The 72,089-nt window shown below is 50.7% G+C and overlaps 2 protein-coding genes across 3 annotated transcripts; both read left to right on the forward strand.

The window, feature by feature from the left end:
• The first annotated feature begins 2,596 nt into the window (after positions 1-2,596).
• On the forward strand, positions 2,597-41,336 carry LOC149274586 (protocadherin-16-like). Its single transcript, XM_089505296.1, has 20 exons — positions 2,597-4,309; positions 15,344-15,520; positions 16,121-16,352; positions 17,615-17,851; positions 19,486-20,466; positions 21,904-22,088; positions 22,322-22,418; positions 24,623-24,780; positions 24,870-25,701; positions 26,282-26,521; positions 28,858-29,412; positions 32,959-33,168; positions 33,476-34,345; positions 36,064-36,177; positions 36,438-36,649; positions 36,736-36,890; positions 37,389-37,519; positions 37,956-38,242; positions 38,373-38,514; positions 38,731-41,336. The coding sequence occupies exons 1-20, from the start codon at positions 2,597-2,599 to the stop codon at positions 41,334-41,336; spliced, it is 10,134 nt and encodes a 3,377-aa protein (XP_089361422.1).
• Positions 41,337-55,797: 14,461 nt separating this feature from the next.
• On the forward strand, positions 55,798-62,540 carry LOC149274587 (tripartite motif-containing protein 3-like). Of its 2 annotated transcripts, none has more exons than XM_089505302.1 (11): positions 55,798-55,910; positions 56,795-57,029; positions 57,128-57,279; positions 57,589-57,769; positions 58,458-59,181; positions 59,499-59,602; positions 59,715-59,882; positions 60,241-60,421; positions 61,811-61,881; positions 62,037-62,177; positions 62,388-62,540. In XM_089505302.1, the coding sequence occupies exons 1-11, from the start codon at positions 55,798-55,800 to the stop codon at positions 62,538-62,540; spliced, it is 2,223 nt and encodes a 740-aa protein (XP_089361428.1). The 2 variants fall into 2 exon arrangements, with proteins under 2 accessions (XP_089361428.1, XP_089361429.1); XM_089505303.1 differs by having other exon boundaries at positions 55,810-55,910; positions 60,241-60,402; positions 61,804-61,881.
• Positions 62,541-72,089: the final 9,549 nt, after the last annotated feature.

The raw sequence follows: 72,089 nt of genomic DNA on the forward strand, positions 1-72,089 counted from the left end.
ATAGCCAAAGAGCACCTATAGCCAAAGAGTACCTATAGCCAAAGAGTACCTCATAGCCAAAGAGCACCTATAGCCAAAGAGTACCTATAGCCAAAGGGCACCTATAGCCAAAAAGCACCTATAGCCAAAGAGTACCTATAGCCAAAGAGTACCTATAGCCTGATTACCTAATAGCCTGAGTACCTATAGCCAGAGTACCCAATAGCCAGAGTACCTATAGCCAAAGAGTACCTAATAGCCAAGGAGTACCTTATAGCCAAAGAGTACCTTATAGCCAAAGAGTACCTATAGCCTGATTACCTAATAGCCAGAGTACCTATAGCCAAAGAGTACCTAATAGCCAAAGAGTACCTAATAGCCAAAGAGTACCTATAGCCTGATTACCTAATAGCCAGAGTACCTATAGCCAAAGAGTACCTAATAGCCAAAGAGTACCTATAGCCTGATTACCTAATAGCCAGAGTACCTATAGCCAAAGAGTACCTAATAGCCAAAGAGTACCTATAGCCAAAGAGTACCTATAGCCTGATTACCAAATAGCCAGAGTACCTATAGCCAAAGAGTACCTATAGCCAAAGAGTACCTAATAGCCTGAGTACCTATAGCCAAAGAGTACCTATAGCCAGAGTACCTATAGCCAAAGAGCACCTATAGCCAGGTATATCTATAACTAAAGAGTACTTTAGCTAAGGAGTACCTGTATAGAGTATCTACGAGGGACGTTTGAAAACTGTCTGCCCTTTATATATATTTTTAATTAAAAAAGTGCAGAACCTTTTTGAAGATCCCTCGTATAAAGAATATAACTAAAGAGTACCCAAAAAGAGCACATATAAAGAATACCTATAGATCGCAGCATGTTCTATATGGTAAAACGTTCATCTAGGTTCTGTACTGAGAGGGTGGTAGATAAATGGAACAGCCTCCCAGCAGAAGTGGTAGAGGATAATACAGTGAGGGTATTAAACATGCATGGGATAGACATACGGCTCCTGACGAGACCGATGGCTGATTAAGGTTCGAGTCTTTACCGCAGGATAAACGGGCGACTAGACAGGGGCCGCCGGGGGCCGATCTGCTGGCGGGTTCTGTGTTTCTGTTGCCTGAAATATGGTTTGAGTATGAAGGGTAATTGAATTGTTACCAGTGACAGCTTTACCCCTGGACCTGCCCCACTGGGGTAATGCTTCTGTATAACAAGCATTTTTGGTGCAAAGTGTGCATGCGCGCCACGGATCCACGGACAGTGAATTCCCCGCTCGCCCGGCTCTGAGCTCTCTGCCCGCAGCCCACATCACTATTAATTGTTTTCATTTTCTGCCAGTTTTGGAAGCGTGTAATATTCCAACCCAAATTCCTGCCGCAAACGCCAAGCAGCTGCTGCCGGGTCGCCGGCTATTCCTGGCTCTCGGGATTTAGTGAGCGCATGGAAAGGCTCAGCGTGGAGACGCTCTGCGTGTAGACGCTCTGCGTGGAAAGGCTCAGCGTGGAGACGCTCTGCGTGGAAAGGCTCAGCGTGGAGACGCTCTGCGTGGAGACACTCTGCGTGGAAAGGCTCAGCGTGGAGACGCTCTGCGTGGAGACACTCTGCGTGGAAAGGCTCAGCGTGGAGACGCTCTGCGTGGAAAGGCTCAGCGTGGAGACGCTCTGTGTGGAAAGGCTCAGCGTGTAGACGCTCTGCGTGGAAAGGCTCAGCGTGGAGACGCTCTGCGTGGAAAGGCTCAGCGTGGAGACGCTCTGCGTGGAAAGGCTCAGCGTGGAGACGCTCTGCGTGGAAAGGCTCAGTGTGCGGCCCACGTGGGGCCAATTCTCTGCTCGCAGGGAGGCACATTCCTGTGATAATCCGGCCCTGCGGGACGCGACAACAAACCAGGCACAAGAAGGAGCGGTCTGCTTAACGTTAATCACTCACCTGATGGGGTTAACACGACGGGCACCGGAACACTACATGGTTAAAGTGAGGGCTGGGGTAACCTCGTTGAGGTGAGGCTGGGGTAATCTCGTTGGGGTGAGGCTGGGGTAATCTCGTTGAGGTGAGGCTGGGGTAACCTCGTTGAGGTGAGGCTGGGGTAACCTCGTTGAGGTGAGGCTGGGGTAACCTCGTTGGGGTGAGGCTGGGGTAATCTCGTTGGGGTGAGGCTGGGGTAACCTCGTTGAGGTGAGGCTGGGGTAACCTCGTTGAGGTGAGGCTGGGGTAACCTCGTTGAGGTGAGGCTGGGGTAACCTCGTTGAGGTGAGGCTGGGGTAATCTCGTTGAGGTGAGGGAATGTAACGATGTAACCAAAAAGTTCATCTTTGAACAAAAAGTTGCCCAATCTCTGCATAAAAGCGATGCCCCCACCCCCCCGCGCAACATAAATAATTGCAGACTTTTTGCACCCAAATAACCCTCCAACATTATGCCCGGAGCCCAGGGGGAGACCATCACCTCCAACCAAAGTCCAGCTTCTCTAGATGACATGAAATGTAGACACCACGGGAGGGAGCCTATAAATGAGCAGCTATAGGGTTACGTCGTGTGACTGATAAGATGTATAATGTTGTTTCTTCTCTGCAGGATGGTGTCTTCTTCAATCAGGCAGAACATCTCGCAGCAATGCCGCCCACCGGCCTGTACCTGCTCCTTCTTCTGATATCCTTGCCACCTTCCTCGTCCCTGGGCACCCTGGAGTTACACATCGACGAGGAACAGCCTGCCGGGACCATCATCGGTGACATCAGCGCCGGACTACCCCCGGGATCCAGCGGACACATGTTCTTCATCTCTGCCCAGGAGGGGAGCGGTGTCGGCAGCGATCTCGACATAGATGAGCACACGGGAATCATTAAGAGCGCGCGGGTCCTGGACCGCGAGCAGCGCAGCCTTTACAGCTTCATTGCCGTCACCCCAGAGGGGCTCACCGTGGAAGTGGACATCCACGTAGATGACATCAATGACCATTCGCCCATCTTTGCTAAAGAGCACAACGAGCTTGCGATCCCCGAGCATGCGGCGTTGGGCTCTCGTTACCCGCTAGAACCAGCCGTGGACTCTGACAGCGGGGTTCTCAGCACGCAGGGGTACCTGATCCGTGGTGGGGATCCGATGCAGGTGTTCCGGCTGGAAACACGCAGATCGTCCAGTGGGATCCTCTCTCTGGAACTAGTGGTGAACTCTGACCTGGACCGAGAGAACCGCTCATCGTATTCGCTGACCCTGGAGGCATATGACGGAGGATCTCCAAGCCGCAGCTCTCAGATGAAGCTGGATGTGTCGGTTCTGGACATAAATGACCACGCTCCGGTGTTCAACCAGAGTCGCTACCAGGCACTTATTTCCGAGAGCCTACCCCCAGGATCTAGTGTCCTCCAGGTCTATGCCACCGATGCAGACGAGGGTCAAAATGGGGAGGTCACTTATGAGATAAACCGCAGACAGAGTGACCCCGAGGGTTTCTTCACCATCCACCCACGATCTGGACTTATCCAGCTCAGCAAGCCCCTGGATTATGAAACCCGGAAGGCTCATGAACTGGTTGTCCAGGCTCGAGATGGAGCAGGACAACCAGAGGTGGGAACTGCATTTATATCTATCCAGGTGCGGGATTCCAATGACAACCAGCCCAGCATGACCATCATCTTCTTGAGTGAAGATGGGGCTCCGCGGGTATCTGAGGGGGCCACGCCGGGGCAGTATGTGGCCCGTATCTCGGTGTCTGACCCGGACTATGGGGAGCATCCAGATGTGGATGTGACGCTGGAGGGAGGTGATGGAAAGTTTGCTTTGACCACCAAAGATAGCATCATCTACCTCATCTGCGTGGACAAGCTGCTCGATCGCGAAGAGAAGGACGCCTACCGCTTGAGAGTCCTGGCCACAGACTCGGGGACGCCACCGCTCCGTGCAGAGTCTTCCTTTGTGTTGGAAGTTACCGACGTCAATGATAACCCCCCGGTGTTTGACCGCCAGGAATACAGCCACACGGTCCCCGAAGGTCTACACCCTGGGAGCTTCCTCCTGCAAGTCACGGCCCGGGATAAAGATCAGGGAGTGAACGGGGAAGTAAGATACAGCCTGCTGCCCACTCCCTGGTTCCACATCCACCCTGACACCGGTGTCATCACCACAGCGGCCCCTTTGGATTATGAAAGGAACGCCCAGCCTGAGATGACGGTGGTGGCCTCAGACCGCGGGCAGCCTCCGCTGACCTCCACCGCCGTGGTTAGAGTCCACTTGCTGGATGTTAATGACAATGAGCCCGTCTTCGCCAGTCCTGTCTATAACGCCACGCTGAGTGAAGGCACGGCCCAGGGGAGCTGCTTCCTGCAGGTACGTCACCCTGGGGAGGGCTGCAGATGGCCCCCGACCATGCGGTCCCATATGCATATATGTGTTACCCGGCCCCGTATGTGCCTTTCTATAGTCAACTGCCTGGCCCTCCATTGGCTGCAGAGCTGTGGGAATATTTAACGGTCCGTACGACTTTCTGACCGTTGTAGTCCTGAAAATACCTGGCCCTACAAAGGGGCACTTTTGTTTTGGGGGTGGTTTTAGGAAGTGTGGAAGAGTATTGTATATTATTTACCCCGTTTAGTTTATAAAGACATTTCCTGCGGTTTCTATACACATTATCGGGGGCTTTTAGGGCCGTAGAACCCTACGATACCCTCATACCCAGCAAACATTCTGACCTCCTAGAAAAGAGGGGCATCAGGGGAGGAGGGGCATCATGCATTTGTGTAGAGCAGGCCCGGACTGGGACAAAAAATAGGCCCGGGCATTTAAGCCTGAGCAGCCCATTTTTATTTATTTATTTATTTTTTGTTAAAGCCCACGAAGGGTGGGCTTTAACAAAAAATAAATAAATAAAAATGGGTAAATGCAAAGATGGTACACGAAGGGTGTACCATCTTTGCATTTACTCATTCACACAAATCATTAACACATTCATTAATGCAGTCTCACAAATCATTCAAGCAATTCATCCACACCTGAATTCATTAATTCGCAAACATATTCACACAATTCATCCACACATTTATTCATTCTCATACGCATTCACACTACCCCCCCCTCCCCATCTTATCTGCCCCTTCTCACTATGTACCCCCTTCCCCACTTCTCAATATGTACCCCCTCTCTGCACCCCCATCCCTCACCCTACTTACCTTGTTGCCGGAGCAAGCAGCAACTGCGACTGGGCCCGCGGCAGGGCCGGATTGACTTAGGGGCTGATGAAGCTGCAGCTCCAGGCCCCTACCTTAAAATAGGCCCAGTCAGGACCGGGCAAGGCCCCTTAAGCCTGCCGCAACTGCGACCGGGTCCGCCACTCTGAGGGGCCGGGAAGCCCCCACCAGGGCCGGCCTTAGGGGTGTGCGGCCGCACAGGGCTTAAATTAAATCAGGGTTAACAAAAACTTTATTTAACGTGGAGGATGTTAAATAAAGTAACCCCCCCGATGTTTTAATTTAAACCCTGTGCGGCTGCAGACCCGTAAGCCCGGCCCTGGTGGGGGCTTCCCGGCCCCTTAGGGTGGAGGACCCGGTCGCAGTTGCGGCGGGCTTATGGGGCAGGTGCCCCTTATGCCCTGCGTTAATGCGGCCGCATAGGCCCAGTCAGTCCGGTCCTGACTGGGCCTATTTTAAGGTAGGGGCCTGGAGCTGCAGGTCCATCAGCCCCTAAGTCAATCCGGCCCTGCCGCGGCTCGGCCCACCGGGAAAATGCCCGGTGTGCCCGATGGCCAGTCCGGGCCTGGTGTAGAGGGACTGACTGGACTAAACAGGGACACGTGGCAGGTAGGGTATTTAGCCACCTCTCAGACTCTGGCAGTAAAGGGAAGAGAGGGGTAGATTCTGTGTAAACACCCCAGTGTAGACTCTGGCAGTGAAGGAGTGCGGTGCGGTGGGGGGGGGGGGGGGTTGTCCGCTTTTTGGCCAGGACCCCAGTCCGTGTGTCCTCAGCCTGACCCGCTGCAGCTGCGTGGTGCATGGCCCTGTAGCTCAGGGGGTCCTGACTGCCCCTTGGGGGGTAAAAAATGACTTTTATGGCATTTTCTGGTTACATGCCCCTCCCACAGCAGGGTGACAGATAGAAGGGGGCTATTGGAAGGGACTGGGGGGCAATTTAAAAAGAACACAGCGGGGTCGCGTAACGGGGCGAGGAGGGAGAGATAAAGGCGGTCAGGGAGAGAGGGAGTGAGTCAGTGTGTATGAGTGAGTGTGTGTGTCTGTTAGAGGGTGTAGCATGAGTGTGTGTGTCTGTTGGAGGGTATGTGTGTTAGCATGAGTGTGTGTGTAAGTATGTGTTTTTGCCAGCCCACCCTTGGCTATGGGACACGGAGTCGGCCCCTCCCACTTTAGGGTGACAGACAGGAGCTATGGGATACGTAGCCGGCCCCTCCCACTGCAGGGTGACAGGCGCACAGTTGAGGCAGGGGTGGGATGTGGCCCCCGTGTGACGGATTATTTTCATGGTATTAGGAGGATTAGGCGATCAGGTGATGGCGGCTCCGGCGCTGAGCCGCTTTATACGGTTTGGTGTTTATAACCTTTGTAAAGGCTGTGCAGGGGTTAAGTTATGGCTGTGCAGTGGTTAATCGATGTGATATAGAATAATCTCATTTTGCTACTTTTGTTATAGCAGGGAAGGGTTAATCAAAGCTGGAGGGGGTAAATTGCTGACCTCCCTGACCCCAGGACTACCTCAATATTAACCCTCTAATAGCCGGTCGCTCAGACTCCATAGTGACAGCAGCCAAATGGCTCTAATAATGGTTGTTATGGAAACCGTGACTTGTCAGGATGTTTTGAATGAAGTCACCTGTGTTCAAGCAGGGATTCCAGCTGTGTTAGGGAGGAAAGCGCCTGACTGGGGCAAAACTCTGGGAATCTGCCCAATAACCCTGAGGCTGGGGTAAAAATAATAATAACATACCTGGGGCGATTGTAAGCTCCTGTGCGCAGGGCCCTCCTACCTGTTAAATACTACTTGTTACGTCCTGTTCACCCATTGTACAGCGCTGCAGAGTATGACGGTGATATATAAATAATAATAACACACATTGTACAGTGCTGCGGAGTATGACAGCGATATATAAATAATAATAATAACACATTGTACAGCGCTGCGGAGTATGACGGCGATATATAAATAATAATAACACACATTGTACAGCGCTGCGGAGTATGACGGCGATATATAAATAACACACATTGTACAGCGCTGCGGAGTATGACGGCGATATATAAATAATAATAACACACATTGTACAGCGCTGCGGAGTATGACGGCGATATATAAATAACACACATTGTACAGCGCTGCGGAGTATGACGGCGATATATAAATAATAATAATAACACATTGTACAGCGCTGCGGAGTATGACGGCGATATATAAATAATAATAACACATTGTACAGCGCGGCAGAGTATGTCGGCGATATATAAATAATAATAATAACACACATTGTACAGCGCTGCGTAGTATGACGGCGATATATAAATAATAATAACACACATTGTACAGCGCTGCGGAGTATGATGGCGATATATAAATAATAATAATAACACACATTGTACAGCGCTGCGGAGTATGACGGCGATATATAAATAATAACAACACACATTGTACAGCGCTGCGGAGTATGACGGCGATATATAAATAATAACACACATTGTACAGCGCTGCGGAGTATGACAGCGATATATAAATAATAATAATAACACGCATTGTACAGCGCTGCGGAGTATGACGGTGATATATAAATAATAATAATACCACATTGTACAGCGCCGCGGAGTATGGCGGCGATATATAAATAATAATAATAACACACATTGTACAGCGCTGCGGAGTATGACGGCGATATATAAATAATAACACATTGTACAGCGCTGTGGAGTATGACGGCGATATATAAATAATAATAATAACACACATTGTACAGCGCTGCGGAGTATGACGGCGATATATAAATAATAACACATTGTACAGCGCTGCGGAGTATGACGGCGATATATAAATAATAATAACACACATTGTACCGCGCTGCGGAGTATGACGGCGATATATAAATAATAACACACATTGTACAGCGCTGCGGAGTATGACAGCGATATATAAATAATAGTAACACACATTGTACAGCGCTGCGGAGTATGTCGGCGATATATAAATAATAATAATAACACACATTGTACAGCGCTGCGTAGTATGACGGCGATATATAAATAATAATAACACACATTGTACAGCGCTGCGGAGTATGATGGCGATATATAAATAATAATAATAACACACATTGTACAGCGCTGCGGAGTATGACGGCGATATATAAATAATAATAATAATAACACATTGTACAGCGCTGCGGAGTATGACGGCGATATATAAATAATAATAATAACACGCATTGTACAGCGCTGCGGAGTATGACGGCGATATATAAATAATAACACATTGTACAGCGCTGTGGAGTATGACGGCGATATATAAATAATAACACACATTGTACAGCGCTGCGGAGTATGACAGCGATATATAAATAATAGTAACACACATTGTACAGCGCTGCGGAGTATGACAGCGATATATAAATATTAGTAACACACATTGTACAGCGCTGCGGAGTATGGCGGCGATATATAAATAATAATAATAATAACACATTGTACAGCGCTGCGGAGTATGACGGCGATATATAAATAATAATAACACACATTGTACAGCGCTGCGGAGTATGATGGCGATATATAAATAATAATAACACACATTGTACAGCGCTGCGGAGTATGACAGCGATATATAAATAATAATAACACATTGTACAGCGCTGCGGAGTATGACGGCGATATATAAATAATAATAACACATTGTACAGCGCTGCGGAGTATGACAGCGATATATAAATAATAATAACACATTGTACAACGCTGCGGAGTATGACGGCGATATAGAAATAATAATAACACATTGTACAGCGCTGCGGAGTATGACGGCGATATATAAATAATAACACATTGTACAGCGCTGCGGAGTATGACAGCGATATATAAATAATAATAATAACACATTGTACAGCGCCGCGGAGTATGGCGGCGATATATAAATAATAATAATAACACACATTGTACAGCGCTGCGGAGTATGACGGCGATATATAAATAATAATAATAACACATTGTACAGCGCTGCGGAGTATGACGGCGATATATAAATAATACTATCACACATTGTACAGCACTGCGGAGTATGACGGTGATATATAAATAATAATAACACATTGTACAGCGCTGTGGAGTATGACGGCGATATATAAATAATAATAACACATTGTACAGCGCTGCGGAGTATGACGGCGATATATAAATAATAATAACACACATTGTACAGCGCTGCGGAGTATGACGGCGATATATAAATAATAATAACACATTGTACAGCGCTGCGGAGTATGACGGCGATATATAAATAATAATAATAATAACACATTGTACAGCGCTGCGGAGTATGACGGCGATATATAAATAATAATAACACACATTGTACAGCGCTGCGGTGTATGACGGCGATATATAAATAATAACACATTGTACAGCGCTGCGGAGTATGACGGCGATATATAAATAATAATAACACACATTGTACAGCGCTGCGGAGTATGACGGCGATATATAAATAATAACACAGTGTACAGTGCTGCGGACTATGACAGCGATATAAATAATAACACATTGTACAGCGCTGCGGAGTATGACGGCGATATATAAATAATAATACACATTGTACAGCGCTGCGGAGTATGAGGGCAATATATAAATAATAATAACACATTGTACAGCGCTGCGGAGTATGACGGCGATATATAAATAATAATAATAACACACATTGTACAGCGCTGCGGAGTATGACGGCGATATATAAATAATAATAATATCACACATTGTACAGCGATGCGGAGTATGACGGCGATATATAAATAATAATACACATTGTACAGCGCTGCGGAGTATGAGGGCAATATATAAATAATAATAACACATTGTACAGCGCTGCGGAGTATGATGGCGATATATAAATAATAATAACACATTGTACAGCGCTGCGGAGTATGACGGCGATATATAAATAATAACACACATTGTACAGCGCTGCGGAGTATGACAGCGATATATAAATAATAATAACACATTGTACAACGCTGCGGAGTATGACGGCGATATATAAATAATAATAACACATTGTACAGCGCTGCGGAGTATGATAGCGATATATAAATAATAATAATAACACACATTGTACAGCGCTGCGGAGTATGACGGCGATATATAAATAATAATAATAATAATAATAATAACACATTGTACAGTGCTGCGGAGTATGACGGCGATATATAAATAATAATAACACATTGTACAGCGCTGCGGAGTATGACGGCGATATATAAATAATAATAATAATAATAATAATAACACATTGTACAGTGCTGCGGAGTATGACGGCGATATATAAATAATAATAACACATTGTACAGCGCTGCGGAGTATGACGGCGATATATAAATAATAATAATAACACACATTGTACAGCGCTGCGGAGTATGACGGCGATATATAAATAATAATAATAACACACATTGTACAGCGCTGCGGGGTATGACAGCGATATATAAATAATAGTAACACACATTGTACAGCGCTGCGGAGTATGGCGGCGATATATAAATAATAATAATAACACATTGTACAGCGCTGCGGAGTATGATAGCGATATATAAATAATAATAATAACACACATTGTACAGCGCTGCGGAGTATGACGGCGATATATAAATAATAATAATAATAATAACACATTGTACAGCGCTGCGGAGTATGACGGCGATATATAAATAATAATAACACATTGTACAACGCTGCGGAGTATGACGGCGATATATAAATAATAATAACACATTGTACAGCGCTGCGGAGTATGACGGCGATATATAAATAATAATAACACATTGTACAGCGATGCGGAGTATGACAGTGATATATAAATAATAATAACACATTGTACAGCGCCGCGGAGTATGGCGGCGATATATAAATAATAATAATAACACATTGTACAGCGCCGCGGAGTATGGTGGCGATATATAAATAATAATAATAACACACATTGTACAGCGCTGCGGAGTATGACGGCGATATATAAATAATAATAACACAGTGTACAGCGCTGCGGAGTATGACAGCGATATATAAATCATAATAATAACACACATTGTACAGCGCTGCGGAGTATGACGGCGATATATAAATAATAACAACACACATTGTACAGCGCTGCGGAGTATGACGGCGATATATAAATAATAATAACACACATTGTACAGCGCTGCGGTGTATGACGGCGATATATAAATAATAATAACACATTGTACAGCGCTGCGGAGTATGACGGCGATATATAAATAATAATAACACATTGTACAGCGATGCGGAGTATGACAGTGATATATAAATAATAATAACACATTGTACAGCGCCGCGGAGTATGGCGGCGATATATAAATAATAATAATAACACATTGTACAGCGCCGCGGAGTATGGTGGCGATATATAAATAATAATAATAACACACATTGTACAGCGCTGCGGAGTATGACGGCGATATATAAATAATAATAACACAGTGTACAGCGCTGCGGAGTATGACAGCGATATATAAATCATAATAATAACACACATTGTACAGCGCTGCGGAGTATGACGGCGATATATAAATAATAACAACACACATTGTACAGCGCTGCGGAGTATGACGGCGATATATAAATAATAATAACACACATTGTACAGCGCTGCGGAGTATGACGGCGATATATAAATAATAATAACACACATTGTACAGCGCTGCGGAGTATGACGGCGATATATAAATAATAATAATAACACATTGTACAGCGCTGCGGAGTATGACGGCGATATATAAATAATAACACATTGTACAGCGCTGCGGAGTATGACGGTGATATATAAATAATAATAACACACATTGTACAGCGCTGCGGAGTATGACGGCGATATATAAATAATAACACATTGTACAGCGCTGCGGAGTATGACGGTGATATATAAATAATAATAACACACATTGTACAGCGCTGCGGTGTATGACGGCGATATATAAATAATAATAACACACATTGTACAGCGCTGCGGAGTATGACGGCGATATATAAATAATAATAATAACACACATTGTACAGCGCTGCGGAGTATGACGGCGATATATAAATAATAATAATACCACATTGTACAGCGCCGCGGAGTATGGCGGCGATATATAAATAATAATAATAACACACATTGTACAGCGCTGCGGAGTATGACGGCGATATATAAATAATAATAACACACATTGTACCGCGCTGCGGAGTATGACGGCGATATATAAATAATAACACACATTGTACAGCGCTGCGGAGTATGACAGCGATATATAAATATTAGTAACACACATTGTACAGCGCTGCGGAGTATGGCGGCGATATATAAATAATAATAATAACACATTGTACAGCGCTGCGGAGTATGACGGCGATATATAAATAATAATAACACACATTGTACAGCGCTGCGGAGTATGACGGCGATATATAAATAATAACACATTGTACAGCGCTGCGGAGTATGACGGCGATATATAAATAATAATAACACATTGTACAGCGCTGCGGAGTATGACGGCGAAATATAAATAATAATAATAACACATTGTACAGCGCCGCGGAGTATGGCGGCGATATATAAATAATAATAATAACACACATTGTACAGCGCTGCGGAGTATGACGGCGATATATAAATAATAATAACACACATTGTACAGCGCTGCGGAGTATGACGGCGATATATAAATAATAATAACACATTGTACAGCGCTGCGGAGTATGACGGCGATATATAAATAATAATAATAATAACACATTGTACAGCGCTGCGGAGTATGACGGCGATATATAAATAATAACACATTGTACAGCGCTGCGGAGTATGACGGCGATATATAAATAATAATACACATTGTACAGCGCTGCGGAGTATGACAGCGATATATAAATAATAATAACACACATTGTACAGCGCTGCGGAGTATGATGGCGATATATAAATAATAACACACATTGTACAGCACTGCGGAGTATGACGGCGATATATAAATAATAACACACATTGTACAGCGCTGCGGAGTATGACAGCGATATATAAATAATAATAACACATCGTACAGCGCTGCGGAGTATGACGGCGATATATAAATAATAATAACACATTGTACAGCGCTGCGGAGTATGACGGCGATATATAAATAATAATAACACATTGTACAACGCTGCGGAGTATGACGGCGATATATAAATAATAATAACACATTGTACAGCGCTGCGGAGTATGACGGCGATATATAAATAATAACACATTGTACAGCGCTGCGGAGTATGATAGCGATATATAAATAATAATAACACATTGTACAGCGCTGCGGAGTATGACGGCGATATATAAATAATAATAATAACACATTGTACAGCGCCGCGGAGTATGGCGGCGATATATAAATAATAATAATAACACACATTGTACAGCGCTGCGGAGTATGACGGCGATATATAAATAATAACACATTGTACAGCGCTGCGGAGTATGACGGTGATATATAAATAATAATAACACACATTGTACAGCGCTGCGGTGTATGACGGCGATATATAAATAATAACACATTGTACAGCGCTGCGGAGTATGACGGCGATATATAAATAATAATAACACACATTGTACAGCGCTGCGGAGTATGACGGCGATATATAAATAATAACACAGTGTACAGCGCTGCGGAGTATGACGGCGATATATAAATAATAATACACATTGTACAGCGCTGCGGAGTATGAGGGCAATATATAAATAATAATAACACACATTGTACAGCGCTGCGGAGTATGACAGCGATATATAAATAATAATAACACACATTGTACAGCGCTGCGGAGTATGATGGCGATATATAAATAATAACACACATTGTACAGCACTGCGGAGTATGACGGCGATATATAAATAATAACACACATTGTACAGCGCTGCGGAGTATGACAGCGATATATAAATAATAATAACACATCGTACAGCGCTGCGGAGTATGACGGCGATATATAAATAATAATAACACACATTGTACAGCGCTGCGGAGTATGGCGGCGATATATAAATAATAATAACACATTGTACAGCGCTGTGGAGTATGACGGCGATATATAAATAATAATAATAACACATTGTACAGCGCTGCAGAGTATGACGGCGATATATAAATAATAATAACACATTGTACAGCGCTGCGGAGTATGACGGCGATATATAAATAATAATAACACATTGTACAACGCTGCGGAGTATGACGGCGATATATAAATAATAATAACACATTGTACAGCGCTGCGGAGTATGACGGCGATATATAAATAATAACACATTGTACAGCGCTGCGGAGTATGATAGCGATATATAAATAATAATAACACATTGTACAGCGCTGCGGAGTATGACGGCGATATATAAATAATAATAATAACACATTGTACAGCGCCGCGGAGTATGGCGGCGATATATAAATAATAATAATAACACACATTGTACAGCGCTGCGGAGTATGACGGCGATATATAAATAATAATAACACACATTGTACAGCGCTGCGGAGTATGACGGCGATATATAAATAATAATAACACACATTGTACAGCGCTGCGGAGTATGATGGCGATATATAAATAATAACACACATTGTACAGCACTGCGGAGTATGACGGCGATATATAAATAATAACACACATTGTACAGCGCTGCGGAGTATGATGGCGATATATAAATAATAACACACATTGTACAGCGCTGCGGAGTATGACGGCGATATATAAATCAATAAATAATCAATGTGTAGACCAACCAGCCCCATCCAATCAGCATTCAGGGTTTGCATGTCTCGCCTGACCGTGTTTCCTGTAAAGGGTTAAAGGGCAGCGGGGGGAGGGGAAGCTACCCCATGGCCCCCCTATGCATAGAAATGCAGGAAAGCTGGGAAGGGTTAACTATGTTGAAGATGAGGTTGCCATATCAGCCATTTTTCCTGGACTGTCTTATTATACAGGTTGCTGGCTGCGCATGATGGGTGTCATTTGCTTTACATACCGTAGGGGGCAGAACTCTGGAGAAACAGGGCAACCTGGCAGGCGTGGGGTCTGTGCGGGGAGGGCTGGCTGGCTGGCGGGCTGGCGGGCTGGCGTGCAGTCACTTGTCTCTGTCTCTCAGGTGTCGGCGTCGGACGCGGACAGCGGCAGTCTCGGGGTGGTCTCGTATTCTCTCAGCCCTCGGACCCCGGCACAGTTTCGCATTCACCCGGAGACCGGAGACATCTGCATCTCGGAGACCCTCGACAGGGACGACGGAGACCGCTTCTTCCTTCTTCACGTGACCGCCAGCGACGGGGTGCGTGCTCACAGAGATCTGCCGGCAGACGCTCCTCTCCTTACTCCACTCACGCTGCCAGTGTCACCTCGCTGTCCTGAGAGGGCTGAGTGGAGGCAGAGGAGATCGGAGGAGATTAATAATGGGGTTGAGTAGGTGAAAGTATTTAGTGAGGTGAGAGTGTAGTTAGTGTAAGGGAGAGTACTTAGGAGAGTGAGGCAGAGTAGGTGAGAGTACTCGGGGGGAATATGAGACAGAGTAGGAGGGAGTACTCAGTGATGTGAGGCAGAGTAGGGGAAATTACTCAGGGAGTAGGAGAGAGTACTTGGTGAAGTGAGGCAGAGTAGAGGAGAGCACACAGTGGAGTGACAAAGAGTAGTTGAGAGTACTCAGGGGAGTGAGGCAGAGTAGAGGAAAGCACACAGTGGAGTGATGAAGAGTAGAGGAGAGTACTGAGTGGAGTGATGAAGAGTAGAGGAGAGTACTGAGTGGAGTGAGGAAGAGTAGAGGAGAGTACTGAGTGGAGTGAGGCAGAGTAGAGGAGAGTACTGAGTGGAGTGAGGCAGAGTAGAGGAGAGTACTGAGTGGAGTTCTGACATCACTCTCTCTTTCCTCCCTCAGGGTGGTCTGAGTAGCAGCTGCCTCGTTCGCGTTTCGCTGGAGGACGTTAATGACAACCGGCCGGTCTTCTACCCCGTGGAGTACGGGGCGAGCGTGAGTGCAACAAGTCCCCCGGGAACACCCATAGTGACTGTGAGCGCCCACGACAAAGACGAGGGGATCCATGGCACACTCACCTACCATATTGTGTCCGGAAACAACCCCCCACTCGTCCGCATCAAAGCAGACACAGGTCAGGATGGGGGCATTTACTACAGGTCGGGATGGGGGAGGGGCATTTACTACAGGTCACGATTGGGCCATTTACTACAGGTCAAGATGGGGGAGGGGAATTTACTACAGGTCAGCATTGGGGATTTACTACAGGTCGGGATGGGGGAGGGGCATGGGCGTAGGAGCCCCAAAAATCTGGGGGGGACAGCATTTTCCCCCATCAGATCCCCACTTTATCCCCATCTCTCACACTAGGAGTCACACTCCTATCATGCAAAGTCAGCCCGTACATGCTGGTACAGGGTGGCTGGAAGTGATGTGCAGACCCCCATACTGCTGGCAGCATCAATACACAAGGGGGGCAGCTAGCTAGGTTTCAGCATGTACTGGCTGACTTGGCATGATAGGAGTGTGATTGCTAACAGCAATCATAGTCCCATCATGCCTAGGTTCCAGCACTTACACATCCATGCTATCACACACAGACACACACTCATTCATATACTCATTCATTCAGATTCATTCCCTCAATCACGCATACTCATTCAAACACCCTCCCCACCCCCTTACCTGCATGCAGCTCCTCGATGCCGCTCACAGACTTCAGCAGGGGGCTCGGCCTCCCTCTGCGTTCTCTGGTACTGCACAGAGGAAGCAGGATGTGATGGGATGTCACGTGAACTCTGCTGGGTTCCGCTTCCTCTGTGCAGTACAGAAGACCCTCCCACAGGTAAGTAGCGGGGCTTGAGGTGCGGACCGTGTAAGATCTGTTGCCCTGGCTGCCGATCTTACGCGGGCCGCACCTCGAGGTCTCGCGGGCCGTATTTGCGGCGTTTCTATTGGGGGGGTTTTCTTCATTATCCATCCCCCCCACATGAGTTACTGGAGGGGATCTGCCCCCCCCGGTTCCTACGCCCATGGGGAGGGGCATTTACTACAGGTCAGGATTGGGGCATTTACTACAGGTCGGGATGGGGGAGGGGTATTTACTACAGGTCAGGATTGGGACATTTACTATGGGGGACGGGATGGGGGGGGGTCAGTGACCATTTATATCATAAACGTCGTTATTTCTAAATACAAAAGAAATCACCAATCAGAGTAAAATGGAGGCTTTTAACGGCCGAGAGGATCGTATTTAATGCGGGTTACAGGACATGGAGGTCCCTTCTTCAGGCCACCTGAGCAATTGAAGCTGAAGCTACACGGCGTATAAATGCGGTGAATGCTCTCTTTCTGTCGGCTGTCACTCCCCTAATGCACACTCTTTGTCTCTTTTAGGGACCCTGTTGGTGGCGCGCTCTCTCTCTTCGTGGGCGGGCTCTGTGCTGTATCTGGAGGTGGGATCTCAGGATGGGGGAGGAGTCAGGGCAGAAGTTAACGCCCGGGTCAATGTCAGCATTTTGGCCGGTTCTGCGCCCGTACCCACCTTTCTGCAGCTTCATTATGACATCACGGTACCAGAGGACACTCCCCCTGGGGCCAGCGTGGGAAGCGTATTGGCTACTAGTCCACCAGGTAACCCCATACTAATCCTTGATAGATTCATCTATCTGTCTGCCCCTGTAGGTGCCACATGGTATAACCCGGCAGATTCCATAGGCAGTATTCCCGCTATATGTCACAGGTATAGGCCGCAGTCCATTATATACATCCCTTAACCCCGTAACGTCTGAATCCTGTGCTCAGCGCGGGATGAAGGGGACCGGGGCCCGGAGCGGAACGTTTTATATAATTATTAGGTATAATGAGGTTTTTCATAAAGTATTTTATTGTCGGGAATTATCCCGGGAGCCCCTGGAATTTGCAGTGGGGTACATACAGGGGCAGATCCAGAGCCTGAACGCGGCAGGGGCACTCGCTCTAACATACACCCAGACACACACATCCAGACACACACACATACACCCAGACACACACACATACAACCAGACAAACATACACACACCCAGACACACACACATACACCCAGACAAACATACACACACCCACCCAGACAAACACATACACCCAGACACACACACACACCCAGACACACACACACACACACATACACCCAGACACACACACACATCCAGACACACACATACACCCAGACACACACACACCCAGACACACACACATACACCCAGACAAACATACACACACCCACCCAGACACACACACACATCCAGACACACACACATACACCCAGATACACACACACATCCAGACACACACACATACACCCAGACACACACACACCCAGACACACACACATACACCCAGACAAACATACACACACCCACCCACCCAGACAAACACATACACCCAGACACACACACACACCCAGACACACACACACATCCAGACACACACACATACACCCAGACACACACACGCCCAGACACACACACATACACCCAGACAAACATACACACACCCACCCAGACAAACACATACACCCAGACACACACACACACCCAGACACACACACACATCCAGACACACACCCAGACACACACACACATCCAGACACACACCCAGGCACACACACATACACCCAGACACACAGACACACACCCACCCAGACACACAGACACACCCAGACACACACACACGCACACCCATACACACACACACATATACCCAGACACACACCCAGACACACAAACATACACCCAGACCCAGACAAACATACACACACCCAGACACACACACACACACATCCAGACACACACACACACATCCAGACACACACACATCCATACACACACACATCCAGACACCCCCAGACACACACCCAGACACACACACACATCCAGACGCACACACACACACCCAGACACACACATACACCCAGACACACACACACCCAGACACACACACACCCAGACACACACATACACACAGACACCCAGACACACACACCCAGACACACATCACGACACACACCCATACGGAGGATCACCCGCTTCGACTGGTGGGAAGGAGACTTCTGTCATCTCGACCTTCTCTGCTTCCTGCCACCTAGTGGCACCCAGGTGCAATGTGCCCCTCTGTGCTACCTTCTGATTGGCCTATTCAAGAGACATGGGCCTGGGGCGTCGGCTCCATCATGTAAATCCGGCCCTCCATCTGTCCAATAAATGAGTGATTTTTTTCTTTTCTAGGGGTCCCTAGTCAGATTCTTTACTCTCTCTCCAACGGAGATCCTCGAGGCCTCCTCTCTGTTGACTCACGCTCAGGGGTCCTTTCCATTCGCAAGCCACTGGACCGGGAGCAAGATCCTGAGCTAGTCCTAGAGGTTCAGGCTCGTACCGGCTCGCCCCCAGCCTACACCAGAACCACAGTTACGGTGCGGGTAACCGACGTCAATGACAACCCTCCTACCTTCCCCTTCCCGTCCCACACTCTGCGACTCCAGGAGCCCCCCACCCCCGGCTCCGTCATATTCACGGCTCAGGCGATGGACCCGGACGACGGAGCCAATGGAGAAGTCCGTTATCAGCTGGATTCCAGTGGCCCCTTCGGCATTGACGGCTCCGGACAAATTCTCCTCACCGGGAGCTTGAGCCAGGACCGGTATGAGCTGCGAGTGTCGGCACTAGATGGTGGGACCCCCCAACTATCCTCTGTAATGGAAATCACCGTCCTGGTGATGGAGCAGGAGTCGGAGCCGGCATGCGGAGCCTCAGACTACCGCGTAGAGGTGCGGGAAGGCAGCCCACCGCTCAGTCGTCTCCTCCAGGTCCAGGCATTACCCACCGGCAGAGGAGAAAGTCCGGTGAGTTACCGGCTGCGTCCGGATGCCGACTCTGTCGGGTTTGGTGTTGAGCCGGAGACAGGTTGGCTGTACGTACGCGGAGCCCTGGACCGGGAGAGGCGGGAGGTTTATGTGCTGGCCGTTCTGGCGTCTGCTGGTTCCGGCACCCGAACTGCCACCTGCACCGTGAGGGTCCGAGTGACCGACGAAAACGACAACCCCCCCAGGCTCAGCGAGGAAAGGTACTTCTTCAGCGTGCGAGAGAACCGGCCGGGTGGAGAGTTTGTCGGGAAGGTCAGCGCCTCGGACAGAGATGCCGGGCAGAACGGCCGCGTCACCTACCGGCTCCCGACGCATGAGACCGACTTCCAGATCCACCACCACACCGGTGAGAGTGCCGAGACCCATACAGCCTGTAACTGCCCCCTTACCCCACACCGGTGAGAGTGCCGAGACCCATACAGCCCGTAACTGCCCCCTTACCCCACACCGGTGAGAGTGCCGAGACCCATACAGCCCGTAACTGCCCTCTTACCCCACACCGGTGAGAGTGCCGAGCCCCATACAGCCCGTAACTGCCCCCTTACCCCACACCGGTGAGAGTGCCGAGCCCCATACAGCCTGTAACTGCCCCCTTACTCCACACCGGTGAGAGTGCCGAGCCCCATACAGCCCGTAACTGCCCCCTTACCCCACACCGGTGAGAGTGCCGAGCCCCATACAGCCTGTAACTGCCCCCTTACCCCACACCGGTGAGAGTGCCCAGCCCCATACAGCCCGTAACTGCCCCCTTACCCCACACCGGTGAGAGTGCCGAGACCCATACAGCCCGTAACTGCCCCCTTACCCCACACCGGTGAGAGTGCCGAGCCCCATACAGCCCGTAACTGCCCCTTACCCCACACCGGTGAGAGTGCCGAGCCCCATACAGCCCGTAACTGCCCCTTACCCCACACCGGTGAGAGTGCCGAGCCCCATACAGCCTGTAACTGCCCCCTTACCCCACAACGGTGAGAGTGCCGAGCCCCATACAGCCTGTAACTGCCCCCTTACCCCACACCGGTGAGAGTGCCCAGCCCCATACAGCCCGTAACTGCCCCCTTACCCCACACCGGTGAGAGTGCCGAGCCCCATACAGCCTGTAACTGCCCCCTTACCCCACAACGGTGAGAGTGCCGAGCCCCATACAGCCTGTAACTGCCCCCTTACCCCACACCGGTGAGAGTGCCCAGCCCCATACAGCCTGTAACTGCCCCCTTACCCCACACCGGTGAGAGTGCCGAGCCCCATACAGCCTGTAACTGCCCCCTTACCCCACACCGGTGAGAGTGCCGAGCCCCATACAGCCCGTAACTGCCCCCTTACCCCACACCGGTGAGAGTGCCCAGCCCCATACAGCCTGTAACTGCCCCCTTACCCCACACCGGTGAGAGTGCCGAGCCCCATACAGCCCGTAACTGCCCCCTTACCCCACACCGGTGAGAGTGCCGAGCCCCATACAGCCCGTAACTGCCCCCTTACCCCACACCGGTGAGAGTGCCCAGCCCCATACAGCCCGTAACTGCCCCCTTACCCCACACCGGTGAAAGTGCCGAGACCCATACAGCCTGTAACTGCCCCCTTACCCCACACCGGTGAGAGTGCCGAGCCCCATACAGCCTGTAACTGCCCCCTTACCCCACACCGGTGAGAGTGCCGAGCCCCATACAGCCTGTAACTGCCCCTTTACCCCACACCGGTGAGAGTGCCGAGCCCCATACAGCCCGTAACTGCCCCTCTTTCTGCCTCCCGAACCCCCATATTACCCCTTGTATTTGTCTTACAGGAGAGCTCTCTGCGAGGAGGATTCTGGACCGGGAGCTTCAGGCCACCTACCAGCTCCTGGTGATCGCGCAGGACGGAGGAGCCCCCCCGCGCAGCGTGACGGGGACCATTCATGTTACAGTGCTGGATGAAAATGATAACGCGCCCGTGTTTGTGCCCAACTCTGCCCGGGAAATATCCCTGCAGGTATTTACCCCGCCACTGGGGGCAATAGCAACGCCGCGCTCTCTCGCCTCTAGTCACGTGACTTTTTATTCTATAATCATTTATATTCTGTAATTCTGGGAATAACATAAAATGATATATAATAAATATAATTATTCCTGAGACAGGGCCTGGGGGCCGCGAGGTGGAGCATCTAAGAGAGCTTAATGAGATCTCATTCGTGGGTTAAAGCCTCATCGTTCCTCTCTTTATAGGTAATGGAAGCAAAATCGTCTGGCGTGTTTGTGGCCTCGCTACACGCTAAGGACCCCGATGAAGGAGAGAACGGGACGGTGACATACAGCCTCGCAGGTGCCTGAGCTGGGAGGGGGAGATGAGAGAGCCTAGGGACAGTAGCAGCGCTCCGAGAGAGCGGAGGGGCAGGAGCAGCGCTCCGAGAGAGCCGAGGGGCAGGAGCAGCGCTCTGAGAGAGCAGAGGGGCAGGAGCAGCGCTCCGAGAGAGCAGAGGGGCAGGAGCAGCGCTCCGAGAGAGCCGAGGGGCAGGAGCAGCGCTCCGAGAGAGCAGAGGGACAGGAGCAGCGCTCCGAGAGAGCAGAGGGGCAGGGGCATCGCTCCGAGAGAGCAGAGGGACAGGAGCAGCGCTCCGAGAGAGCAGAGGGGCAGGGGCATCGCTCCGAGAGAGCAGAGGGCCAGGAGCAGCGCTCCGAGAGAGCAGAGGGGCAGGAGCAGCGCTCCGAGAGAGCAGAGGGACAGGAGCAGCGCTCCGAGAGAGCCGAGGGGCAGGAGCAGCGCTCCGAGAGAGCAGAGGGACAGGAGCAGCGCTCCGAGAGAGCAGAGGGGCAGGGGCATCGCTCCGAGAGAGCCGAGGGGCATGAGCAGCGCTCCGAGAGAGCAGAGGGACAGGAGCAGCGCTCCGAGAGAGCAGAGGGGCAGGGGCATCGCTCCGAGAGAGCAGAGGGGCAGGAGCAGCGCTCCGAGAGAGCCGAGGGGCAGGAGCAGCGCTCCGGGAGAGCAGGGGGTGGAACGTGGCTATGAACGGAAGGCTGCGGAAGATTATTTGGGGTAGATACTGGGGTGGGGGGTACACCATCTTGGTTAATTACTAACCTCACTAATTACTGTTCTCCACTCCCTGACTCCTCCCACCCTAACACCAGACTCCTCCCATATCTACCTCCCCTCGCTAATACATTTACACCTTTATAAATGCAATGTTATGCAATCTGACCTCTGCTTATAAGGTAGAGAGACTGCTCCCGGATTCATATGAGACGGTACAATCAGAGAGACAATCTCCACAGAGACCTCCCAGAGAGACTAAACAGTATCTAACGGACTGCGCACTAAAACAGTGTCTAACAGAACCCAATGAGAGACTGTCTGCTAAACAGAACCTAATGAGAGACTGCCCGCTAAACAGAACCCAATGAGAGACTGCCCGCTAAACAAACCCAATGAGAGACTGCCCGCTAAACAGAACCCAATGAGAGACTGCCCGCTAAATAGTATCTTAAAGAACCTTCAGAGAGACATCTACTTAACAGTGCCCCAGAGAGACCGTTCACTAAAACAGAGTGTAGCAGAACCTAAACAGAGAGACCGTTCACTAAAACAGAGTGTAGCAGAACCTAAACAGAGAGACCGTTCACTAAAACAGAGTGTAGCAGAACCTAAACAGAGAGACCGTTCACTAAAACAGAGTGTAGCAGAACCTAAACAGAGAGACCGTTCACTAAAACAGAGTGTAGCAGAACCTAAACAGAGAGACCGTTCACTAAAACAGAGTGTAGCAGAACCTAAACAGAGAGACCGTTCACTAAAACAGAGTGTAGCAGAACCTAAACAGAGAGACTGTTCACTAAAACAGAGTGTAGCAGAACCTAAACAGAGAGACTGTTCACTAAAACAGAGTGTAGCAGAACCTAAACAGAGAGACCGTTCACTAAAACAGAGTGTAGCAGAACCTAAACAGAGAGACCGTTCACTAAAACAGAGTGTAGCAGAACCTAAACAGAGAGACCGTTCACTAAAACAGAGTGTAGCAGAACCTAAACAGAGAGACCGTTCACTAAAACAGAGTGTAGCAGAACCTAAACAGAGAGACCGTTCACTAAAACAGAGTGTAGCAGAACCTAAACAGAGAGACCGTTCACTAAAACAGAGTGTAGCAGAACCTAAACAGAGAGACCGTTCACTAAAACAGAGTGTAGCAGAACCTAAACAGAGAGACCGTTCACTAAAACAGAGTGTAGCAGAACCTAAACAGAGAGACCGTTCACTAAAACAGAGTGTAGCAGAACCTAAACAGAGACTGCCCTCTAACCCGTATCTAAAAGAACAAGAAAATTGACAATAAACCCACCAGGAGACATCCGCGAAAACAGAGACCGTTCAGGATATCTGACAGCTCCTTATTACCAGACTCCAGGAGAGACACTTCCCCCCCGGGGTTCCTGTCCCGGGGAGGTCCTGCGCATGCCGCTCACCCAGCCTCCTCCCCTGAGTGCCCCTCCTCCCCGCCCCTCCACAATATAACCCTCCCTGCTCCTCCGCAGGTCCCTGGGCAGAAAGGTTCATTCTGCACCCAAACACGGGAGAGCTGCGCACCGCGGCAGCACTTCAGCACGCAGAGCGGGCGCTCTACACCATGACCGTCCAAGCCTCTGACCTAGGAACCCCTCCGAGGAGCTCGGAGACCACCATCCGTGTACAGGTATCCGGCGCACACGCGGAGCTTAGCGTGTACAAGTAATACCGCGTGTCGTACCATTTAGCACTGAGAATATATCCGCTGTTTTCTAGGTGGTTCCCGCCACACGTTACTCTCTGAAGCCTAACCCAAGCGTGCTGGTCCTGACTCCCGTGGAAGGGTTGCCGCCAGGATCTCTTTTGGGTACTGTTGCCCCCAAACACCCTTACAGCTCCGCAATGTACACCCTACTGGATGACCCCCATGGAGTGTTTATGGTAGACGGACGAACGGGTAACATCTTCCTGGTGAAGGAGCTGGATTTTGAGTCGCAGTCTCGATATTCTCTCCGTGTAAGCGTGGAAGAGTCACGCGACGTGTCTGGAGGATACGTGCCTCCTCGAGTGGTTCAGGTGGAGGTTGAAGTCCAGGACAGGAATGACCACACGCCCAAATTCCCAGAAGATCCCATTACATTAGTGGTTCCAGAAGATGCCCAAGTTGGCTCTTCTGTCTTCTCTTTTCAAGCCGTTGACCATGACGGTCCAGGACCCAACAGTCAGGTCCGGTATTCACTACTACGCCAGGATCCAGAGAACGCTTTTCATTTGGAGAAAGAGACAGGCGTATTGAGTGTAGCGCGTCCATTGGACCGCGAAGAAGTGTCCTCTTATCTTTTAGTGGTGGAGGCGTCAGACTGCGCTCTAAACGTCACTCAGCGCCGCTACACGTCTGTCACAGCCCGAGTCTTCCTCAGTGACCACAATGACCACACTCCACTGTTCATCTCATCCCCAACGCTATGGGTGCCTGAAAATGTGCCGGTGGGATCCACGGTTCTCTATTTGGTGGCCCAAGACCCGGATCTTGGGGAGAATGGCAGGGTTGGCTACCAGCTGATTGGAGGCAACGAGGAGGGAAGGTTTCAGGTGCACCCGAGCACAGGTAAGGCCAAGTGAGAGGATCAAGTGATCAACAGTGCCTTCTCGCTCTGCCTAGGGTCCAGCAGGTCCGGGCAATAATAACACTTACTGAGCGATAACGTGGCCATGGGAGCTCGTAAATATTCACCCAAAATACCCCAAGATGCCTTCAGGTGCGGAGAACCCAGTGCCGGTGTCTGACGGGTGCGGAGAACCCAGTGCCGGTGTCTGACAGAGGCCAACGCGCACCAGAGAGAGCGCAAAAGTTCCCTGCAAATAAAATGTTAACGCAATTAACGGCTTTTATGGGCTGTTAATGGAGGTCAGATGAGGTTTAACAGCCTCCACTGTCTCTCTCTATCCTCTCCTCCCCTCCACTGTCTCTCTATCCTCTCCTGGAGGAGGTGGTAGACCGACAACTGAATAAGTCTTTACAGCAGGAGAAACGGGCAACTAGACGGGGGCCGGATGTGGCCGATCTGCCGATGGAAAAGACTAATAATAGAGCAGAGAAGCCATGCATCGGAGAGGAGCCTGGCACTCTCAGCCTTTTACCCGCTTTAGTTTTAGTGACCTGATGTCTCTTATTGTTTGCCCCTCAGGTGCACTTTCCGTGGCCCGAGCGCTGGACCGCGAGGAGACCCCGGGGTATAATTTGACAGTTGTGGCCCTGGATCATGGCTCCCCGCGTCTCTCCAGCACCCAGACGCTCTCTGTCTCTCTCCTGGACGTCAACGATGAAACCCCCACGTTTGAGAGGGCAGAATACGACTGGAACGTTCAGGAGAACCAGCCGCCCGGAGTGACCGTCCTGAGAGTGCAGGCGACGGACCGGGATCTCGGTGAGACATGAGGGACGGGGTAGCAGTCAGGGGCAAAGGTGAAGAGGGTGTGAGGTTTGCACCTGGGGAATGGAGGGCAGCAGAGGACCTTTCCCTCCTCTACTCTCTGCCAATCCCTTTATTCTCAACCTTTCCTTCCCTCCACTGTCTCTCTATCCTCTCCTCCCCTGTCTCACTATCCTCTCCTCTCTCCACTGTCTCTCTATCCTCTACCTCCCTCCACTGTCTCTCTATCCTCTCCTCTCCTCCCCTCCCCTGTCTCTCTCTATCCTCTCCTCCCCTCCCCTGTCTCTCTATCCTCTACCTCCCCTCCACTGACTCTCTCTATCCTCTACCTCCCCTCCACTGTCTCTCTATCCTCTCCTCCCCTCCCCTGTCTCTCTATCCTCTACCTCCCTCCCCTGTCTCTCTATCCTCTACCTCCCTCCACTGTCTCTCTCTATCCTCTACCTCCCTCCACTGTCTCTCTCTATCCTCTACCTCCCTCCACTGTCTCTCTATCCTCTACCTCCCTCCCCTGTCTCTCTATCCTCTCCTCCCTCCCCTGTCTCTCTCTATCCTCTACCTCCCTCCCCTGTCTCTCTATCCTCTCCTCCCTCCCCTGTCTCTCTCTATCCTCTACCTCCCTCCACTGTCTCACTCTATCCTCTACCTCCCTCCACTGTCTCTCTATCCTCTCCTCCCCTCCCCTGTCTCTCTATCCTCTCCTCCCTCCACTGTCTCTCTCTATCCTCTACCTCCCTCCACTGACTCTCTCTATCCTCTCCCTCCCTCCACTGTCTCACTCTATCCTCTACCTCCCTCCACTGTCTCTCTATCCTCTCCTCCCCTCCCCTGTCTCTCTATCCTCTCCTCCCTCCACTGTCTCTCTCTATCCTCTACCTCCCTCCACTGTCTCTCTATCCTCTACCTCCCCTCCCCTGTCTCTCTATCCTCTCCTCCCTCCACTGTCTCTCTCTATCCTCTCCTCCCCTGTCTCTCTATCCTCTCCTCCCTCCCCTGTCTCTCTATCCTCTACCTCCCTCCACTGTCTCTCTCTATCCTCTACCTCCCTCCACTGTCTCTCTCTATCCTCTCCTCCCCTCCACTGTCTCTCTATCCTCTCCTCCCCTCCACTGTCTCTCTATCCTCTCCTCCCCTCCACTGTCTCTCTATCCTCTCCTCCCCTCCCCTGTCTCTCTATCCTCTCCTTCCCTCCACTGTCTCTCTATCCTCTCCTCCCCTCCACTGTCTCTCTATCCTCTCCTCCCCTCCACTGTCTCTCTATCCTCTCCTCCCCTCCACTGTCTCTCTATCCTCTCCTCCCCTCCACTGTCTCTCTATCATCCCCTCCACTGTCTCTGTATCCTCTCCTCCCCTCCACTGTCTCTCTATCATCCCCTCCACTGTCTCTCTATCCTCTCCTCCCCTCCACTGTCTCTCTATCCTCTCCTCCCCTCCACTGTCTCTCTATCCTCTCCTCCCCTCCACTGTCTCTCTATCATCCCCTCCACTGTCTCTGTATCCTCTCCTCCCCTCCACTGTCTCTCTATCATCCCCTCCACTGTCTCTCTATCCTCTCCTCCCCTCCACTGTCTCTCTATCCTCCCCTCCCTCCCGTCTCTCTATCCTCTCCTCCCCTCCCTGTCTCTCTATCCTCTCCTCCCTCCACTGTCTCTCTCTATCCTCTCCTCCCCTGTCTCTCTATCCTCTCCTCCCCTCCACTGTCTCTCTATCCTCTCCTCCCTCCCCTGTCTCTCTATCCTCTCCACCCTCCCCTGTCTCTCTATCCTCTACCTCCCTCCACTGTCTCTCTATCCTCTACCTCCCTCCACTGTCTCTCTATCCTCTACCTCCCCTCCCCTGTCTCTCTATCCTCTCCTCCCTCCACTGTCTCTCTCTATCCTCTCCTCCCCTGTCTCTCTATCCTCTACCTCCCTCCACTGTCTCTCTCTATCCTCTCCTCCCCTCCACTGTCTCTCTCTATCCTCTCCTCCCCTCCACTGTCTCTCTATCCTCTACCTCTCTCCACTGTCTCTCTCTATCCTCTACCTCCCTCCACTGTCTCTCTCTATCCTCTCCTCCCCTCCACTGTCTCTCTCTATCCTCTCCTCCCCTCCACTGTCTCTCTCTATCCTCTCCTCCCCTCCACTGTCTCTCTATCCTCTACCTCTCTCCACTGTCTCTCTATCCTCTCCTCCCCTCCCCTGTCTCTCTATCCTCTCCTCCCCTCCACTGTCTCTCTCTATCCTCTCCTCCCCTCCCCTGTCTCTCTATCCTCTCCTCCCCTCCACTGTCTCTCTATCCTCTCCTCCCCTCCATCTCCTCTCCTTCCTCTTATGCCGGTTTGTTTCTAGGCCCCAGCGGACGGATCACATACGGCGGGGTCACCGGCGATGAGTTTTCACTGGACTCAGAGACCGGCGTCCTCATCACAAAGCGCCCGTTGGACAGAGAGTTCAAGGAATCGTACATATTGACAGGTAACGTCAACTGCGACAACACGGTACCTTCATCACGCGTGCAGAACACGGTACCTTCATCACGCGTGCAGAACACGGTACCTTCATCACACACAGAACACGGTACCTTCATCACACACAGAACACGGTACCTTCATCACACACAGAACACGGCACCTTCATCACACACAGAACACGGTACCTTCATCACGCACAGAACACGGCACCTTCATCACGCACAGAACACGGTACCTTCATCACGCACAGAACATGGTACCTTCATCACGCACAGAACACGGCACCTTCATCACGCACAGAACACGGTACCTTCATCACACGCAGAACACAGTACCTTCATCACACGCAGAACACAGTACCTTCATCAAACACAGAACACAGCACCTTCATCACGCACAGAACACGGTACCTTCATCACGCGTGCAGAACACGGTACTTTCATCACACACAGAACACGGTACCTTCATCACGCACAGAACACGGCACCTTCATCACGCACAGAACACGGTACCTTCATCACGCACAGAACACGGCACCTTCATCACGCACAGAACACGGTACCTTCATCACACACAGAACACAGTACCTTCATCACACGCAGAACAGTATGATTTATCTGTTGGCGCTCTATGATTTATCTGCTAGCGCTCTATGATTTATCTGCTAGCGCTCTATGATTTATCTGTTAGCGCTCTGATTTATCTGTTGGCGCTCTATGATTTATCTGTTAGCGCTCTATGATTTATCTGTTATCGCTCTATGATTTATCTGTTAGCGCTCTATGATTTATCTGTCTGTTAGCGCGCTATGATTTATCTGCTGGCGCTCTATGATTTATCTGTTAGCGCTCTATGATTTATCTGCTGGCGCTCTATGATTTATCTGTTAGCGCTCTATGATTTATCTGTTAGCGCTCAATGATTTATCTGTTAGCGCTCTATGATTTATCTGTTAGCGCTCTATGATTTATCTGTTGGCGCTCTATGATTTATCTGTCTGTTAGCGCGCTATGATTTATCTGCTGGCGCTCTATGATTTATCTGTTGGCGCTCTATGATTTATCTGCTGGCGCTCTATGATTTATCTGTTAGCGCTCTATGATTTATCTGTTAGCGCTCAATGATTTATCTGTTAGCGCTCTATGATTTATCTGTTAGCGCTCTATGATTTATCTGTCTGTTAGCGCGCTATGATTTATCTGCTGGCGCTCTATGATTTATCTGTTAGCGCTCTATGATTTATCTGCTGGCGCTCTATGATTTATCTGTTAGCGCTCTATGATTTATCTGTTAGCGCTCAATGATTTATCTGTTAGCGCTCTATGATTTATCTGTTAGCGCTCTATGATTTATCTGTTGGCGCTCTATGATTTATCTGTTAGCGCTCTATGATTTATCTGTTAGCGCTCTATGATTTATCTGCTGGCGCTCTATGATTTATCTGTTAGCGCTCTATGATTTATCTGTTAGCGCTCTATGATTTATCTGTCTGTTAGCGCGCTATGATTTATCTGCTGGCGCTCTATGATTTATCTGTTAGCGCTCTATGATTTATCTGCTGGCGCTCTATGATTTATCTGTTAGCGCTCTATGATTTATCTGTTAGCGCTCAATGATTTATCTGTTAGCGCTCTATGATTTATCTGTTGGCGCTCTATGATTTATCTGTTAGCGCTCAATGATTTATCTGTTAGCGCTCTATGATTTATCTGTTAGCGCTCTATGATTTATCTGTTGGCGCTCTATGATTTATCTGTTAGCGCTCTATGATTTATCTGTCTGTTAGCGCTCTATGATTTATCTGTTAGCGCTCTATGATTTATCTGTTAGCGCTCTGATTTATCTGTTGGCGCTCTATGATTTATCTGTTGGCGCTCTATGATTTATCTGTTGGCGCTCTATGATTTATCTGTTAGCGCTCTATGATTTATCTGCTGGCGCTCTATGATTTATCTGTTAGCGCTCTATGATTTATCTGTCTGTTAGCGCGCTATGATTTATCTGCTGGCGCTCTATGATTTATCTGTTAGCGCTCTATGATTTATCTGCTGGCGCTCTATGATTTATCTGTTGGCGCTCTATGATTTATCTGTTAGCGCTCAATGATTTATCTGTTAGCGCTCTATGATTTATCTGTTAGCGCTCTATGATTTATCTGTTGGCGCTCTATGATTTATCTGTCTGTTAGCGCGCTATGATTTATCTGCTGGCGCTCTATGATTTATCTGTTAGCGCTCTATGATTTATCTGCTGGCGCTCTATGATTTATCTGTTGGCGCTCTATGATTTATCTGTTAGCGCTCAATGATTTATCTGTTAGCGCTCTATGATTTATCTGTTAGCGCTCTATGATTTATCTGTTGGCGCTCTATGATTTATCTGTTAGCGCTCTATGATTTATCTGTCTGTTAGCGCTCTATGATTTATCTGTTAGCACTCTATGATTTATCTGTTAGCGCTCTGATTTATCTGTTGGCGCTCTATGATTTATCTGTTGGCGCTCTATGATTTATCTGTTGGCGCTCTATGATTTTTCTGTTGGCGCTCTATGATTTATCTGTTAGCGCTCTATGATTTATCTGTTAGCGCTCTGATTTATCTGTTGGCGCTCTATGATTTATCTGTTGGCGCTCTATGATTTATCTGTTGGCGCTCTATGATTTATCTGTTGGCGCTCTATGATTTATCTGTTGGCGCTCTATGATTTATCTGTTAGCGCTCTATGATTTATCTGTTAGCGCTCTGATTTATCTGTTAGCGCTCTATGATTTATCTGTTAGCGCTCTATGATTTATCTGTTAGCGCTCTGATTTATCTGTTGGCGCTCTATGATTTATCTGTTGGCGCTCTATGATTTATCTGTTGGCGCTCTATGATTTATCTGTTAGCGCTCTATGATTTATCTGCTGGCGCTCTATGATTTATCTGTTAGCGCTCTATGATTTATCTGTCTGTTAGCGCGCTATGATTTATCTGCTGGCGCTCTATGATTTATCTGTTAGCGCTCTATGATTTATCTGCTGGCGCTCTATGATTTATCTGTTGGCGCTCTATGATTTATCTGTTAGCGCTCAATGATTTATCTGTTAGCGCTCTATGATTTATCTGTTAGCGCTCTATGATTTATCTGTTGGCGCTCTATGATTTATCTGTCTGTTAGCGCGCTATGATTTATCTGCTGGCGCTCTATGATTTATCTGTTAGCGCTCTATGATTTATCTGCTGGCGCTCTATGATTTATCTGTTGGCGCTCTATGATTTATCTGTTAGCGCTCAATGATTTATCTGTTAGCGCTCTATGATTTATCTGTTAGCGCTCTATGATTTATCTGTTGGCGCTCTATGATTTATCTGTTAGCGCTCTATGATTTATCTGTCTGTTAGCGCTCTATGATTTATCTGTTAGCACTCTATGATTTATCTGTTAGCGCTCTGATTTATCTGTTGGCGCTCTATGATTTATCTGTTGGCGCTCTATGATTTATCTGTTGGCGCTCTATGATTTTTCTGTTGGCGCTCTATGATTTATCTGTTAGCGCTCTATGATTTATCTGTTAGCGCTCTGATTTATCTGTTGGCGCTCTATGATTTATCTGTTGGCGCTCTATGATTTATCTGTTGGCGCTCTATGATTTATCTGTTGGCGCTCTATGATTTATCTGTTGGCGCTCTATGATTTATCTGTTAGCGCTCTATGATTTATCTGTTAGCGCTCTGATTTATCTGTTGGCGCTCTATGATTTATCTGTTGGCGCTCTATGATTTATCTGTTGGCGCTCTGATTTATCTGTTGGCGCTCTATGATTTATCTGTTGGCGCTCTATGATTTATCTGTTGGCGCTCTATGATTTATCTGTTAGCGCTGTGTGATTCTTCTTTGTTTTGTTTGGCTTTTCAGTTTTTAATTTTAATTGGTTAGAATGAAACGATTATATTGTTGTCATAGTAACGCACTGTTTCTACCCCTTCTGCCCCACAGTGTATGCCCGAGACGGGGGCTCTCCACCCAGGGTGTCGGAAGTGAAGGTTAGAGTGAACGTGGGTGATGAGAACGATCACACTCCAACGTTTGAGAGCGAGACGGTGTCCCTGGAGGTCCCTGAAAATCAGGAGCCTTTAACCCTGTGTGTGCTGAGTGCCTGGGACCCAGACAGGGGGGAGAATGGGAGGCTGGAGTACAGCGTGATCGGTGAGTGTAACGTGTCTCTAGTGCGTATGATTCCGTCATACCTCGTTGTAGAACGTAGGATGCCGGCTTCTCGTAGAAGCAGCCAAATATGCCCCAGAGAATGCACCGGGGGCAGAACAGATACCCCAGCAGGCTGTAACTTATATGAAAAAGAGGGGGAGACTGAAGCCGGATCCAGGGGTAACACCAGAGATCAGGACACAATACGGGCAATAAGAGGAATTCTGTCCGATCTTATGGTTTCTCCATGACCCGGGGTAGACAGGGCGTTTATCATTTCCTTCAACCAGCTTTACTTTCCTTCCAGATGGTGATCCTTCAGGCGACTTCTCCCTGGATCCCTCATTGGGGACGCTCTCCACATCTCGCCCTTTGGATAGAGAATCGGTCTCCGGCTACCGCCTGGTGGTGCTGGTCCACGATGCCGGGAGTCCCCCGCTCAGCGCCACTGCGACCGTCTCGGTGACCGTGCTGGACCTGAATGACAACACTGCAGGCTTCTCTGCCCCCTCTTTCAGTGCCGAGGTCCCTGAGGATGCCCCTCTGGGAAGTTCAGTCCTGCAGCTAACTGCCCTTGACCCTGACGATGGCCCCAATGGTCAGACGACATTCCATCTGTCGAATGGCACACAGGGGGCTTTCCACGTCGACCCCCTCACCGGACTCATAACAACGGCCACGCAGCTTGACCGTGAGCGGAAAGCCACCTATGCGTTTGTAGCCTGGGTCCTGGATTCAGACCCCTTAGGGCCGCGTAGCTCGGAGGCCACGATCACTGTAACAATACGGGATGTGAATGATAACGTCCCCGCGTTTTCCAGAAGCCCCTTTTACGTTAACCTCTCTCTCAACACTCCCGCCAAGCGCACGTTAGCGGCCATGAGGGCCGAGGACAAAGACGCCGGAGCCAGCGCATCCATCTTATATCGCTTGGCGCCTGCCTCTGCTAAGGGGGGCTTTTCCGTGGACCCTTACACTGGGGAGGTGCGTCTGCTGGAGTCCTTGCAGGGGATGAGCCCTAAAGAACGAACCATCTTTGTACTGGCTTCTGATCTGGGGGAACCTCCGCTCTCCTCCACTGCTGTGTTGGTTATAAACCTGCGCGAGGAGGTAACACAAGGGCCACGATTTGCACGGGAATCCAGTGAGATCAGCGTGCCGGAGAACAGTCCACAAGGTATTGGCCAACTGTATGAAACCTTAAACATTTCATGGCATTATATATATATATTATATATTATTTATCATATTAGCCCAGGAGAAAATGGAGTGTTTCCTCAAACTCCATATGTTTTTTGGAGGTCCTTTTTCACATGGAATGGCTCAGTGATTGTGTTGTGCGTGGTACCATGTTTTTTGGGAGTCTGGGAGAGTGGTCTGTGTGGAGAGCTGCCGCCGGTGGCGCGTCTCTTCCTGTTGTAGGGTGAGGAGTTGGTGAGGGATGGAAGTCTGTTCATAGTTACATAGTTTGGAAGTGCTGCAGGTGGAAGTCTGTTCCTGACCAGGACTTATATTATTAGGGGCTGTGCCAGGGCTGCCTCATCATTGTCTCTAAGTATCTGTTCTTCACAGATAACAGGATGTAAGTCCGTATTTATAGAACGTGGTAGTCTGGTGGTACTCCGGTGAGGATGAAGTAGACTGGTGGTACTCTGGGGAGGATGAAGCAGACTGGTGGTACTCTGGTGAGGATGAAGTAGACTGGCGGTACTCTGGTGAGGACGATGTAGACTGGTGGTACTCTGGGGAGGATGAAGTAGACTGGCGGTACTCTGGTGAGGACGATGTAGACTGGAGGTACTCTGGTGAGGATGAAGTAGACTGGCGGTACTCTGGTGAGGACGATGTAGACTGGAGGTACTCTGGTGAGGATGAAGTAGACTGGCGGTACTCTGGTGAGGACGATGTAGACTGGCGGTACTCTGGTGAGGACGATGTAGACTGGCGGTACTCTGGGGAGGATGAAGTAGACTGGCGGTACTCTGGTGAGGACGATGTAGACTGGAGGTACTCTGGTGAGGATGAAGTAGACTGGCGGTACTCTGGTGAGGACGATGTAGACTGGTGGTACTCTGGGGAGGATGAAGTAGACTGGCGGTACTCTGGTGAGGACGAAGTAGACTGGCGGTACTCTGGGGAGGACGAAGTAGACTGGAGGTACTCTGGTGAGGATGAAGTAGACTGGCGGTACTCTGGGGAGGATGAAGTAGACTGGAGGTACTCTGGGGAGGATGAAGTAGACTGGCGGTACTCTGGTGGGGATGAAGTAGACTGGAGGGACTCTGGTGAGGATGAAGTAGACTGGAGGTACTCTGGGGAGGATGAAGTAGACTGGAGGTACTCTGGGGAGGATGAAGTAGACTGGAGGTACTCTGGGGAGGATGAAGTAGACTGGTGGTACTCTGGTGGGGATGAAGTAGACTGGTGGTACTCTGGTGAGGATGAAGTAGACTGGAGGTACTCTGGTGAGGATGAAGTAGACTGGAGGTACTCTGGTGAGGATGAAGTAGACTGGAGATACTCTGGTGAGGATGAAGTAGACTGGAGATACTCTGGTGAGGATGAAGTAGACTGGAGGTACTCTGGTGAGGATGAAATAGACTGGTGGTACTCTGGTGGGGATGAAGTAGACTGGTGGTACTCTGGTGGGGATGAAGTAGACTGGAGGTACTCTGGTGAGGATGAAGTAGACTGGAGGTACTCTGGTGAGGATGAAGTAGACTGGAGATACTCTGGTGAGGGTGAAGTAGACTGGCGGTACTCTGGTTCTGTCACGTCATGTAGTTTTCTTGCAATGTTCTGATTTCTTATTTACCCAGCATGCCTTTTCTCTGAATTCCATTCCGCAATCCTCCGTCAGACGGTCTCACTGTCAGACTCTTGTCCCCGTGGCAGGTTACGTGGTGGGCAGTATGAAGGCCTCACACACCGGTGGCTCTTCTGGGAAGATCAGTTACAGCTTTCTGAGCGGCAACGAAAATGGAGCATTCAGCATCAACCCCAATACAGGTACCCAAAAAACACCGTGACCCCACCCTTACCCCCTGACATGAATGCGATACAGCAATCCCCCCAGGAATGAATATACCTGGTGCTCACACCGGATACCACGAGCAATGCCGGTGAGATACGATTAATACTTACTGGCTTCATTCCGAGAGCGAGGCCTGAGAGCACGTTGAGTCCCGCCGGGCCCTATGTGAATACGAGGGGTCTCCATGTGGTACTGGAGGCCAGCTCGTCTTATTGGCTTATATCTCCCCCTGCAGGTCAGATCGCGGTACAGCAGCCCGCTTTACTGGACTATGAGACCAATCCACGCCATAGGCTGGTAATTCAAGCCGAGACTCCCCAACACTACAGCTTTACCACCCTCACTGTCGTCTTGCAAGATGTCAATGACAACGCACCGCGCTTCCAGCTCCCGCTCTACACAGCCCACATACGGGAAGCACAGGCTGACGGAAGCCACGTCATTCAGGTAATCACTACAGGCATCCAACGTAGCGCCAAGGAGAGGGATCTCAAAGCAGCCACGTCGTAATATTCAGTCATTACGTCCTCCAGGTTATCGCCGAGGATCCAGACCTGGGTCTGAATGGTCAGGTGACCTACGCATTCGACCAATCGCATCCCATGAAGAATCTATTCCACATCGATTCTCAGACAGGAGTGATCACAACAGCAGCCATCTTAGACCGGGAGATCTGGTCCCAGGCACGGTAGGTACAATACTCAGCAAGGTGCTGGGACCAGCTGGGGCTTAAGGTGATCGGTGTGGGGGGCTGGGAAACGCTGGGATTGGGGGTGCTGGGAAGTGCTAGGATTTGGGGGGCTGGGAAATGCTAGGATTTGAGGTGGTAGGATTTAGGGGACTGGGAAGCGCTGGGATTTGGGGGCTGGGAAGGGCTGGATTTGGGGTGCTAGGATTTGCTAGGATTTGGGGTGCTGAGATTTGGGGGGATGGGAAGTGCTAGGATTTGGGGTGCTGAGATTTGGGGGGATGGGAAGGGCTGGATTTGGGGGCTGGGATTTGGGGTGCAGGGAAGTGCTAGGATTTGGGGGCTGGGAAGGGATGGGATTTGGGGGGCTGGGAAGTGCTAGGATTTGGGGTGCTGGGAAGTGCTGGATTTGGGGGGCTGGGAAGTCATATAGGGATTTATACCCACAATCTGTTAACCTGAGGAGGATTCCTGAAGTATTATTGATTCTGGTTTCAGGCTGATAGTTAAAGCCACAGATCGGGGCTCCCCGCCACTCACCGGCTCTGCCACACTCACCGTGGTGGTAATGGACGTGAATGACAACAGCCCAACCATCCCTCTTCAGTTAGAGCTCAGCATACGCGAAGGTGTGTCCACTAACAGGGACGTCAGCTCTCCAAAGACACATACAGACACCAACATCATCGAGACACATACAGACACTATCGAGACACATAGAGACACCATCGAGACACATAGAGACACCATCGAGACACCAACACCATCGAGATCACCAACAGACACCATCGAGATCACCAACAGACACCATCGAGATCACCGACAGACACCATCGAGACCCCGACACCATCGAGACCCCGACACCATCGAGACCCCGACACCATCGAGACACATACAGACTCCATTGAGACACCGACACCATCGAGATCACCAACACTATTGAGACACCAACACTATCGAGACACATACAGACGCTAACGTTAGCGAGAGGCAGACACTAACGTTAGCAAGAGGCCTGTCTTTTCTCCACTAAAGGCCCGTCCTCCGGTTACTGTGTTCTTGCAGATGCTCTGATTGGTTCAGAAGTGGCCCAGGTGACCGGGAACGATGTGGACTCGGGCCCGGCGCTTTCGTACACGCTGTCCGTGGACGGCTCCTCGAGAGGCGCGTTCACCATCTTGCGATACGGGGGAAACATCTGGCTGAGTGAAGCCCTGGATTACGAGAAACGTTCCTCATACACGCTGAGCGTGCAGAGCTCCGACGGCACGCACCACACTCACGCCAACCTCATACTGACGCTGCAAGACGTCAACGACAACTCCCCCGAGTTCTCGCAGAGCCTGTACCAGGTATATACGGAATACTCCGCATCTGTATAATGGATAATGCGCTATAGAGATATATTATATATATAACCGGCAGCGGCGATCAGAGGGGGGCAGAGCGAACGTTATTGTGACGCGGACTTCTCTTCTTTAGGTAACAGTGATGGAGCACACTCCGGCCGGCTCCCCGCTCGTCACCATCACTGCCACCGACCGAGATTCGGGAGACAACGGGAGAATCACCTACAGAGTGCTGTCCTCAAGGAGCCGCGCCATCCACATCCACCCCGACAACGGTAATGGCATCGCCTTCTCAACTCAGCCACGTCCTTTTGCTTGGGAATTATTTTCTTGTAGAGGTTCAGTGGCCGTGACTTAAAACGAGAGTCTTTACAAGTCATCGAGTTTGTGAAATTTTCCGTTTGGGTAAATAATAAATCTACTTACCTGCCTCTCACTCCTCTTCCTCTCTCTCTCTCTCTCTCTCTCTCTCTCTCTCTCTCTCTCTCCAGGGACCCTTTTCACCATGCAGAATATGGAGCTGGATCCAAAGTGGCCCCTGGTGGATGTATTGGTGGAGGCGCGTGACCACGGCTCACCCAGTCTCGCTTCCGTAGTCACTGTACAGATCTTGGTGATGGACGTTAATGACCATTCCCCCACGTTTCCACAGTCGGAGTATAGCGCCTCGGTGCCCGAGGACCTCCCTGTAGGCAGCACCATCCTCATCGTGGAGGCCAGTGACGCAGACCTGAACGAGGAGAACTCAGGGCTCGATTACACTATCCTGAGCGGGAACGTTGGCAACGCCTTTCAGATACAGAGCGGGATGCGTTTTTGGAATGGACGTTTCCAGCGCATTGGCTCCATCATCTTGACTGATTCTTTGGATTTTGAAGCCACTTCTTTGTATAACTTGACACTGGGTGCTACTGACCGAGGCGTGCCACAAATGAGCCACTCTGTGCCCGTGCTTATTACCATCCTCGACGTTAATGATAACCCGCCGGTTTTTCCACGACCAGAGTACAGCGCTCTTCTGAGTGAAGCTGCTCCCGTCGGCTCGGAGGTGTTGCGAGTGCTGGCACAGGACTCTGACTCGGGTAACAATGGCGTGGTGCACTACAGCATCACATCCGGAGACGAGAGTCATCTCTTCCAGATCAATGAGGCCACAGGCGCCATAAAGCTTGCCCATCAGCTTGACAGGGAGAGGCAAGCTCTGCATGCCCTGGTGGTCCTGGCATTTGATGGTCAGGGGGGTTCAGCCAACTTTGCTCTTGTCCCAGTGACTGTAGAAGTCCGCGACATCAATGACAATAAGCCATACTTCCCAGTTCACATCCTAACCACGAGCATCCGGGAGAACCAGCCAGCCAACACGCTGCTAACTATCATTCATGCTATAGACCTGGACACGGGAGTGTTTGGCCAGCTGCAGTATGCCGTTCTGGATCTTCCAGGAAAAGAACCTGGGTTTCTAACAGGAAAAGATGCCTTCTTGGTGAATAGGACATCTGGGGAATTACATTCTAGACAAAGTTTTGATTATGAACGGAGCAAGGCTTTCAATTTGGTGGTCAGAGCTACAGATGCTGGCAATTTCTCGGCCACGGTCACAGTGCAAGTTCTCGTGACCGGAGAGGATGAATACGACCCGGTGTTTCTAGCCCCGTACTTCAGTTTTGAGGTGCCAGAGGGAGCCATCAAAGGCCAGAGCATTGGTCGTGTGCAGGCAACTGATGAAGACGAAGGGACCGATGGAGTAGTTCTATATTCGTTTTCTAAGCCATCACCATACTTTGGCATCAATGAAACTACAGGTCACGTCTATCTGAAAGTAGACAGCCAGAGACATCGCTCTGGCCGGTCTAAGAGAGAGACAAGAGAAATCACCATGGATGTTCATGCACACAGTCCCCTGCCTTCGTCACGCGTTTCTGTGGCTCAAATGACCGTGGACATTACACATACATCATTTGGGCTGGCCCCTGACCTGAACCTGTTGCTTGTGGTGTCTGTGGCATCTTCATTGGCAGTGGTGGTAGTCCTGGCAGTTGTTGCCATTGTGCTAGTTGTCTGCAGGTCTCGAGATGTACATAAAAAACGCCAGGAGACCGATGCTCAACTGGACACTTTGCAAGGAAGCACGTTACAGAGAATGGGACATGATAAGTCGGCACTGTCTGATAACGAACGAATCTACCACCAAACGCTTCCGGGGTACTCTTTGGAGTCTTCAGCAGGGGATAGTGCTTACACCAGAGGAGGCTCTCTGGACCCATCGCATTCCAGTGGCCGGGGGTCTGCAGAAGCCGCAGAGGATGATGAAATCCGCATGATCAACGAGTACCCACGAGTGGCAAGCATCACATCATCGATGCAAGAGCATATCTCTGCCCGTGGCCCGGACTCAGGCATCCAGCAGGACGCTGACCAGCTTTCTGATATCTCCTGTGACCCATCCATGGACAGCGGACAATGGTTCAAAAGCAAGAAGGGATCTGGCCAGTCTCAGTTATATCGAGATGACGGTGGGGGAGGAGGAGCATTCATGGGAGTGGGCTGCGGACTTAATATGCCACAGACCAAGGACTACTCTTTCCCCGAAGATGGCAAGCCATCTGTTGAGGGTTCTTTGACAGCCATTGTGGCCAGTGATGAGGAGTTACGAGGCAGCTACAACTGGGATTACCTGCTAAACTGGTGTCCTCAATTTCAGCCGTTGGCCAGCGTCTTCATGGAGATTGCACGGCTCAAAGATGAATCTGCACTTAGAAGACCCTTCCAGCCCAAACCCAAAGCAATACCCCAACCCCGCATTGATCCTCCCCCTCTTATTACTTCAGTGGCACATCCAGGGGCTAAAACTGTGCCCCCCAAGCCAGCTGTGGCCAGAACCTTCCCTAATTTTTCCTCTCTCCGTCGTTCCCCAATTACTCACGAAGCCTCCCTTTCATCGTCTGCTATACCACCCAGTTTCTCTCCGTCCCTCTCACCACTGGCTGCCCGGTCACCTGTTGTCTCACCTTTTGGCATCTCTCAGGGCCCTTCAGCATCTACCCTCAGCACAGAGAACAGCCTGGATCCTGCCGGCGATGGGGAGCTGAGGATCTAAAGAGGCAGAGCTGATTTCACCAAATCAGTGAAAAGAAATAACGCTGAAACCTTCTGTTTCTGGAGACGCCGCCTGGTTTATCTGAATACATAGTGTTTCGGTAGGGAAGTAAAGACTTCTCACACGCCAACAACACAGGGCGTCTCACGAAGCGTCTCCTTCGGCATCTTCCATTATTTGCCCCTCTGCTCACCAGGGGTCGGAAGCCCCTCGTGCCAGTGAAATGGATGGGATTCTGAACTTTTCTGCACCTCCATCTATCTCGATCAGTACGGCAGCACTGCTGTCCAAACCCCACTGACCACAAACCTTGACCAAAATCTGGCAGCTAGACAGCAATACTCAGGGGCCGCACCTCAGGCAGGTCCTGCACACCAGCAACCCTACCGTGTACAAAAGGGCTGTCAATGGGCTACATATCAAAGATCATGTGACCTAAACAGGAAGTGTGTTCTGGAACAGGAAGTGCAACACGCCAGTGAAAATATGGGGATGTCCATAAAAATAGGTGACGGAAAGTATGTGTATACAGTCATCAGCTGTGTTAACACTATACAGAACATATAGTAACCAATTCTGTTATTTATACCTCATTTACACGTCCAACAACAAAGCAATTCCCCATCAACGCGCCAACTACTCCAAGGGCGGCCGGGGGGCGGTGGGGAGAGGAGATCCCTGCGGGGCATATAAAGACGATTCTGGGTAAAACGCAGTCATTGGGTGTTATCAGGCACTAGGCCTGCCTAGCGGATATTTTACCGGCGGGCCGGTGAAAATAAATCTTCAGATGAATAATAACCCCAAGAAAGTGGAAAGATGAATTTGGAGAAGCTCCCCTGTGCACACCGAGAGAAATGCGGTGAACGCTGGTGCTGACTGGCACCATTAGAGATATCGTGACTTATATAAAGGATGTATATAATGGAAAAGCTCCTCCGCTTTCTCTCCGTGTCACCAGAACCCCCCCCCCCCGTCACTAGTGTTATTGTAAGGGTGTTAACAGAGTGATAACGTATACGATGATATAGATGGGACGGTATGTAGACTATAGGAAGGAACAGCAGGTGGGACCGAAGGAGGTTTACGGAGGTCTGGGAGTTTAGGTCAGAATGTCCCCGTTTGGTGCACCTTCCGCCCTTCGGTGTAAAAGGCTGTCAGGACCCTACATTCCCAGGGGCAATAAGCAATAAACCAAAAGCCAGGGCCGGTGGAAATCTGTGGTTGTTGTGCCATGAGACCTTCACGCTTCTGAGTGAGCGGAGAGGGCTGCCTTCACCGCAGGCGGCACGGAACAAGCTGCTTGACGGCCGCCAGTAACACGGAGCAATATTCGCCGTATAATTCATACTAGGAAAGGAATTTAACCGATGACTGTGCAAAATGTATAGGACAAGCAACCGCTGCCATAACCGTTACCCCTGCCGCCGGTGATACCGGCAGAGAGTCTCCGTCTCTATCCTCCATGTCTTTGGAATCACATATATGTGTGCGCTTCTCTCCTTTCATTTTGCCATTGCTCTATCCCGGAGCTTAAATACACGTATGTCAGCTTTGGACAGGTGTCCTGCCCCCCCGCATCGTTACACACTAATGTTATCCATTGTATGTTACCACTTCATAATATTACTACTGAATCATTTTCATCCAACATCCAGCATAGTCGCCTATATAATCCCCGGTCAACCGACGGTGTCGCCCACCCGACAGCTAATGGATTGATGGGATCGTCCGTTAGGATCCCATGCATGAGCTGGCATCATCCCTTCACCCCGTGTTACCTCCCCAGCACGCCCTTATCTTACCCCCTGCTGGGTTACCCATCATCACTCGTCTATCCTTCCTAATACCCCAGGTCATGACCCTCAATGGCGATCCCAGCAGACGCTGATGCGTTAAATGTCACGCTTTCTGTATCACGCATGCTCACAATGTTTGGTTTCTATTTCTTTGCGCGGTTTATATGGTGCGTGGGTCACTCGCCCACCGGCCACGTGTCTGCTCTGCGACCTACCGTTTGTATGACAGATAAGGGATTTGGACAAAAAATATTCAAAAATCACTTAATTCTGTCAGAATTTCAGCTGCTAATATTGTATTACCTGTCAGTGTTAAGATACCTGTACCTTCCCCTAGCACCTGGCAATGAAGCCGTTACCTGTAAGTGTTAAGACATTTGTACCTTCCCCTCACCTGTACCTTCCTCTTATAGCATTTGGTGGGTAAACATTTACCTGTCAGTGATAATTTACCTATACAGTCCCCTTATAGCACCTGGCGATAAAGCCGTTACCTGTCAGTGTTAAGATAATTGTACCTTCTCCTTGTAGCACCTGGCAATGAAACCTATACCTATCAGTATTAAGATAAATGTACGTTCCCTTTATAGCACTTGTCAATTAAGCTTTTACCTGTCAGTGTTAAGATATCTGTACTGTCCCCTTATATCACCTGGCGATAAAGCCTTTACCTGTACTGTCCGCTTATATCACCTGGTGATAAAGCCTTTACCTGTCACTGTCCCCTTATATCACCTGGAGATAAAGCCTTTACCTGTCACTGTCCCCTTATATCACCTGGTGATAAAGCCTTTACCTGTCACTGTCCCCTTATATCACCTGGAGATAAAGCCTTTACCTGTCACTGTCCCCTTATATCACCTGGCGATAAAGCCTTTACCTGTCACTGTCCCCTTATATCACCTGGAGATAAAGCCTTTACCTGTCACTGTCCCCTAATAGCACCTGCTGGGTAAGCATTTACCTGTCAGTAATACGATACCTGTACTGTCCCCTTATATCACCTAGAGATAAAGCCTTTACCTGTCACTGTCCCCTTATATCACCTAGAGATAAAGCCTTTACCTGTCACTGTCCCCTTATATCACCTGGAGATAAAGCCTTTACCTGTCACTGTCCCCTTATATCACCTGGAGATAAAGCCTTTACCTGTCACTTTCCCCTTATATCACCTGGCGATAAAGCCTTTACCTGTCACTGTCCCCTTATATCACCTGGCGATAAAGCTTTTACCTGTCACTGTCCCCTTATATCACCTAGAGATAAAGCCTTTACCTGTCACTGTCCCCTTATATCACCTGGCGATAAAGCCTTTACCTGTCACTGTCCCCTTATATCACCTAGAGATAAAGCCTTTACCTGTCACTGTCCCCTTATATCACCTGGTGGTGAAGGCTTTACCTGTCACTGTCCTCTTTTATCACCTGGTGGTGAAGCCTCTACCTGTCAGTGTTAGGATACCTGTTCCTGTCCCCTTATATCACCTGCAGATAAAGCCTTTACCTGTCACTATCCTCTTATATCACCTGGCGGTGAAGCCTCTACCTGTCAGTGTTAGGATACCTGTTCTTGTCCCCTTATATCACCTGCAGATAAAGCCTTTACCTGTCACTATCCTCTTATATCACCTGGCGGTGAAGCCTCTACCTGTCAGTGTTAGGATACCTGTTCTTGTCCCATATCAGCTTCATGTATACATTTCAAACCCTTATTTATTTTTATTCCAGAAAAACCAGCAGCTTTGTGTAATTTAGTATGTATTTTTAGGAGTCTGTACGTGGAGGGCGGGAGTGAGTATTATATTACAGGGTGGATTTTGGGTACGAAGGGGGCACTGCTATTTATACTCCGCTCTCTTTCGTCAATCCAGTTCACAAGTGCCAAGTTTTATACGGAATTTCTTTTTAATAAGTTCAGATCTGTTTGTAAAATAAAATAAATCAGAAAAGAAAATATTGGTGCCTTGGTGTTTTCTTTCATCGGTCATTTACCAAACGTAAAAGAGTGAGACAATAATATATATAGACACAGTATAATATATCTATATACAGTATACCTATATACGACACACATAAAAAAAGGCAGCCGTGGGATAAGGAGGATCACGCCGAGGCTTCTCCCACCTGCACCCCCACCCTGGAGGTATTTGCTTCACACAACTAGACTTTTGCATTCAGGTTCATACAAATTTTTATTTTTGACAAAATGACATCATTTGTGCATTCGCCTGCATCTCCCAAAACGAGGAGAGACCCCCGGAATGTTCGTTGGAATTCGCTGATTCGGTTGCGCGGCTTCCCCTTACTCTCTTTATGTTGATGACTTGGACCCTCGGGGGGGGGGGTCCATGGCACTTCCTCCCCTACCAGGTTCTTGGTGTCCTAGGTGGTCATTCCCGCTCTCCCTCACTATAGCGGCCCTCACTGCGTCCCCCCGCAGAACTCTTCCTCCTCGCCTGGCTCTCTATGTCCTTTCTTCTTCCTTTGCCAGGTTCTCTATGTCTGAGGACGTCCTTCCGGTTGCCGCTGGCGCTCGCCGGCATCAGCCTCCATCAATCATCTTACTAAGACTGAGCCTGCTGTGTCCTCTCCTACACACTTCGTTTTTATACTTTTCATTCTCCGCCTAAGAACCGAGATAACAAAACCAAAACATGACAAAATGACAGATTACAAACCATAAGAGAGAACCGTAACCGGGGGCCGGGATGTCTAATAACATGGACCCTGAACAACATCTTTAAGTGCTACTGAGTGCACCCTCACTAATGCATGCGTTAACTCACCCCAGGGGTTATAGTATATCCATGGGCCCCAAACCCTAATAAACCTCTCAGAAGACGGGAGAATTTCCAGGACAGCGGCTTTCCTTCTTCCAACATCTAGCAATCCCCAACCTGGCTGCAATAAAAAAATGATTGGCTCCCTTCCTCCGGGGCCCTGGAAAGAAATGGAGTAAGGCTACTCGAGGTCCACCTGAGAGGCACTTATGCAGCACCTCCAGGGTCAACTTGAAAATGTTTGTCCACGCATGGCAGATGAGAGGGTATGTCCACCATACGTGGGACATAGAACCCCTCTGACCACCGCACCTCCACCGTCTCGGGGGAAGCATCCCCCGCATATTATTCTCTGCAGAGAAAGATTGCTTTCATATGGAAAGTTAGTCCGCCCCAGACATAAGAGAACATTTTCATAGCATGTGGGAATCGCATGCTTTATGCGGGGAGCTTCAGAGCATATGTTTGCAATCAAGGCCGGAGCCGGACACGCCGTTTCCGTGTATCCAGCAGGCGCGTGGCAGACAGCATGCAGCGTCTGATTCTTAAATATTTGTAGACTCCGGAATTTGGGATTAACCACAACGCATGCGAGTGCTGGAGCGAGACACGCTGACCCTTTAAAAAAAGTTACCCTGCTGATACTAAGCCATTCCTTCTCCCCAAACCCCGTGATAAACCTTAATGGCTGCTGCTGATGAAGACTCAGGAAGTTAATGGAGGTCTGGGACTCGCCTATCAACGAGCGAGTAACAAAGAACTCCAATCGTGTCTCCTGGTCTTTTTCATCCATAAATTTAAATAAAAAGTCACTAAGAATGAGTTTTCATAATCCAGCCCTGATTCCCACATGCCCTGCCAGTGACCAGGGCCCCAGTGATGGAGGGTTCTGTCACAGGGCCAACCTATGCGAATTGGACAGGTTCGGGGTCCTTTCTCAGCCATAGAGCGAGTCCGAAGATGCAACCTAAACCCGTGCTTGTACTATGGCAACTTATCACTTACCGTTTGGGTTTCCTTTGCATGACAGTGAGGAAACACAACCAGAGTTGCAAAAAGACACCATCTTAAAAAACTGAGCATGGAATTGAATGAATAGAAAAACCCTGAATGCAATCCAGCAGCGTTTCTGGTGGCCTTTGGTGACACGGGATGTGCGGTCCTTTGTTCTCTAAGGCCCTATTTGCGCTGTTTATGCTTGATGTGAATAGCCTGCAATGCGTCCAGCGGGGTCTTACATACCTACACAGCTTACCCCCCTCGCAGCAACTTAACACTATCATGGTAGTGGTTGACAGGTTTACCAAGATGGCGCATTTTGTACCCTCTATAGGCCTACCCTCAGCCAGTCGAACAGCTACACATTTTCTACAAGAGGTATTCTGTCTCCATGGTGTCCCGCGTTCCGTAGTGTCTGACAGAGGCACCCAGTTCACATCCCGTTTTTGTCGTAGTCTCCGAATATCACGTCTGTCCTCAGCTTATCGTTCTCAAACGGTCAAACCGAGAGAGTGAATCAAACATTGGAACGATATCTAAGATACTTCGCCTCTACGGGACAACTGGACACACGTCTCATCTTCTTTTCCTTCTTGTAATGCATTGTAGTTCCCAAATTGTGTAATTATTTTTTGTCCTACGTAGGCCTCCCTCCTCTAACCTCTTCTCTCTGTCCAACCGTCGGGTCTTGGCTGGGATGCGCTGGAGACCAATAGCAGAGCGTATAGACAAAAGGGCTCAGGCAACAAAAGCGTAGTCGAGGGGCAATCCAGAAGGTCAGGACAGGCAGCAAAGGAGCAAAATGAGAAATCAAGCCGAGCTCAGGAGAGAGTCCAGAAGTCAAGCCAAGATCAAAAACCAGGAGAGCTTAGCAGCTCAATACACAAGCGCCTACTGAAGTAGGTGCAAGGGTTTTATGGGGTTGAAGTCCCCAGTCCCCCCCATCAGCAGCAGTTAGATCCTCCCCCTTCCCACAGTGGACTATGGCACTTGCCAGGATAGTGCCGTCCTCTCTCCCCACCTCCTCAGCCACCTCCAATGGAGACACCACGCTGGATACCAGGACACGCCCCCTCGCCAGCTGCACCACCAAGGCACTCGCAAATCGAGGTGCGCGAGGTACTCGAGGCCGGGGATGCGGCCTTGTGCGGAACAGTGTCCAGCACGTGACAGTGCCGATCCCCAACGGGCCACAGAGGAAGCGTGGAAAGCCCTGGGAGGCATGTAGCGGGGCTGAGAGCCTGACACCCACATCGTACTTTTCCCGGTTGTACCACGTTGTCCATCATCCTCTCGCCATATTCCACTTGTTCTTTTCTCTCCTTCCCAGTTCTCACTTTTCAATGAATCTAATCCCGCTCAGCCACTCAACGTGCAAAGTCGAAATTCTTCCTTTTTTGGTAATTTTTTTTTTTTTTTGGTAGTTTTTAAATTCTATAAAATTTTGTCCCACGTAGGCCTCCCTCCTCTACCCTCTTCTCTTTGTCCCACATTGTACTTACTGCTTTTCCCGAATGTAGCTGTCCCACGTAACACTTCATCCTCTCACCATGTTTTGCTCCTTCCTTACTCTTCTTTTCCAGTTCCCACTTTTTATTTCCATTCCCAACGTTGAACCCATTATGGTTTTTCTTTTACGCTCTGTCCTCCTCTAATGTCTGGATGTCCTGTTCAGTCTTTCCTTCTGACCCCGACGATCTTTACCACGACACGTCTTCCTGTCTTCTTCTCCTACTTTTACTAGTTTCTAAATTCTATAGTATTTTGTCCCACGTAGGCCTCCCTCCCGTACCCTCTTCTCTCCGTCCCTCGTTGAACTTTTTTCCTTTTCCACGCTTGAACCCATTATGGTTTTTCACTTATGCTCTGTCCTCCTTTAATGTCTGGATATCCTATTGAGTCTTTTCTCCTGAACCCGACGATCTTTACTGCGACACGGCTTCTTGTCTTCATTTAATTCTCTTTCTGTATTGAGGTTTCTAAACTCCATGATTCTTTTTGTCCCGCGTAGGCCTCCCTCCTCTACCCTCTTCTCTCTGTCCCACGTTGAAGTTTTTTTCCTTTCCCAGGCCTGAAGCCTGTAAGGAGTTACCTGCCCAGGAACCATGTCCCACATCGTCAGGCTGCCTCCTACCCGGCTGGAGAGCCGAAGCGAATGGTTCGCGTGGTGCGACCGCGTGATCTCAGCAGCACATGAAGCGCGGCCACCTGATCATGGGAGCTTGCGGTCCCATCTGTGACATCACCGAAGCCAGCAGGCTGCCTATACTTGCCTGCTTTTACCTCAGCTGGCCCCAGAAGTCCACTATTTAAACCCTATCCATTTCTAGCCAGTTACCCTTGGTTGGTGTCTATGTTGTTCTTGCTCCAGTGTTTTTTTGATGGACTTTTTACCTGGCTTGTTTGACCAAGTGTTTGATTCCTGATTTGTCTCCACGGACATTCCTATTCTCTTATCAGTAAAAATAAAGGTGAAAATAAAAATAAATAAAAATGCTTCCCTAATATTGCACTGCCGCAGACCAACAAAACACTCCTCTCAGCGTTCAGCAGAAATAGGGGCGCATGTGTAAATAGGGAAAAAAAGAAATATATATGATAGTATAGTACCGTCTGATTAATATGAAATATAAATGCGCTCACAAACAGTGCCGGTATAAGAGGCTCTTCAGAGATAAAAATAAGTCCTTTATTTCTTCATTAAAATCTATAGATAAAAAGACCAAATAGTGTAGTATCTTCCTGTGCCGAGTATAGGCAAATAGAATGCACTTACAGGATTGCAGGCTTCAATTGGAGCGTTCAACTGAAAAAGTCCGTGGACCGGAGAAGGAAGACAAAGTCCTCACAAGTTTTCCCAACTTCTCCCCTACCCTCGTCTCTCTGTTCATGGTGTACTTACTGCTTTTCCTGACGTATTGAACGTTTTTTTTTTAGAAGCCCGACATTTCTTGTTCTTTCATTTAAAGATGGGAGAGAAACAACGTGCCCAGAAATAGACATGGCGAATCACAGGATCCCAAAAATGTATTATCTGCGGCCGCCATCCCTTCCTTCTCACCCTGGCCAAAAGGCCTGCATAAGGGCTGCTTCTGCTTGGTCCACGTTGGAAAAGAGGAACCGGAGGATTCTCCAAAGAACGGCAGCGACACAAATGGAAAATCCACCCCTTTCTACAAAAAACCTGTGGATTTAGGGATCTGGCTTAACCATTTTTTACGTTTTCTTAACCAAGGGGTATAACCACTGCCGCCCTTTTGTCGTGGCCCCCCCGGTAATCGGGGGCTGGCGGGAGGTGGAATGTATGTATATGTTTACACACATATATATATATACATACACATATATATATATATACGTATTGTGACAGGGAGCCGGGCATGGTGGTTGATGGCATCTATATTTCACGTAAAATAACAGTGTGTTGTTTGATGACCCGGGGAGAATGTTTTCTTACAGTCAGAATAAAGGAAATTCTGTAATTTTAGTTTGGGTCCCTGGGGTGGAGCATTTTAGAGAGAAGGGAGGGCCACTGCTCCACTCCACAGTTTACGAGATGCACAAAAAAACTTTCTCCTAGTGAAATATCCTGGTTTGTCTACTACATACTATGCACATCGGGTTTTTTAAATTTAAGACACTTACATTAATATATTTTGGTCACTGAACTGGTTTCAGGACCATTTTCAATATTTTAATGTGTTGTTCACACTACATAGAACACATACAGACCAACTGAAAAACATGTGAAAACCCTGCATCACATGTATAGATCAAACGAGAACCACATGGAAACATGGAGATCAACTGAAAAACATGTGCAAACCCCGCATCACATGTATAGATCAAATGAGAACCACATGTATACATCTAGATCAACTGAATAACACATGCAAACCCTACATCACATGTATAGATCAAACGAGAACCACATGGAAACATGGAGATCAACTGAAAAACATGTGCAAACCCCGCATCACATGTATAGATCAAATGAGAACCACATGGATACATCTAGATCAACTGAATAACACATGCAAACCCTGCATCACATGTATAGATCAAATGAGAACCACATGGAAACATGGAGATCAACTGAAAAACACAGGCAAACCCCGCATCGCATGTATAGATCAAATGAGAATCACATGGAAACACGGATATCAACTGAAAAACACATGCACACCCGCATCACATGTATAGATCAAATGAGAACCACATGGAAACATGGAGATTGTCACAGAAGCCTCTGTGACTTGGGGGGCGCCTGGAGGCTGCATTTCCCATTACAGACGGCGGACCCCTGGAGTGCGTTACATACTCTCAGCGGACATTAATCGCAGTGAAATATCTGGTACCCCTGCTTGGATTTATGTGTAAGTTACCCTGTTCCTGATTAGGGGTACAGGGGGGCAACAGCAAGAGGGCCGGAGCTCTCTAGATCCCAGGCAGTGTGGAAGACGGCATTTATCTCCACAAGTGGTTACGGCAATATTTTGTTTAAAAAGGACTGAAACACTGGAAGCAACACAACTTTGTGTGGTATTTCCATCCCTAAGACTGTGTGGTTATTTGATCTCAGCTTACAGTGTACATTGTGTATATAAGGTGTTACATTGTGTGTATAGGGTGTTACATTGTTTACATATAGTGTTACATTGGGTGTATAAGGTGTTACATTGTGTATATAGGATGTTACATTGTGTGTGTATAGGGTGTTAAATTGTGTATATGTGTATGTATAGGGTGTTACATTGTGTATATGTGTGTATAGGGTGTTATATATACAAATACACAATATAACACCCTATACATACACATATACACAATATAACACCCTATATACACAATGTGTATATAGGGTGTTATGTGTATGTATAGGGTGTTATATTGTGTATATAAGGGGTTATATTGTGTATATGTGTATATAAGGGGTTATATTGTGTATATGTGTATATAAGGGGTTATATTGTGTATATGTGTATATAAGGGGTTATATTGTGTATGTGTGTATATAAGGGGTTATATTGTGTATATGTGTATATAAGGGGTTATATTGTGTATATGGGTATATAAGGGGTTATATTGTGTATATATAAGGGGTTATATTGTGTATATAAGGGGTTATATTGTATATATGTGTATATATAAGGGGTTATATTGTGTATATGTGTATGTATAGGGTGTTATATGTGTATATAAGGGGTTATATATATTGTGTATATAAGGGGTTATATATATTGTGTATATGTGTATATAAGGGGTTATATTGTGTATATGTGTATGTATAGGGTGTTATATGTGTATATAAGGGGTTATATATATTGTGTATATGTGTATATAAGGGGTTATATTGTGTATATGTGTGTAGACTTGCCCCTGATCACACCCATCCACATCATATTTCATACACCGTATTGGCCTGAATATAGGCCGCACTTTTTCCCCTGCTTTAACCTTCTGGTGCTCCACCATAGAAGCTCCGGCGGAAGTGCCGGCAGCGGAGGTTGTCTGCGTGCATTGCACAGGTGTCCACCGGCCGGCCCCTCTATACACCAGGGAGTCTAGGGGTGCATTGGTAAGTCGGGGGGGGGCACTTCTAGGAAGCAGAATGGCATATCGGGGAGGGTAGAGTGAAACTTCTAGGGGGCATAAAGCATATCTGGGGGGGCATAAAGGGGGGTCAGAGTGGCATATCTAGGGGGCATAAAACATATCTGGGGCACAGAGGAGCATATCTGGGTTATAAGGCATATCTGGGGGTAGAGTAGCTGGGTGGGGCTATTAGAATAAAGGGGTTTATTTACCCCGTTAAAAGACGCTTCCTGCCGTTTCTATACACATTATCGGGGCTTTTAGGGCTGTAGAACCCTGCGATCCCCTCATACCCAGCAAACACTCTGACCATGGGCGTAGGAACCGGGGGGGACGGGGGGGATCAGTAACTCATGCGGGGGGACCGATAATTAAGAAATCCCCCCCAGGGCCGTAGGAAACCCCCCCTAGGAACCTCCTAGTCCGCACCTCGAGCCCTGCAACTTACCTGTGGGAGGGTCTTCTGTACTGCACAGAGGAACCGGAACCCAGCAGAGTTCACGTGACATTACATCACATCCTCTGTGCAGTACCAGAGAACGCAGAGGGAGGCCGCGCCCTCTGCTGAAGACTGTGAGCGGCATCGAGGAGCTGCAGTGCAGGTAAGGGGGTGGGGAGGGTGTTTGAATGAGTATGCGTGATTGAGGGAATGAATCTGTGAATGAATTAGTACATGAATGAATGAGCGTGTGTGTGATAGAATGGATGTGTAAGTGCTGGAACCTAGGCATGATTGGACTGTGATTGATGTTAGCAATCACACTCCTATCATGCCAAGTCAGCCAGTACATGCTGAAACATAGCTAGCTGCCCCCCTTGTGTATTGATGCTGCCAGCGGTATGAGGTCTGCACATCACTTACAGCCACCGTGTACCAGCATGTACTGGCTGACTTGGCATGATAGGAGTGTGATTGCTAGCAGCAATCACAGTCCCATCATGCCTAGGTTACAGCATTTACTGGTTGGATGTGTAAGTGCTGGAACCTAGGCATGATGGGACTGTGATTGCTGTTAGCAATCACACTCCTATCATGCCAAGTCAGCCAGTACATGCTGAAACATAGCTAGCTGCCCCCCTTGTGTATTGATGCTGCCAGCAGTATGGGGTCATCACTTACAGCCACCCTGTACCAGCATGTACTGGCTGCCTGGGTATGATAGGAGTGTGATTGCTGTTAGCAATCACACTCCTATCATGCCAAGCCATATTGCTAAAAAAAAATTTGTCCAATTGTGGTGTGTTACCTACTTTTATTAAAAATGTGAGTTTTTATTATTATTTTTAAAGGTGGGGGGTCATTTTCGGTTTTGGCTAAGTGAACCGTGAATGTTTTGGTCAAGAATTTTCATTTTGGTGCATCCCTAGAATAAATAGAACTATTTCATTTTTAATTATCCTGAGTCCTGAATTTGTAGTCACAAAACTTTCTAGGCCCAGAAATCAGTGAGAGGAAAAGTAAACGTTTTGTGTCATTTACTTTATTTTAATCTGCATATTTTATTAAAGGCCATATTTTCTCACAGTGAAAAATGAGTGCGGCCCGCGCACGTATACAATTCTGATGAAGTGGCCCACTGCAGAAAAAACTGGGGTAGACAGTGAGAAGGGGGGGTAGGGAGAGGGTAGCTAGTGAGAAGGGAGGGGTAGGGAGAGGGTAGCTATTGAGAAAGGGGGGGAAGGGAGAGGGTAGCTAGTGTGAAGGGGGTGGTAGGGAGAGGGTAGCTAGTGAGAAGGGGGCGATAGGGAGAGGGTAGCTAGTGAGAAGGAAGGGTAGGGAGAGGGTAGCTAGTGAGAAGGGAGGGTAGGGAGGGGGGTAGATAGTAAGAAAGTGTGAGAGGGGGGAGAGGGAGTAGATAGTGTGAGAAAGTGGGGATCTGATGGGGGAAAATGCTGTCCCCCCCAGATTTTTAGGGGTTCCTACGCCCATGACTCTGACCTCCTAGAAAAGAGGGGCACAGGGGGAGGGGCATCAGGGGAGGAGAGAGGCCATTGGGGGTACAAAAAAGGGGGGTTAAGAGGCGAAGAAGGGTATTGTGGGGAGGAAAGAGGGGCATCAGGGAAAGGGGGAGGGGATCAGAGGAAGAAAGAGGAACATCACGATGGTGAAGGGGTGCACGGGGATTTGGGGAGAAGGACTGGCCAGGCTAACCGTGGTATAAGAGGGCGCTATGTACTACGTGATACAGTTAATGTGTATGTACGACTAGTTCGTTAATACCTTCGCTTTGTGTGTAAGCCACGCCCAGACCGGGGTACACTGCGCATGCTCTATCACTGTGTCTTTCACCGTTTACTAAGATCCCTTAACCATGGAAACCGGAGGCGGCGCTCGTGACTGCCTGCTGCGACGGCGAGGGGCGGTGTCCGAATGGCTATAGCAGGAGCTACGGCTGGGTAACGCTAGTGATGGGCGTAGCATGGCAATGGGCGGTGCCCATGTGACGTCACTGCTGTCAGCTGTTGGTACAATGGCAGCCGGAGAAAGTCAGCCTGAGGCCTGCGAGGCGAAAAACGCCTGATTTACCCCGGTGAGCTACTTGCCGCTGCCGGATCGGCCCCGGTGAGCCACCTGCCCCGGCCGGATCGGCCCCGGTGAGCCACCTGCCCTGGCCGGATCTGCCCCGGTGAGCCACTTGCCCCTGCCGGATCTGCCCCGGTGAGCCACTTGCCCCTGCCGGATCTGCCCCGGTGAGGTGCCCGCCCCTGCTGGATCTGCCCTGTCTCTGTGGCCCCCCGCTCTCTCTCTCTGTGGCCCCTCGCTCTCTCTCTCTCTCTCTGGCTCCCCGCTCTCTCTCTCTCTCTCTCTGTAGCCCCCCGCTCTCTCTCTCTCTCTGTGGCCCCCCGCTCTCTCTCTCGCCCTGCGCGCTCTCTCTCTCTCGCCCTGCGCGCTCTCTCTCTCGCCCTGCGCGCTCTCTCTCTCGCCCTGCGCGCTCTCTCTCTCGCCCTGCGCGCTCTCTCTCTCGCCCTGCGCGCTCTCTCTCTCGCCCTGCGCGCTCTCTCTCTCGCCCTGCGCGCTCTCTCTCTCGCCCTGCGCTCTCTCTCTCTCGCCCTGCGCGCTCTCTCTCTCTCTCTCTCTCTCGCGCGCTCTCTCTCTCTCTCTCTCTCTCTGCGCGCTCTCTCTCTCTCTCTCTCTCTCTGCGCGCGCTCTCTCTCTCTCGCCCTGCGCTCTCTCTCTCTCGCTCTCTCTCTCTGTGGCCCTGCGCGCTCTCGCAGTCTGACCCGTAACTGGCGTCTGTGTTTCTGTCTCCCAGTGCGAAGCCGATTGGTGAGTTTTTTCCCCGTCGTCATGGCGAGCCCCGTGGTGCGTCAGATCGATAAGCAGTTCCTGGTGTGCAGCATCTGTCTGGAGAGATATCACGTCCCCAAGGTCCTGCCGTGTCTGCACACCTTCTGCGAGAGGTAAGAGCCCGGCGGCCACGAGGGGGGATGGTCTTGGGTGGAAAGGGGGGTGGTGTGTGTGAGAGGGCGCAGAATGGTCTTTGATGGAGGGTGCTGGGTGCGGAATGGTCTTGGGCGGCGGGGGGTCGTGTGTGTGTGTGTGTGTGTGTGGGGCGGGGGGCGCTGGGTGCGGAGTGGTCTTGGTGAGGGATTGTGTGTGGGGTGCTGGGTGCGGAATGGTCTTGGGCGGCGGGGGGGGTGCTGTGTGGGGCGGGGGGTGCTGGGTGCGGAGTGGTCTTGGTGGGGGATTGTGTGTGGGATGGGGGTGCTGAGTGCGGAATGGTCTTGGGCGGCGGGGGAGGGTGCTGTGTGTGTGTGTATGTGTGTGTGGGGCGGGGGGCGCTGGGTGCGGAATGGTCTTGGGGGGTTGTGTGTGGGGCGGGGGGTGCTGTGTGTGTGGGGCGGAATGGTCTTGGGGGGGTTGTGTGTGTGTGTGTGTGGGGGGGGGGGTGCTGGGTGCGGAATGGTCTTGGGGGGTTGTGTGTGGGCCGGGGGGTGCTGGGTGCGGAATGGTCTTCGGGGGGTTGTGTGTGGGGCGGGGGGTGCTGGGTGCGGAATGGTCTTGGGGGGTTGTGTGTGGGGCGGGGGGTGCTGTGTGTGTGGGGCGGAATGGTCTTGGGGGGGTTGTGTGTGTGTGTGTGTGTGTGTGTGGGGGGGGGGGGGGTGCTGGGTGCGGAATGGTCTTGGGGGGTTGTGTGTGGGCCGGGGGGTGCTGGGTGCGGAATGGTCTTCGGGGGGTTGTGTGTGGCGGGGGGTGCTGGGTGCGGAATGGTCTTGGGGGGGCCGTGCAGCATCTGGTGGGGAGGGGACACAAAGTGTCATCGGGTCTGTTTGCCCCCCTTCAGGTGTCTCCAGAGCTACATCCCCCCCCAGAGTCTGACCCTGTCCTGCCCCGTGTGCCGCCAGACCTCCATCTTACCCGAGCGGGGCGTCTCTGCCCTGCAGAACAACTTCTTCATCACAAACCTCATGGAGGTTCTGCAGCGGAGTCCTGAGAGCGGCCGCCAGGAGCAGAGCGTTCTGCAGAGCGATGGCCCCTCGTGCGGAACCCCCCTGTCCTGCCCCAACCACCAGGGGAAGGTGAGAAGTGCCCCTGTAGTAGAAGTAGTAGTAGTAGTGCTTCCCTTGCCCGGCGTCCCTGCAGCGCTCACCCACCCCCCCTCTTGCGTTTCTTGCAGACCATGGAGTATTACTGCGGCTCGTGCGAGACGGCCATGTGCGCGGAGTGCACGGAGGGGGAGCACCGCGAGCACCGCACCGTGCCCCTCGGGGATGTTCTAGAGCAGCACAAAGCGTCGCTCCGGAGCCAGCTCGAGAGCATAAAGAGCAGGTAAACCGGGGGGTTATTGTAAGCGTGGGAGGGCGTGTGGGCGGAGTCTATGTCCCCGCCCCATGCGGAGCCCCGATAACCTCTCCGGAGCCAGCGCTCAGGGGGTATCTACCATGTACATAGAAACTTTATCTGCCCCACTTAGTCTGCTGTAGAGACTCAGACCTTAATCCGTTGTTGGTCTCACTGTATTACCCTCTACCACCTCTGCTGGGAGGCTGTTCCACTTATCTACCCCTCCCCGAATGTAGTGAGTGTGCATCAGATTGCCTCCCCCAGGGAGTGTGACATGTCCTCCTTTCCCTCCAGGATCCCTCAGCTGACCTCGGCGATCGACCTTGTGAGTGAGATCAGTCGCCAGCTGAGTGAGAGGAAGAGCGCGGCGGTCAACGAGATTTGCATCACCTTCGAGGAGTTGGAGCAAGCGCTGCAGCACCGGAAGAGCTGGTTACTGCAGGATCTGGAGGCCATCTGCATCAGCAAGCAGAAGGTGAGGTTGGAGGTCGTCCTCGAATACCAGGGGGGCAATTGGTAAAAGGGGCAGATGGAGGCTCTCTAGAGACACCTCTGCCAGCAATGCCCCTCCACAGCATGCATGGGAAGAAGTGTCCCTGGGGCCTCTCGCCCCTATCGCCTGCACGGGTGCCCCCCCCAGGTCTTCGAGCCCTTGCCGCCCACACAGGTGCCCCCCCCGCGGGTCCTCTCGCCCCTGACGCCCGCATAGTTGCCCCCAGGCCTTGCTGCCATCAGAGTCAGATGGAACCTCCTCCATTCCCATATTTATTTCTTTATACCCCTATCTGGTGACAAAGCACTTCTGTGACGGGGCATCGGATCTGCCCTGTAATCTGGCAACTAAATTGGGGCGCCCCGCAAATAATGTTTGAATAAGAAAGCGGCCGGCACTTCCCTGTCCTGTCATTATAGGGCCCCGTCAGACAGCGGCCTCACGCTGGGGCACTATTGGTGGTGTCAGGTCCTGTGAGTATAGGGCCCCGTCAGACAGCGGCCTCAGGTTGGGCACTATTGGTGGTGTCAGGTCCTGTGAGTATAGGGCCCCGTCAGACAGCGGCAGTACCCGACGGCAGTGCTATTCTTGGGTTACACATTTGCCCCATGCAGACCCCCCGGGACCTCCCGCTGGTAACACGCTGCCATGTTCCTTCTTCTTTCCAAAGGTCCTACAAGCTCAGCTTTCCTCTTTGCGCCAAGGTCTAGACAACATGGAGAGCAGCGTGCGTTTCACGGAGCAGGCCCTGGGCCACGGCTCGGAGACGGAGGTCCTGCTGGTGAGGAAGCAGATGAGCGAGCGGCTGAACGAGTTGGCCTCCCGGGACTTCCCTCTGTATCCGCAGCAGAACCCTCAGCTGGAGTTTCGAGCGGAGACCGAGGGGCTGCGGCGATCCCTTCAGAACCTGGGCGCCCTGCTGACCACCAGCGCCGTCGCGCATGCCTCCGTGGCCACGGGGGAAGGTCTGCGGCAGGCTCTGGTGGGACACCAGACTTCTGTGACCATCACCACTAAAGATAAGGACGGGGAGTTGGTCCGAAGCGGCAATGCCAACCTTCAAGCCCACCTGACCGGCCCTGATGGGGGGGCACAAGAAGGAGAGGTGACGGACAATAAGAATGGGACTTATGAGGTGCAGTATACCCCGCGCCAAGAAGGCGAGCATCATCTGTCTCTGCGCCTGTATGGGCAGCCCTTGCGCGGCAGTCCATTCAAAGTGCGAGCCGTGAAGCCCGGGGACGTCCCGGCCTCCCCCGAAGACGTCAAACGCAGGGTGAAATCTCCCAGCGGGGGGCACATCCGGCAGAAAGCTGTGAGGCGGCCCTCCAGCATGTACAGCACCAACAAGAAGAAGGAGAACCCCATCGAGGACGAGATGATCCTGAGAGTGGGTGAGACTCTAACGGGGAGCGGTCACAGCTGTGAGCTAATGGATGGAAACGTGGCAGGAGGAGAGAGAACTTGGTGGGGAGGAATAATCCTGCAGATCCCGAGAATGAGAGGCTGCTTGGGCTCTGTATTTTGGGTATAGATCGGCCACTTTTCCCAAATCTTACAGATCTGTTGAAGGAAGAGAAGGTGTTATTATATTCTGAGAGGGTGAACGTGGGGTCTGTGCGGACCCCCGCGGCAGGACACGTTTTTACCGCGATGGGGGGGGGTTTCTTCCTAACGTCTCATCTTCTCCTTAATTTTTTCCGCCTCTCAGGGGCTCGCGGCCGGGACAAAGGAGAATTCTCCAATCTGCAGGGAATCTCCGCCTCTGGAAACAACCGGATTGTGGTGGCCGACAGCAACAACCAGTGCATCCAGGTAACCTCTGCCGGCGCCGCCGCCCGCCTGCCTAAAGCCCCCTCGCTCCCTCCGCACTGTTATACTCCAAGTGCCCTTCCCCCGACCCACTCCTCTCCTTTGTTCCATGCAGGTATTCTCCAATGAAGGGCAGTTTAAGTTGCGCTTTGGGGTACGCGGCAGGTCCCCAGGGCAGCTCCAGCGTCCCACGGGGGTGGCCGTGGATATGAATGGTGACATCATTGTGGCCGATTATGACAACCGCTGGGTCAGCATTTTCTCGCCAGAGGGCAAGTTTAAGGTAGTTGCACCATGCTGTGTAATGCATGCTATGCGTGGCTGGGGCGAACCCCGCTGGAAACACAACGTTTTTGCCAACACTGGCTTTCTGGCGTGGGGCACGCGATCCACCGCCCAGCCTGGCTGTAAACCTGGACATCCTGCGTGCCGCTGGCCTCCCCGATGCTCCGTCTCGGCCGTGGAGTCTTGAGTTGTTGGGGAGATCTCGTGGATTTCTGCCCGATGTCGTCCTCCGTCGCCCAGTCCTGTCTCCTCTCGCCTCTCTGATTATTTTTCATGCATGTTCCTCCCTGCTTTAATCATCCGCCGGGGTTTCATCCGTTACTTTTCTTCATCCCATTTGTTTTGTCCGCCTTTAGAACAAAGTTGGTGTTGGACGTCTCATGGGTCCTAAAGGGGTGGCCGTGGATCGGAACGGGCACCTGATTGTGGTGGATAACAAGTCCTGCTGCATCTTCATCTTCCAGTCCAACGGGAAACTCGTTGGCCGATTTGGAGGCCGCGGACCTGGAGACAAGCAGCAGCCCGGGAGCCTGGACGGTAACGCCGCGAAAATACTGGGGGAGAGGGAGCGGTGACGCCATCAGGGGGACGGGAGAGGGAGCTGTGACGCCATCAGGGGATGGGAGAGGGAACTGTGACGCCATCAGGGGATGGGAGAGGGAGCTGTGACGCCATCAGGGGATGGGAGAGGGAGCTGTGACGCCATCAGGGGATGGGAGAGGGAGCTGTGACGCCATCAGGGGAATGGGAGAGGGAGCTTGTGACGCCATCAGGGGGATGGGAGAGGGAGCTGTGACGCCATCAGGGGGACGGGAGGGGGAGCTGTGACGCCATCAGGGGGACGGGAGAGGGAGCTGTGACGCCATCAGGGGATGGGAGAGGGAGCTGTGACGCCATCAGGGGGAAGCTGTGACGCCATCAGGGGGACGGGAGAGGGAGCTGTGACGCCATCAGGGGGACGGGAGAGGGAGCTGTGACGCCATCAGGGGGACGGGAGAGGGAGCTGTGACGCCATCAGGGGGACGGGAGAGGGAGCTGTGATGCCATCAGGGGGACGGGAGAGGGAGCTGTGACGCCATCAGGGGGACGGGAGAGGGAGCTGTGACGCCATCGGGATGGGAGAGGGAGCTGTGAAGCCATCAGGGGGACGGGAGAGGGAGCTGTGACGCCATCAGGGGGACGGGAGAGGGAGCTGTGACGCCATCAGGGGGACGGGAGAGGGAGCTGTGACGCCATCAGGGGGACGGGAGAGGGAGCTGTGACGCCATCGGGATGGGAGAGGGAGCTGTGAAGCCATCAGGGGGACGGGAGAGGGAGCTGTGACGCCATCAGGGGGACGGGAGAGGGAGCTGTGACGCCATCAGGGGGACGGGAGAGGGAGCTGTGACGCCATCAGGGGGACGGGAGAGGGAGCTGTGACGCCATCAGGGGGACGGGAGAGGGAGCTGTGACGCCATCGGGATGGGAGAGGGAGCTGTGAAGCCATCAGGGGGACGGGAGAGGGAGCTGTGACACCATCAGGGGACTACTAAGCGTTGGGTGGTGCGAATCGCGTCTGTGAAGCCAGCGGGTGTGAAAGATGGTGCTTCGTGGGCGTTTGCTCTTTCGCCGTCAAACTTGGGTGGGCGGCGCAGAATTCTGCGTTCCTGGAGGGTCTTCTATATGAACCAAAACTGATGGGGTGGGAACGGCCCAGGTCTCCCATATTTTGGTGTGGATCTTCTCCCCGCCCCGTTCCTGTCCAGGTTGTAGGGTCCGTGGTTTGGGAGTCAGACCATAATCGTCGTGAGATAATGGGCAAACTGGATGATTTACAGGAAATAATGACCTGCTCTATGGGTGACCGATCCGTTTGGCCGGGACGCTCTGTATCGGGGGGAGTCACGGGGTCGCGGGACGTCTGTTAATCGTTCTGTTTTTTCATAGGTCCGCACTTTGTGGCCGTTAATAACAAGAATGAAATTATAGTCACCGATTTTCACAACCACTCAGTCAAGGTGAGTATAGAGTTCTATACGTTCCCTGTCAATGCTCCTTTAAGTCTCTTTCTGTCATGTTTTAGTCTGTGGCCCGCATGACCCTCTGACCTCCCTCTGACCTCCCCCTCTTCCTCTGACCTCCCTCTGACCATTTTCTTACCCCCCTACCCTAGGTATACAGCGCAGATGGAGAGTTTCTGCATAAGTTTGGCTCCCACGGCGAGGGCAATGGACAGTTTAATGCCCCCACTGGAGTTGCAGTGGATTCCAACGGAAACATTATTGTGGCCGATTGGGGCAACAGCAGAATCCAGGTAAGGGGGTGCGCCCCCGAATGACAGGGGGGTCATCCACCAGAAGGGCAGAGGAGATTTAATGATGATAAATGTGAGAGATGTTATAACAGTATAGTGGGATATTGGGGGGGTAACACCATGCGGGTCTGGGGTAATATTACTGGAGGCCTCCTCGTTCATGTCCTCCCACCTCACTTTCTTCTGCCTTTTACTCCGTGTATCTTTCAGGTGTTCGACAGCTCTGGCTCCTTCTTGTCCTACATAAACACCATGGCTGATCCTCTGTATGGGCCCCAGGGCTTGGCCCTCACCTCTGATGGCCATGTGGTGGTGGCAGATTCTGGCAATCACTGCTTCAAAGTTTACCGATACCTCCAGTGATTTTTGGGGTGGCGGAGAAGGCGTTGGCAGCCCCCAGTCCGCTCTTCTCCGTCCGGCGCGCTCTGTACAAATGAAGTTCCCTGTCTGCACTCAGCCTGAAGTGATGTTACCTTTGTGTGTTCTCCAAGCCACCTGAGCTTCTCCCGGTGCCAGCCGCGGCCTCTACCCACCCTGCAGGGCTCTGTGCCAACTCAGCTTCTCCTGGTGCCCGCCGCGGCCTCTACCCACCCTGCGGGACTCTGTGCCAACTCAGCTTCTCCTGGTGCCCGCCGCGGCCTCTACCCACCCTGCGGGACTCTGTGCCAGTTCAGCTTCTCCCGGTGCCCGCCATGGCCTCTACCCACCCTGCGGGGCTCTGTGCCAGCTCAGTTTCTCCCGGTGCCCGCCGCGGCCTCTACCCACCCTGCGGGGCTCTGTGCCAGCTCAGCTTCTCCTGGTGCCCGCCACGGCCTCTACCCACCCTGCGGGGCTCTGTGCCAGCTCAGCTTCTCCCGGTGCCTGCCATGGCCTCTACCCACCCTGCGGGGCTCTGTGCCAGCTCAGCTTCTCCTGGTGCCAGCCACGGCCTCTACCCACCCTGCGGGGCTCTGTGCCATCTCAGCTTCTCCCGGTGCCTGCCGCGGCCTTTACCCACCCTGCGGGGCTCTGTGCCAGCTCAGCTTCTCCTGGTGCCAGCCACGGCCTCTACCCATCCTGCGGGGCTCTGTGCAGCACTTTGTGGAAATGCTAATTTTAGGATTTTTGTTACATGCTGCACCCCAGTCCTGCCATGGCATTGTCGTGGCCGTGCTCCGTAACCTCGGCCTAACCCACCCTGGACCTGTATCTGACATTAGCCATAGTGAAGATGTGACGAGGCGCATGCTCGGTTTCATCGTCCAAGTTCTCACCTCTTGCTATGAACGCGGGAGAAGGTTAGTGCCGTTTACCCCTTGGCGGCTCTCTTGGCAATGGTTTACAGACATGGTTTCCTCCTCGTCGATGGAGCTGATGTCCTGCTCGCGGAGCCATGGCCGGTATAATAAGTGCTCCTTCTCATCGCTGCGGCCAGCGCGCCTCCGATGCGGATTCCTTAACGCCCTGTCGGCCACGTCATCGCTCCGTGGGGTAAATAGCTCACCAAAATCTACCGCATTTGCCCACAAAGGGAGAAGCTCGCTGAAGAGTTCATCCGGCTCATTGGTCGGGTTCCTGGCAGTGGCCGCCGGGCCTGGATTGGTCCCTCTACCGCGTTTCCTCTTTTATGGATCTGCGTCCCCACCAATGAATACGACTTCTTCGTCGATGTCCCTGTTTCACGTCGCCCCGCATGTCTGCTATGACTTCTTAATCACACACCTCGCCCCGAGGCAAGGGGGCAAATACAGAGACCCGGACCGGGTGTCTGAAGGGGCATCGAGCTGCCAGCCGGCGTATTTTTGGTTGATAGGAGGGGGCGAACAGATTGTCCACGAAGAAACTTCCCCGGTCACCTGCCCTTTTCCCCTAAAAGCCGCACAGTCACAGCGTCTCCCCTCTTTACACAGGGTACCCCAAACAGGGCAGTGTGTGAATGGGTGGGTCTCTTTTGGGACGTACGGCCCCCCCGGGGGCCCGTTTGGGAGTTGCACTTTAAGTTACGGTTTAGTTGTTGCTTTTAGTATGTTTTATCAGCACGTTGCTGGGAAGCGTCCCAATGATGTGGAGCGATGTGGGGATCACCACTGGCATCGTACGCTTTGTGCCAAATAATGCTCAGCCAATCACAGCTCAGCGGGACCCAGGGCGTCACCCAACCGCGCAGAAGGCTCCTTGTAGGGGTATCTGGTTCCTATGAATGTTGGGGGTGTCTAACCTGGAGTCGGCTTCTCGGCTGCTCTGATTTCTGTTGTTTTTTTTTTAATGTAATTGGTTTTTTTTATAATTTTTTTATTGTATTTTTTTTTACGGTTGTTTATTTTGTACACTGAGAGTTTATGCTTTGAATGTAATTTCTAGTTCTTCGCTCCGAGCACACAGGACGAGATACGACGAACGTCCGGGACACACAGGGTTACTGTCCGCGCTCTTAACCCTTTATGGAGTTGCATCTTCAATCATCAAGGAGAGTTTGCGCTGTGGGCGGAGTTTGCCAGCGGTGCTGCGTTTACATTGGCTAACGATTTGTTTGCTGCTGTCACTCTGGGTGTTGACGCTCGGCCTCCATTACTCGGGACAACCTGCCATTCGATATCACATGTTGCGTGTGCATCTCTCCCGTGTACACACAGGTCTGATGAGGGTCTTCTCTACTGCTGCCCCTATAGCTGCCCCATCATCATCCCCTAGCCGCTCTAGTATCAGGAATTGCCCTTTGCAGCTCCAGCTCCGCACTTACTGGGAGGATCAGCGCTTTGCGTAAGAAGAAGTGTAGGACTTGTTATCGCATGTGAGGAATGGTGGGACGCCGGTGACGGAGAGAGGGTCTTAGCGGACAGTATGCGCATCAGAGGGGGGGGGGGTTCTTATTAAACATACACGAGGCAGGGTAGGGAGTAAAAGAAGAGAGAGACTGTGCATGACGAGAAGGACGGAGAGCGAGAGAGCTTTGGGATAGCGGTGTGAAGGGTGGGGGCCGGAATCGGGGCTCCTCCATCTCCTGCTCTTTGAATTGGTGGCAGACCCCCTCAGCTGCATCCCCCCGGTATGGAGCCTCAGCCGGCCCCCTCGCACCGTTTCCGGGGCGGAGTGAATATATGAATGTAGTTGCAGAGACAGACCAGCAGGGGGCAGCATTTTGCCATCAGTTTCTACCCCGTTGCGTGGTAATTAAACGGCGGCTCCTGGACGCGAATCGGAAAAAATTAAACGTTTATGGGTTTTGCTGTGGGTTACATCGCGGCTTTGCCTGTAGGCTCAATAAAACTAATACAGTGTAGCGTGTTTATATGTGTGTGTAACGTGGCACCTGCTCCACGCGTGACGAACATTGCGTGTGCTGCTTCTGAGACGGGCCCTGCTCTCTATGTTTAATTTTCATCATATTATCCGTTACAATAATACAGAATAATGAGTGACAGGGCGTACATGTTCACAGCCTCCCTCCTGTCAGTAGTTATAGTGAGAACGAGTTCCCTCCGTGTGCCCTAAAGCTCTCCCCCTCCCCCGGTGCGGATCACCGCTGGGTGGGAGGAGCCGCTCTGACTGGATTAATCCGGTAATCTCCTGCTGTAGAGCAGCTCCTCTCTGCTGGGTCTGACGGCTCCTCAAATAACCCGTGCGGCCTGTGAGCCCCGGGGTAATGGCAGCTTAGATACTACTAATCAGGTAAATCTACCACAGGATGGGGGTCTCAGGGGCCCCTAACACTGCGGGGCATTGGCTCCATGTACCCCTACATGTATTATATACATACATAATACTCAATGGGGCAGAGCCAGTGGCAGCAAAACAGATAGCTTTGCACTGAAGTGTGTGTGTGTGTACATGGTGGAGTTTGCCAACATTAACCTGGTTAGTAGTTCTACTGCAACTCACAGTTTAGTTAATTCAGCCCCCAGCGTCAGGGCTGCCATTTGTGAATGACGTACCGGCTGGAGGAGAAAGCGCCGGCTTTCCGTGGACAGAGACTCTCAGGAATGGATCTGTTAACGGTCCCGGTTCCAGCGATGTTGTTATACCCGATGCCATCAAAACAAAATAATTCAGAAAAATAATATCCCCTTTATTAGATCCATTTACAAATCACCTTTTCATTCGCAGACACCAAACGCCATGAAAACCAGTTATACAGCCTTCTAACGAACGGTTTTCACAGAGTTATCCGCATGGCACGCCGGCCATAATCAAAGCCGAGTGAATCCAGACGATACCAGCGTCTACGTGTATTGTACCCTAATAAATAAAATGGGGGCTTGGCCGACCCGCCAGAAGAATCCGGTTAATGCGTCTTTTCAAAAAAAATTCCCCAAGTCTTTAAAAAGTGCTTTGCTCTCAGGCGACATCGTGCAGACAGGCCGCCCCAGGACAGGACGGCTCCCGCTTCTCCAAGTAACAAAATCGTGTTCCATACATTCCAATAATATTAAAATACATCCCCTCTCAGACGTGCGACGACTACCTCGCGGTCATCTACGTTCCTGGAATTAACGAAGGAGAAGATGAGAATCCCATCTTTGTCTTGTATTAAAGGTTAAGCGTTGGGTGCAGAGTATGGGGTCTTCAGATCAGAGGCGAGTCCTTGTGCCATGGATGTGGCTGTTCATCCAGTTCCCTGACTGTGACTCCACTTTTTGATGTCCTCCCCCTCAGGAATTTCCATGGGGAAGGTTCGATCGCCCACCTCAAATCCTGACATCCTCAGTGCGTGCTAAGCGATTCACACCAAACTACTTTGGGGAACGTCGCACAGTTTCAAAACGTCTGAAGAAGTTGGTGAGCGCTGAAGTTTCACTTCCCCCTCGTGGGGAATCCTCCACCACAGAAATAATAGGGGGCTCTGGACTCCTAAGGCTACCCCTCCTTTGAAAAAGCCCCCCCAAACGAAATGAAGTGGGAGACTCCAATGTAGGCGAGGAAGGACCCCTCTGTGACGCATCCGCAGCACAGACTTTCACAGTTCGGTTGAATGAGGAACTGTTGGGCGTACATGGCGATGAATGGGGAGCAATTTCAGACTCTGCATTTTGGGGTGTTGGAGTCATGATATGTTCAGCAGAAGCAGCCATTGGAGCAGGCTGCGCAAAGCTCTCCTCTCTATAGGGGAGGCAAGTAAGCGTGTGGCGTCTGTTTATCTTTCCTGGGGTGTCTAGCTCTCCATCTCCCTCTGGACTGCTTTTACGTGGTCTTCTCAACCCATGAGTCTTCTTTGTATCTGAAGGGAGGTCCTCCTCCTCCATTATGGGCTCTCTGGGGATGGAGCTTGAGGCACTTGGTGGAGAGTTGAGATACTCTGTAGAATGAGCACGAGGAAGAGGACGCGGAGTCCTACCCGTCCGGCCTCGACGAGGAATACGGAGCAGTAAGAATTCCAGTTCCACGTCCTGAAGGTCCTTGTCATGCAAAGAACAACTGGCAATGGAGCGGCGCTTTTCTAAGCGTTCCTTGCGGTGCTCGGCCTTCTCCCGCTCCTTATTCTCCTGTGTGGTGTGAGAGATAGAGGCGTAAATCAGGGACATAAAGGCAAGTGACATTATGCAGGACTCCTGGTGGATCGGGGAGACACATTCTGCAGATGGTACCTGAACAGCAGCCAGAAACTTGGCACAGAACGCGCTGAATACCAGACACATCTCTTCAAGCCTGAAGATGGACTCGTCCTCACAGAAAAATTCCATCAGAGCACGACGGACGTCTCTTAGCTGTTGCAACGACCCAAGAACCTCCCGGAGCTCCATCTCTGCGACCTGGAACACGGAGAAAACATGTTATGAGCCGTGCTAAAGTATCTCTTATTACTTTTAAGAGGCCCGTGTGTCATGCGCACCTGCAGGAAGGGCTCCATCTCATGCTGCAGGTCTGGCTGGTCCCTGAGAGCCTCGTGAGTGCGGCTCAGTTTCTGCATTAGGGTCTCCAAGTCACTCTCCACCTCCTGAGAAGTGATTCTTTAGAAATAGATTGAGACGTAAGAATATCAGCAAAAAAAAAAATTAAGAAAAAAAAAACCCCAAAAGGAAACGGGGAGATTGGAGGATCGTTCGGCTCGAAGGAGTTGCAGGGGGAAGTTTCAACAGGCAGGAGATGGGAGTAGATGACAGCCGGACCATGGAGAATAAGAAGCAATCGGCCATTTGTTCTGCCCAGGGATGCACATTACAGAACCGATGTTTCAGCGTAACGTAGAATGCCCTGAGCATTTCATTGAGGTAATGGCTACCATCACACCAGGGGGTCTCACCTCGATGCCTGGTTGATATGCGGCAGCTTCTCGGGGAAGGTCATCAGGGATGGATTGTTCTTCTCTGCTTCCTGTATGTGAGACAGTCAAGGGTTAATCGGGAGCAGTCACCACTCGACCCGTCTGTTTACAGCAGGCAAAACTAGTGACTGCTCGTAATCAAGCCTCGGTGGTCTCTTAGATCCAGGCTGTCACATGCCTCTTACTGCACCGACGAGGTGATCTCAGGAGCCGAGATCGCTGGCAGCCTGGGGCAATTCTCTGATCATTCTATAGCCCCAACAAACAAAGCCTGCCTGAGCCAATCAGAATGTAAACAGGGAAAAGATAATTTAATGGGGAGGAAAAATCCTGCAGATCCCGAGATAAGATTCATAAAATAAGATTAAAATCTAATAATCTTAACCCGGTTTAACCATCTGGTTAAATGGACAGAGACCATCAACAAAACATTTTCCCCGGGGTCCCAGCTTTAACCCCCGGGCCCATTGCCTCTCATCCTCACCTTGGCTACAAAGTGCATCAGGTTGACTCCTGGTTTATTTGCTTTTGTATCAGCCAGTTTTAGGAGGGAACTCATCCGAAAACCCAGCGCGCTCCCCGCGTATCCGCCCTGGGAAGCAAAGCCATGAAGGTCTGGGTAAAAGAATAGTGTACTGAGGAGGTAAAAGAATAGTGTACTGAGGGGGTAAGAGCATGTCGGTGGGTAATAGGTTGAAAGGAGGGTATGGAGGCTCTCGGGGTACAGCAGGCCCCCCACGTACATACCGCATTCATGTAGTTTCCAGCTTTCAGCACCAGATGTATCACGGTGTGCAATTCCTCGCACTGCAGGAGCTCTGCAAACGCACAACAACCAGTGGGAAAGTGGTACTGGAACAGAACTGCCCCCGCAGCTCTGCGCTACCCCAACCTCATTGCCGCCCCCACAGCCCAGCGCTACCCCAACCTCATTGCCACCCCCACAGCTCCACACTATCCCAACCTCATTGCCCCCCCCACAACTCAGCGCTACCCCAACCTCATTGCCGCCCCCACAGCCCAGCGCTACCCCAACCTCATTGCCGCCCCCACAGCTCCACGCTACCCCAACCTCATTGCCGCCCCCACAGCTCCACGCTACCCCAACCTCATTGCCGCCCCCACAGCTCCACGCTACCCCAACCTCATTGCCGCCCCCACAGCTCCACGCTACCCCAACCTCATTGCCGCCCCCACAGCTCCGCGCTACCCCAACCTCATTGCCGCCCCCACAGCTCCGCGCTACCCCAACCTCATTGCCGCCCCCACAGCTCCGCGCTACCCCAACCTCATTGCCGCCCCCACAGCTCCACGCTACCCCAACCTCATTGCCGCCCCCACAGCTCCACGCTACCCCAACCTCATTGCCGCCCCCACAGCTCCACGCTACCCCAGCCTCATTGCCGCCCCCACAGCTCCACGCTACCCCAACCTCATTGCCGCCCCCACAGCTCCACGCTACCCCAACCTCATTGCCGCCCCCACAGCTCCACGCTACCCCAGCCTCATTGCTGCCCCCACAGCTCCACGCTACCCCAACCTCATTGCTGCCCCCACAGCTCCACGCTACCCCAACCTCATTGCTGCCCACACAACTCAGCGCTACCCCACCCTCATTGCCGCCCCCCACAGCCCAGCGCTCCCCGACCTCATTGCTTCCCCCACAGCTCCACGCTACCCCAACCTTATTGCTGCCCCCACAGCTCCGCGTTACCCCAACCTCATTGCCGCCCCCACAGCTCCGCGCTACCCCAACCTCATTGCTGCCCCCACAGCTCCGCGCTACCCCAACCTCATTGCCGCCCCCACAGCTCCGCGCTACCCCAACCTTATTGCTGCCCCCACAACTCCGCGCTACCCCAACCTCATTGCTGCCTCCACAGCTCCGCGCTACCCCAACCACATTGCTGCCCCACAGCTCCACGCTACCCCAACCTCATTGCCCCCACCTGTAGCTCCTGCTGTCTGGATCTGCACCGCCTGCTTTAGGGAGTTCAGATGGGGAAAGAATTCCTCCTTCAGGATCATCACCTGCAGACGCTGATGGAAACTGCAAGAGAAACGTGGGAGATTTACTTTGGGGCTCTCAGGGAGAAGGGGCAGAAAGTTTCTCCCAACTGCCCCTGTGTAGTTTGGCCAGTCGCTCTCCCGAAATCCCCTTTCCCCTCCCTTAATGCCCCTCTTTTCTAGGAGCTCAGAATGCTTGCTGGGTATGAGGGTATCACAAGGTTCCACGAAATGGTTCTAAACCCCCTAAAAATCCGTATAGAAATAACACTAAATGCTCTATTCAGTTACACAAACAGCCCCGCCCCAGCCAAGCCTCTAACCACACCCCCTAGAAGTGCCCCTCTTTTGCTACCGCTCACTTGCACCCACTAGGTTCTCCCAGTCTCTTAATCCTAGTATAAACGGTTAATTTTAGGTTTCCTCACCAAGGTACCTCCACCAGCAGCACGATGAACAGCTCTGGCTCCGACAGGCGGCTCCGGTCTCCTTTAAAAGCTTTGATCTTTTTCACCTGGAGGAAAAAACGAGCAGACAAACCACTTTGTCCACCTTATCCGCCATCAAATTCTAGTTTTTTACATAAAATTTTAGGTTTCCTTCAAGCGTCTGAATTCATCCCTCAAACTATCCTCACCTCATCCTTCTCGGGTAGCAGTCTTTGCAACTCGCCTAATTTCTCAGCACCAAAGTTGGATCCAACGCCTCGCCTTATGTCTTCAATCATCATTTCCACTGGCCTGGAGAAAAAATGGAGTGCAAGACAACATGGCTCACCGAGCAGTAGAGGAGAAGGATGGAGAGAACATCATCTGAGGTTGGAGGCTGAAGGTAAAGAAGATAGGGAGAAGAGGAAGGAGGGCAAGAGAGGTAAAGACAAAGGAGAGAGGATGGCTAAGGGAGAGGGACAGGTAGGAGAACGTGAAGACCATGAAATATACAGAAACACGATGAAGAACGTCGAGGAGTTTAATGCCAGGTTTACCTCTTGAACTGCTTTAGAAAGATCCCCAGGTTCATACTTTTCTTTGCATCCAGAAGAGACACCTGCGCAGAGCATAAAGCGAGAGAACCGACTGTGAGCACGAGATAATCCCAACAGAAGACAAGCCGGTACCTTACTGACGCCCACCGCGGAGGAGCCTGGGGGTCCCGGCTAGCAGATAACATCGTGATGTATCAATTAATTCATGCTGGGTGTATAGCGGGGGCATTAGTGGCAACTCATGGAGGAGGTTCTGCCCCTTTAGAGATCTCACCTAGAGTAGTGGGGATAGTTCTGAGACACCATTTTCAGAAGGATATCGACATCCTGGAGAGGAGGCTAATATGGGGAACGGTTTACAGGATAAAAATGATCAGGAGAGACGGAGGGGTCTCAATATATCCGACTTGAGGGAGAGGAGAGAGGGGGAGGTAGAGAGAGAGACACTCAAGGGAGAGAAGAGAGAGACATTAAAATACATAAAGGGTTTTAATAAACGAAAGGAAGGAAGTTGATTTCAAAGAAGGAGCAAAGAGACCAGAACCTTACACTAGAGGGTCCAGTGGAGGCTGCTCCATAGGAGCACACGCGCACGTGAACCCCAAGCGCAGAAGGAAAAAAAATTGCAAAGTTCATCAAAAATCCATTTTAATCTAATTTAGATGAAAATGGATATTTGCAA

This window comes from Sceloporus occidentalis, unplaced genomic scaffold (assembly GCF_023333645.1).
Source record: "Sceloporus occidentalis isolate IW3139 unplaced genomic scaffold, rSceOcc1.0.p SCAF_322, whole genome shotgun sequence".
NCBI classification, from domain to species: Eukaryota; Metazoa; Chordata; class Lepidosauria; order Squamata; family Phrynosomatidae; genus Sceloporus; species Sceloporus occidentalis.

What these genes read in the sequence shown, in the direction of transcription:
- LOC149274587 (XM_089505302.1), top strand. Translation starts at nt 55,798, where the DNA reads ATGGCGAGCCCCGTGGTGCGTCAGATCGATAAGCAGTTCCTGGTGTGC. An exon ending in CTGCACACCTTCTGCGAGAG is followed by an intron (nt 55,911 to 56,794) that starts GTAAGAGCCCGG and finishes GCCCCCCTTCAG; the next exon opens with GTGTCTCCAGAGCTACATCC. An exon ending in TTCACAACCACTCAGTCAAG is followed by an intron (nt 61,882 to 62,036) that starts GTGAGTATAGAG and finishes CCCCTACCCTAG; the next exon opens with GTATACAGCGCAGATGGAGA.
- LOC149274586 (XM_089505296.1), top strand. Translation starts at nt 2,597, where the DNA reads ATGCCGCCCACCGGCCTGTACCTGCTCCTTCTTCTGATATCCTTGCCA. An exon ending in CATCACGCGTGCAGAACACG is followed by an intron (nt 29,413 to 32,958) that starts GTACTTTCATCA and finishes TCTGCCCCACAG; the next exon opens with TGTATGCCCGAGACGGGGGC. An exon ending in TCTCGCAGAGCCTGTACCAG is followed by an intron (nt 38,243 to 38,372) that starts GTATATACGGAA and finishes TCTCTTCTTTAG; the next exon opens with GTAACAGTGATGGAGCACAC.